Source organism: Coregonus lavaretus (assembly GCF_964263955.1).
Source record: "Coregonus lavaretus genome assembly, chromosome: 14".
NCBI lineage: Eukaryota > Metazoa > Chordata > Actinopteri > Salmoniformes > Salmonidae > Coregonus > Coregonus lavaretus.
Genome location: NC_140001.1, coordinates 48,598,354 through 48,670,442, shown reverse-complemented (window position 1 = coordinate 48,670,442; position 72,089 = coordinate 48,598,354). Strand labels below are relative to the sequence as shown.

The following is a 72,089-nucleotide window of genomic DNA, read 5'->3' as shown; positions in this document are numbered from 1 at the left end:
TATTTGCTGTCTGTTAATGTTCCATCTCTCTATACATCTACAGTGGAAGTTGTTCGACTAGAAACACTAAGCTTTGGCTATTAAAGAAATGTTTTAGGGGAAAACAATATAGTCAATTTGACTATCTTGTTTAGTTTTTTTTATGTTGGATGTTTGGATGTTCTGAAAAGTGTTTAGCTACTGTGTATGTAAAATTCTGTCTAGAAAGTTAGCTAAAATGATATGCAAAAGCATATGAGACTGTTGAAAATGCTTTTGTGTTGTATGACAAACATTTAAACAGCTTTACAAGTTACAATGCAGGTGCATTTAGTGCATCTAGTACATTTACAGCGATATAAAAAACTATCTCATTCAAAATTGTCCGATTTGGCTCAGTCGGTAGCGCTTGCAATGCCAGGATTGTGGGTTTGATTCCAGTAGCCACCCATATGTAAAATGTATAACTAAGTCGCTTTGGATAAAAGCATCTGCTAAATGACATATATATATATATATATATTAAAATACAGTCAGCTTTCCAATAAAGGGTGAAAACAAAAGCTCCAAGATAAAAACCCAGTTACATATTTTGCAAGCAGAGTAAATATTTGTCGGCAGAGTTAAACTCTAATTAGATGGAGCTCAGATCTTTTTGGGTTGGTATGTGATGGCACCAACAGATCCATCACACACACACACACACACAAGCATGCACACGCGCGCGCACAACCACACACACTAGGGTTGGGCGATGTCAACCTTTTTCCTATCGTGATTATGTACCAATGAAACATTGTGATATACGATGGTATTGGCTATATACAGTTGAAGTCGGAAGTTTACATACACCTTAGCCAAATACATTTAAACTCAGTTTTTTCACAATTCCTAACATATAATCCTAGTAAAAAGTATCTGTCTTGAGTCAATTAGGATCACCACTTTATTTTAAGAATATGAAATGTCAGAACAATAGTAGAGAGAATTATTTATTTCAGCTTTTATTTCTTTCATCACATTCCAGTGGGTCAGAAGTTTACATACACTCAATTAGTATTTGGTAGCATTGCCTTTAAATTGTTTAACTTGGGTCAAACATTTCGGGTAGCCTTCCACAAGCTTCCCACAATAAGTTGGGTGAATTTTGGCCCATTCCTCCTCACACATGCCTTTTCAGTTCTGCCCACACATTTTCAATAGGATTGAGGTCAGGACTTTGTGATGGCCACTCCAATACCTTGACTTTGTTGTCCTTAAGCCATTTTTCCACAACTTTGGAAGTATGCTTGGGTTCGTTGTCCATTTGGAAGACCCATTTGCAACCAAGCTTTAACCTCCTGACTGATGTCTTGAGATGTTGCTTCAATATATCCCCATAATTTTCCTTCCTCATGATGCCATCTATTTTGTGAAGTGCACCAGTCCCTCCTGCAGCAAAGCACCCCCACAGCATGATGCTGCCACCCCCGTGCTTCACGGTTGGGATGGTGTTCTTCAGCTTGCAAGCAACCCCCTTTTTCCTCCAAACATACTGATGGTCATTATGGCCAAACAGTTCTATTTTTGTTTCATCAGACCAGAGGACATTTCTCCAAAAAGTACGATCTTTGTCCCCATGTGCAGTTGCAAACTGTAGTCTGGCTATTTTATGGCAGTTTTGGAGCAGTGGCTTCTTCCTTGCTGAGCGGCCTTTCGGGTTATGTCGATATAGGACTAATTTTACTGTGGATATAGATACTTTTGTACCTGTTTCCTCCAGCATCTTCACAAGGTCCTTTGCTGTTGTTCTGGGATTGATTTGCACTTTTCGCACCAAAGTACGTACATCTCTAGGAGACAGAACGCGTCTCCTTCCTGAGCGGTATGACGGCTGCGTGGTCCCATGGTGTTTATACTTGTGTACTATTGTTTGTACAATACCTTCAGGCGTTTGGAACCTTCAGGTGTTTGGAAACACTGCTGGGCTTATAGACTTTCATTCTTGTTCTTTTTGAAAGCGGCAACATTAGGACAACACCTTTTTAGGCTAGAATATTTGGGAAATAGGCTAAAAAATGGGAAGACACTTTGCACAGACAGCATACAGTATTTACCACACCAATGACTGGAATAAGGACTCCAAGGTTGCCTGCACTGCTGGATGCCTGAAAGAGGGAGGAGGGGAAATCACTCTCAGACACTGTCGTTATTACTGTATTACTTCATTTATTTAAGTCAACATTTGTGTGCTAAAACTCTTCAGATGAATCATGTTGCCAAAGAGGTCTCCAATCACCTGTTATCGCCCTCAGTTTGTTTGCGTGTGTGTGTGTACCTTCAATGCAGGGTCCTTGTCCAAGTCCCTCTCGCTGACTCTCTTGCCCTCCACGCCCAGCTGGACAAACAGTTCCAACACATTGACCATCAGCTCATCAACCAGTAGCTCCCCCTGCTGGAGATTGACTGAGATATTGGCCAGAGCATTGATCACAGCCAGGGAGCAGTGTCTGCAGTATACACAAATACCGCACACACAACTTTGTCATTTCAACACTTCATGAAAGCCCATGTAGCCCTTTTGACACCCATGATGGTATGTGTACTCCTTTGAGGAAAAACCCACCTGTATCCATGGTCTCTGTAGTCCTTAGTGGTGGAGTACACCACTGAGCTGGCTTTCACACTGATCTGCTGGAACAGGTTCCACATTTCCTGGTAGATGTATTGCTAAGGAGAATATATATAATATATACTTTTATCCAAAGCGACTTACAGTCATCCATCCATTTTACGTATGGGTGGCCTCAGTGGAAATCGAAGCCATGCTCTACCAACTGAGCCACACAGGGCCATGGAGAGAGAGAGAGGAAGTGAGAGAGAGGGGGAGGTGAGTTTACTGAGAGAGAAGGGAGTGAATTCACTGAGGGGGAAATTTGTTTGCGTGTGAGTGTGTGCGTGTGTGCGTGCATGGACAACTCATATTGCCTGTGATGACCATGCAGCCCAGTTGACATATGATGACATCAAGCTAGTAGGACAGCTGGCAGAACTTCTGCTGCAGGATGGACTCTATGACTCGGGGAGTGTCCCTCAGAGCCACCACTGATTTTGTGTTCCGGGATAAGGTGGGCCTCTCTGGGAGAGAGAGAGACGACGGATTGGTCAGAGTGTATGTCAATCATTCATGGATAGTGTTATCATTAGTAAAAGGGGGAGAGGGAGACAACGGATTGGTCAGAGTGGCTGTCAATCATGTGTAGCAGTGCTATCATTAGTAAAAGGGGCAATAAGGGGTCTCGTCATCATACCCCCAATAATACTCATCATCATCATGTAAAAAATTACACGGAAATGTGTCTTACTTTTCATTCTCCTGGGAGATGTAGAGACGGTTGGACAGGCTAGCCAGGAAAGCCTCTACTGTGACACCTGAGATAGAGAGTGAGGGAGTAAGGTTGTTAATGCTATAAGTAATCAATTGGAGGGGGCCTCCCAGGTGTATGTGGGAGTCCTAACCGCAGTCCTAACTTTAACCATTATTTGGGAAGAGCCAACAGCCAGAAAGCAGCAAGATGGAGACATAAGAGAGTGGGATGAGAAAGACAAGGTCAAACTTATTATAATTAAAATGTCTACTTCTAATTGCATATGGTCGAAAGTGTTTTGGGGAAATCTAGACCTGTTCTAACACTGTCATAAATCTACGGAGGAAGGATAACTTGACTTTCACTTGCAAGTGGGAGGGATTATGGAGAACCAGACGTGGCTCTGATTGGGCAATGATGACATCAAGACAAAAAAGGACAACCTCCTAAACAATGTCCAACAATGTGAAGGCCATGAAGGATCTTGGTGCTTCCCTATACCACAAGGACAGCAGTCACACAGCCCACTGTATAAATAATGGTAGACTCATCCACATCATCTTTGATGTACTTCCTCCTTAAAAATGGCAAAAAAACATGGACTATATGTAAATACAGTTTAGTTCATATACTAGACGATTGCTAATTACTATATACTATATACTACTGCTTATTGAGATATTCAGCTGTTCAATACAGCTAATCACTATGCTTATGTTCCTATATATCTGTCTCAACAGCAGTCTGGTCATCAGATTTTGTGGCGACACATCGGAATGTTTTACAACAATGATAAAACTAATCGCTTGAGGCTTGCTCTACGCTAACAGACCGGCACATCCACCTGCCACCATTCGCCAACATGAGGGTTTGGCTGGCAACTGAAATCTTCCGCCATTCTGTTGCTGCAGGTAGGCCTTAACTTCACATACAGTGCATTCGTAAAGTATTCCACATTTTGTTACGTTACAGCCTTATTCTAAAATGGATTACATTACTTTTTTCTCTCATCAATCTACAGACAATACCCCATAATGACAAAGCGAAAACAGGTTTTTAGAACATTTTTGACAATTTATTACAAATAAAAAACAAATACCTTATTTACATAAGTATTCAGACCCTTTGCTATAAGACTTGAAATTGAGCTCAGGTGCATCCTGTTTCCATTGATCATCCTTGAGCTGATTCTACAACTTGATAGGAGTCCACCTGTGGTAAATTAATTATATTGGACATGATTTGAAAAGACACACACCTGTCTATATAAGGTCCCACAGTTGACAGTGCATGTCAGAGCAAAAACCAAGCCATGAGGTCGAAGGAATTGTCCGTAGAGCTCCGAGACAGGATTGTGTCGAGGCACAGATCTGGGGAAAACATTTCTGCAGCATTGAACGTCCCGAAGAACACAGTGGCCTCCATCATTCTTACATTTACAGTAATTTCTGATGCTCTTATCAAGAGCAACTTACAGGATCAATTAGGGTTATGTGCCTTGCTCAAGGGCACACCTACAGAATTTTCACCTAGTCGGCTCTGGGATTAGAACCAGCAACCTTTCGGTTACTGGCACAACGCTCTTAACCACTAAGCTACCTGCCGCCCATAACTGGAAGAAGTTTGGAGCCACCAAGACTCTTCCTAGAGCTGGCCGCCTGGCCAAACGGAGCAATCGGGGGAGAAGAGCCTTGGTCAGGGAGGTGACCAAGAACCCGATGGTCACTTTGACGGAGCTCCAGAGTTCCTCTGTGGAGATGGGAGAACCTTCCAGAAGGACAACCATCTCTGCAGCACTCCACCAATCAGGCCTTTTTTGTAGCGTGGCCAGACGGAAGCCACTCCTCAGTAAAAGGCACATGACAGCCTGCTTGGAGTTTGCCAAAAGGCACCTAAAGGACTCTCAGACCATGAGAAACAAGATTCTCTGGTCTGATGAAACCAAGATTGAACTCTTTGGCCTGAATGCCAAGGGTCACATCTGGAGGACACCTGGCACCATCCCTACTGTGGAGCATTGTGGTGGCAGCATCATGCTTTTTTTCAGCTGCAAGGACTGGGAGACTAGTCAAATGAAATCAAATCAAAAGTTATTTGCCAAATGCACCGAATACAACAGGTGTAGACATTACTGTGAAATGCTTACTTACAGCCCTTAACCAACAATTCATTTTTTTTAAATAAAAAAAGTAAAATAAAACAACAACAACAAAAAGTGTTGAGAAAAAAAAGAAAATAAGTAAAATAAAATAACAGTAGGGAGCAGTGGCGGCTCCTGAAAAAATTCTCAGGAGGGGCAATTTTTCTGATGATTTAGGTGACCTACACACATTTTAAAAAAGATATGTCCAGCAACAACATGAAGACAGGGGCAGCATATAAGTCAATACCAGAAGCATTTATTGACTGATCTGGGGAGATGGATTCCAGTTTCTGTGACAGATTATAAATAATCTCTGATGCCTTTGTTATATTAGCTTTTGGTTGAATGTACTGTCGTAGTAAATATATAATGTTATAGCTTGGTCTGACTAAAATCTTGTGCATGACCCATTTTGTGTTGGGCGTTTGTTTTCAATCAATGCTGTTCCTATCCTATAACAATGGACAAAAGAGTCCTATCTTGTCAGCCTTGTCAGCAGGTGGCCAAGGACAACACCCACGCCATAGGTCTCTCAGTTCTTCCAACTCACGAGTTCTTGCTCTGAGGACACACACACACACACACACACACACACACATCATCACTGATAACACACACACACATCATCACTGTTAAACACACACACACACACACACACAAAAATCCCCTCTCTTTAGGCTGAACATTTGAAGACAGAGAACCCGACTCAGAGCCAATGCAACAGTGGAGGGGACCTCGCCCAACTCATCAGGACCAATCAGAAGATCAGAACTACTAGATTCAACCTACATCATTTATTGTATAAAATGTCTGCACACAATGTTTTCGGGGCTCTCTTCAGATAGCTCCCTAAGAGTTTGACGAACGAGTCCGTGCACGCGATTCCAGATATCTTTACCTCTGAATAAACTGCCTTTATTATACCATATCCACCCTGTCCAAAGTCTCTACTTGGTCTCAGTTCTCCAGTAAACTTGTGATTATCAACAGTACACAACGGTAACAAACAATTGGGGGAACTCACGGGGCAGATAGTAAGGTCGCAGTGACACAGAAAGCAGTTCAATGTCGGGGGTACAGAGTCGCTCTCTTACCAGGATCGATTTTCCCTGTGACTGTCAGACCGGCCGGCTCCACTTCTCTGTCCGGGACTCTGTCATCCAGCCAAGTCTCCCAGCTGTATTGGATTCCGCTGCCAGCAGCGTTTTCATTATTTAGTCCGTTCGTAGCGGGTATGTACACGATCAACAAGATCAGTCCAAAACCCACCACTGGAAATCCATGGTTGGCAGAATGTTTGTAAACTAAGTGTACAAATTAAAAACATAAAATAACGCCACTAAGTGTACAAATTAAAAACATAAGATAACGCCACACTGCAGGTCGCAACAGAGACGCTGCTAGCTGCTATTTTCTTAGTTACGTTCATGGCTACGTCACGTATGACGAAAGCGCGTAAGTGCAAGCCCACAGACACCCATAGAGATTGTATTGAAAGCTTTGAAATTTGAAAAAAATAGATTTTACATGACAGGCTATGAGAGACTTCTGGGCGATTTTCAACCTGACTGAAATCGCCCCAAAAACGGGCGGGGCCATTTGAAGCACGACTTTAGCCTGATTTGACATTTAGTGGCAGTCAGATCAGATTAGAACACTGATAACTACTGTTGCCGTGATATAATTGATTAGAAAAAAAATCCCTTCCTTTTCCCGTTTGGCAGTGCGTCGCCCATATCGCCCTATTGAACAGGCCGTCCCTGGTAGGGAGGCTATATACAGGGGGGTACCGGTGCAGAGTCAATGTGCGGGGGCACCGGCTAGTTGAGGTAGTTGAGGTAATATGTACATGTGGGTAGAGTTAAATTGACTATGCATAAATAATTAACAGAGTAGCAGCAGCGTAAAAAGATGGGGTGGGGGTGGGGGGGGGGGGGGGGGGCAGTGCAAATATTCCGGGTAGCCATGATTAGCTGTTCAGGAGTCTTATGGCTTGGGGGTAGAAAATGTTGAGAAGCCTTTTGGACCTAGACTTGGTGCTCCGGTACCGCTTGGAGAATTTTGAGGGCCTTCCTCTGACACCGCCTGGTATAGAGGTCCTGGATGGAAGGAAGCTTGGCCCCAGTGATGTACTGGGCCGTACACACTACCATCTGTAGTGCATTGTGGTCGGAAGCCGAGCAGTTGCCATACCAGGCGGTGATGCAACCAGTCAGGATGCTCTCGATGGTGCGGCTGTAGAACTTTTTGAGGATCTGAGGACCCATGACAAATATTTTCAGTCTCCTGAGGGGGAATAGGCTTTGTCGTGCCCTCTTCACGACTGTCTTGGTGTGTTTGGACCATGATAGTTTGTTGGGTGATATGGACACCAAGGAACTTGAAGCTCTCAACCTGTTCCACTACAGCCCCGTCGATGAGAATGGGGGCGTGCTCAGTCCTCTCTTTTTTCCTGTAGTCCACAATAATCTCCTTTGTCTTGGTAACGTTGAGGGAGAGGTTGTTAGCCTGGCACCACACGGCCAGGTCTCTGACCTCCTCCCTATAGGCTGTCTCATCACTGTCGGTGATCAGGCCTACCACTGTTGTGTCATCGACAAACTTATTGATGGTGTTGGAGTCGTGCCTGGCCATGCAGTCATGGGTGAACAGGGAGTATAGGACGGGACTGAGCACGCACCCCTGAGGGGCCCCCGTATTGAGGATCAGCGTGGCAGATGTGTTGTTACCTATCCTTACCACCTGGGGGTGGCCCGTCAGAAAGTCCAGGATCCAGTTGCAGAGGGGGGTGTTTAGTCCCAGGATCCTTAGCTTAGTGATGAGCTTTGAGGGCACTATGGTGTTGAATGCTGAGCTGTAGTCAATGAATAGCATTCTCACGTAGGTGTTCCTCTTGTCCAGGTGGGAAAGGGCAGTGTGGAGTGCAATAGAGATTGCATCATCTGTGGATCTGTTGGGGTGGTATGCAAATTGGAGTGGGTCTAGGTTTTCTGGGATAATGGTGTTGATGTGAGCCATGGCCAGCCTTTCGAAGCACTTCATGGCTACACACTCAGTCAGGGACATGTTGAAAATGTCAGTGAAGACACTTGCCAGTTGGTCAGCACATGCTCTGAGTACACGTCCTGGTAATCCGTCTGGCCCTGCGGCCTTGTGAATGTTGACCTGCTTAAAAGTCTTACTCACATCGGCTACGGAGAGCGTGATCACATAGTCATCAGGAACAGCTGGTGCTCTCACGCATGCTTCAGTGTTGCTTGCCTCAAAGCGAGCATAGAAGTGGTTTAGCTCGTCTGGTAGGCTTGTGTCACTGGGCAGCTCGTGGCTGTGCTTCCCTTTGTAGTCTGTAATAGTTTTCAAGCCCTGCCACATCCGACGAGCGTCAGAGCCGGTGTAGTACGATTCAATCTTAGTCCTGTATTGACTCTTTGCCTGTTTGATGGTTCGTCGGAGGGCATAGTGGGATTTCTTATAAGCGTCCGGGTTAGAGTCCCGCTCCTTGAAAGCGGCAGCTCTACCCTTTAGCTCAGTGTGGATGTTGCCTGTAATCCATGGCTTCTGGTTGGGGTATGTACGTACTGTCACTGTGGGTACGACGTCATCGATGCACTTATTGATGAAGCCAGTGACTGATGTGGTGTACTCCTCATTACTATCTGAAGAATCCCGGAACATGTTCCAGTCTGTGCTAGCAAAACAGTCCTGTAGCTTAGCAACTGCATCATCTGACCACTTCCTTATTAACCGAGTCACTGGTGCTTCCTGCTTTAGTTTTTGCTTATAAGCAGTAGTCAGGAGGATAGAGTTACAGTTTTTCTCAGTCGCTTTGGTGCATTTCTTAGATCAAAAGTGCAATTCTTGATACTACTTGTACAAATTCCAAATCATCTAGTCACTTGTGCACATCATTAAAGCAATTTCTTATTCCTTTGAACAAATTGCAATTGCTTTTGTACATATTGCATTTGATAATGTACAAGTGTCAGCTTTTTTCCACATTTTCAATTGCTCATGTCATGTTGATCAAAATATAGTAGATGGTTCTCTGTTGAATAGTCTTACCCCTCAAAACATCTAGGCATTAGTTCCTTGCATAAGCCATTACATGCAAAATTGTTGAACTATTTGTCATAAACTGTCAAGCATAGTTTTACACATTTCTATTAGACCTTTTGTACAAAAACGTAAATTGCTGAATCGTGCAGGTGAAATTAACCCTCACTCATGAAGGAATGTAAAGTGTTAGTTCAACCAACAATCAACCAGTTGTCTAAATTGCTCAAAGGTGCATCTCATGAAGAATCAATTGGCAAGCATATATAGACAGACCACAACACAGAGTTGCAATTTTCCAATAATGGATGGACCAGGAAACGAACAGGGTCAACAGCCAAGAGGAGGAAGAAGAGGAGCAAGGATGCGTGGTGGAAGGCAAAACAGAGGAAGAGGCAGAAGAGGACATAGGCGCATATCTGATGACATAAGGGCCACTATTGTAGACCATGTTGTCAATCATGGCCTTACAATGGCTGAGGCGGGTCGAAGGGTGCAGCTGAATATTGGGAGATCAACCGTGTCCTCAATAGTACAAACGTTTCGAAGAGAGAACAGGTATGTCCACCAATGTACAGTGCACTGTTACTGTATATAAGCAGTATACTGTATACTTCCTACAATGCTTCATATTACAGTAGTCCACTTGTATTTCACAGCATACAGAAATATACTCTATACAGATACATACTGCACCTTACATGCACCCACCTGTATGTTTTACCGTAAAATGTGTGTTCGCATAGTTTTTGTCTATGTGAAAGTGTGCGATGCATCACTGCATTTTTCCACACATAGGACTGCAAGATTACCTCAAACCGGTGGCAGAGGACGCCTTTTCACACCTCAACAGGAGGAGGCTATTTGCACCATGGTCCGAGCAAACAATGCCATGAGACTCAGGGAAATACAAAGGACCATTATAGAAGACAATGATGTCTTTGAAAACATCCATACGGTTAGCATCTCAACCATCGACAGGGTGCTGCATAGAAACCAGATGAGTATGAAACAGCTGTACCGTGTACCATTCCAAAGGAATGAGGACAGAGTTAAGGAGCTACGGTACCAGTATGTACAGGTAAAACATATATCTATGTAACTACTTTACAGCAACATTTTATAGTGTTACATAGTACAGTAAGCATAAACTGCACACATTTCCATTGCTGTGGAAGGAACATGCAATATATGTACATTTTATGTCACTCTTCCTTACCAAAACAAATTCAACTGTGTGTTCTGGGATATAGCGTATAATGGAGTTGGAATCAAGTGAACCCTCTCACAACTTTGTATACGTGGATGAGGCTGGCTTCAACCTGACCAAATGCAGAAGGCGGGGTCGGAATACCATCGGTCACAGAGCTACTGTGGATTTGCCAGGCCAACGGGGAGGAAATATCACCATGTGTGCTGCTATTTCGGAGCATGGTGTCCTAACCCATATCCCCCTTTTAGGGCCATACAACACCCAGCATCTACTCAACTTTTTAGAGACTCTCTACAGGGCTCTCATCCCTGATGATGAGAGGGGTCTGTTTAGAGAGGATTTGCCAAAGTATGTGGTCATTTGTGATCATGTGAGTTTCCATCGATCAAACATCATAAGGCAATGGTTTGTGACCCACCCGAGGATGCTCATAGAATTCCTCCCACCTTATTCACCATTCCTTAACCCAATTGAGGAGTTATTTTCAGCATGGAGGTGGAAGGTGTACGATCGTCAGCCACACACACAGATGACCCTGCTGGCTGCAATGGATGCAGCATGTGAGGACACCACAGTAGACGCCTGCAGAGGATGGATAAGGCATTCCAAAAGATTCTTTCCACGTTGCATTGGAAGGGAAAATATCCGGTGTGATGTGGATGAGAATATGTGGGCTGACAGACAGGAACGTCTGGATGTGTAGAGACAGCACTAGAACAGTGCTGTGGGCAAAGTTGTGCCTTAGGGGTGGTTTCCTGTGTTTCTTTCTAATTTAGTTTTTTTTTCCTTTGTGCCCCTTGGGTTGTCCAGTCTCTTTCAATCAATAACCCACATACAGTAATATGTAAATAGTACTGTTGAAATTGATATTTGCCATAGAAGTGCAGCCTTGTGCATTTTCAATACAGTAACTGTCATCCAAACTGTAGCCTAAGTTTACATCAGGTAATACTGTCAAAGTACACAGTTCTATTGACAACATGCCTAAACATTTTGACAAACTTGTTCGTGAACAATGACTCAATGACTTATCATTCTGATGACACTGACATGATCATTGGCATGAATATTTACTTTTGAGAGATGTACTAAGGATTTTTAGTGACTGACTAGCTTTAGAAACATATCTATTGTATATTGCAGTTTGTACAAATTGTTCTGAGAAAAGCACTTATTATTTTGCACATGTTAGGGATGATGTGAAAAATGCACCAAAGCGACTGAGAAAAACTGTATGCTCAGATTTGCCAAATGGAGGGCGAGGGAGACCTTTGTATGCGTCTCTGTGTGTGGAGTAACAGTGGTCTAGAGTTTTTTTCCCTCTGGTTGCACATTTAACATGCTGGTAGAAATTAGGTAGAACGAATGTAAGTTTCCCTGCATTACAGTTTTTCTCAGTCGCTTTGGTGCATTTTTCACATCATCCCTAACATGTGCAAAATAATAAGTGCATTTCTCAGAACAATTTGTACAAACTGCAATATACAATAGATATGTTTCTAAAGCTAGTCAGTCACTAAAAATCCTTAGTACATCTCTCAAAAGTAAATATTCATGCCAATGATCATGTCAGTGTCATCAGAATGATAAGTCATTGAGTCATTGTTCACGAACAAGGTTGTCAAAATGTTTAGGCATGTTGTCAATGGAACTGTGTACTTTGACAGTATTACCTGATGTAAACTTAGGCTACAGTTTGGATGACAGTTACTGTATTGAAAATGCACAAGGCTGCACTTCTATGGCATATATCAATTTCAACAGTACTATTTACATATTACTGTATGTGGGTTATTGATTGAAAGAGACTGGACAACCCAAGGGGCACAAAGGAAAAAAAAACTAAATTAGAAAGAAACACAGGAAACCACCCCTAAGGCACAACTTTGCCCACAGCACTGTTCTAGTGCTGTCTCTACACATCCAGACGTTCCTGTCTGTCAGCCCACATATTCTCATCCACATCACACCGGATATTTTCCCTTCCAATGCAACGTGGAAAGAATCTTTTGGAATGCCTTATCCATCCTCTGCAGGTGTCTACTGTGGTGTCCTCACATGCTGCATCCATTGCAGCCAGCAGGGTCATCTGTGTGTGTGGCTGACGATCGTACACCTTCCACCTCCATGCTGAAAAGAACTCCTCAATTGGGTTAAGGAATGGTGAATAAGGTGGGAGGAATTCTATGAGCATCCTCGGGTGGGTCACAAACCATTGCCTTATGATGTTTGATCGATGGAAACTCACATTATCACAAATGACCACATACTTTGGCAAATCCTCTCTAAACAGACCCCTCTCATCATCAGGGATGAGAGCCCTGTAGAGAGTCTCTAAAAAGTTGAGTAGATGCTGGGTGTTGTATGGCCCTAAAAGGGGGATATGGGTTAGGACACCATGCTCCGAAATAGCAGCACACATGGTGATATTTCCTCCCCGTTGGCCTGGCAAATCCACAGTAGCTCTGTGACTGATGATATTCCGACCCCGCCTTCTGCATTTGGTCAGGTTGAAGCCAGCCTCATCCACGTATACAAAGTTGTGAGAGGGTTCACTTGATTCCAACTCCATTATACGCTATATCCCAGAACACACAGTTGAATTTGTTTTGGTAAGGAAGAGTGACATAAATGTACATATATTGCATGTTCCTTCCACAGCAATGGAAATGTGTGCAGTTTATGCTTACTGTACTATGTAACACTATAAAATGTTGCTGTAAAGTAGTTACATAGATATATGTTTTACCTGTACATACTGGTACCGTAGCTCCTTAACTCTGTCCTCATTCCTTTGGAATGGTACACGGTACAGCTGTTTCATACTCATCTGGTTTCTATGCAGCACCCTGTCGATGGTTGAGATGCTAACCGTATGGATGTTTTCAAAGACATCGTTGTCTTCTATAATGGTCCTTTGTATTTCCCTGAGTCTCATGGCATTGTTTGCTCGGACCATGGTGCAAATAGCCTCCTCCTGTTGAGGTGTGAAAAGGCGTCCTCTGCCACCGGTTTGAGGTAATCTTGCAGTCCTATGTGTGGAAAAATGCAGTGATGCATCGCACACTTTCACATAGACAAAAACTATGCGAACACACATTTTACTGTAAAACATACAGGTGGGTGCATGTAAGGTGCAGTATGTATCTGTATAGAGTATATTTCTGTATGCTGTGAAATACAAGTGGACTACTGTAATATGAAGCATTGTAGGAAGTATACAGTATACTGCTTATATACAGTAACAGTGCACTGTACATTGGTGGACATACCTGTTCTCTCTTCGAAACGTTTGTACTATTGAGGACACGGTTGATCTCCCAATATTCAGCTGCACCCTTCGACCCGCCTCAGCCATTGTAAGGCCATGATTGACAACATGGTCTACAATAGTGGCCCTTATGTCATCAGATATGCGCCTATGTCCTCTTCTGCCTCTTCCTCTGTTTTGCCTTCCACCACGCATCCTTGCTCCTCTTCTTCCTCCTCTTGGCTGTTGACCCTGTTCGTTTCCTGGTCCATCCATTATTGGAAAATTGCAACTCTGTGTTGTGGTCTGTCTATATATGCTTGCCAATTGATTCTTCATGAGATGCACCTTTGAGCAATTTAGACAACTGGTTGATTGTTGGTTGAACTAACACTTTACATTCCTTCATGAGTGAGGGTTAATTTCACCTGCACGATTCAGCAATTTACGTTTTTGTACAAAAGGTCTAATAGAAATGTGTAAAACTATGCTTGACAGTTTATGACAAATAGTTCAACAATTTTGCATGTAATGGCTTATGCAAGGAACTAATGCCTAGATGTTTTGAGGGGTAAGACTATTCAACAGAGAACCATCTACTATATTTTGATCAACATGACATGAGCAATTGAAAATGTGGAAAAAAGCTGACACTTGTACATTATCAATTGCAATATGTACAAAAGCAATTGCAATTTGTTCAAAGGAATAAGAAATTGCTTTAATGATGTGCACAAGTGACTAGATGATTTGGAATTTGTACAAGTAGTATCAAGAATTGCACTTTTGATCTAAGAAATGCACCAAAGCGACTGAGAAAAACTGTAAAGTCCCCGGCCACTAGTAGCGCTGCCTCTGGATGAGCGTTTTCCTGTTTACTTATGGCCTTGTACAGCTCATTGAGTGCAATCTTAATGCCAGTATTGGTTTGTGGTGGTAAATAGACAGATATGAAAAATATAGATGAAAACTCTCTTGGTAAATAGTGTAGTCTACAGCTTATCATAAGATACTCTACCTCAGGCGAGCAAAACCTAGAGACTTCCTTAGTATTTGATTTTGTGCGCCAGCTGTTGTTTACAAATATACACAGACCGCCACCCCTTGTCTTACCGGAGTCAGCCGTTCTATCCTGCCGATGTAGCGTTTATCCCGTCAGCTGTATGTTGTCCATGTCGTCATTCAGCCACGACTCGGTGAAACATAAGATATTACAGTTTTTAATGTCCCGTTGGTAGGATAACCGTAATCTTAGGTAATCTAATTTATTTTCAAATAATTGAACATTGGCTAATAGGATTGATGGAAGAGGCAGTTTACTTGCTCGCCGTCGGATCCTTACAAGGCACCCCGACCTACGTCCACGATATCTCTGTTTCTTTCTCCTGCGAATGACAGGGATTTGGGCCTTGTCGGGTGTCTGTAGCATATCCTTCGCTTCCGACTCGTTGAAGAAAAAATCTTTGTCCGATAGGAGGTGAGTAATCGCTGTCCTGATATCCAGAAGCTCTTTTTGGTTATGAGAGACGATGGCAGAAACATTATGTACAGAATAAATTACAAATGCATTGTTACTGTTATTACATAGACTGTCCTTTATATTTTTGTGTTGTTGTATTTCTCATGCTCCTGCCTTTGTTTGTTGTAGCTAGAACCACTTCTCCTTATCTACAGCTGCAGCACTATTGTGAAGCAGGGCTCAGTTGAAAAAATTGATGTCATTGGTCAAAGAGACTTTGGCCACACCATATTACAGGTTACATTGTATAAGAAGATTGTATTGTCTCCTCACCCACTCCAACCAATCACCCTGTCTCCTATCATAGTATCAGAGTTCTGCATTTTTTTTTTAACGTAGTACTACGTTGGTACTTACTGTGTACAGATAGATAGATAGATAGATAGATAGATAGATAGATAGATAGATAGATAGATAGATAGATAGATAGATAGATAGATAGATAGATAGATAGCTTTTGCAAAATAGCAGATGACAAACTTCATCAACTCTCCTTTTTATCAAATTGAATTACGACTCCAGAAACTCATCATTGTTAAAATTAACAACGTATTTCTACCATTTCATTTCTATGCTTCTGTTGATCAGATGGTCTCTGTGTTGATCACCACTCAACTGTAAAGTTATTGGGATGCTGAAACAACTAAGGTAAGAAATAAGGTCTTTGTGCCTATGGAACATTTCTGGGATCTTTTATTTCAGCTCATGAAACATGGGACAAACACTTTACCTGTTGCATTTATATTTTTGTTCAGTATAATTCTGTCACTAAATTGATTAAGCTATTTACTTTCTACTTGCTTGGCACACCTATATTTGGGGAGTTTCTCCCATTCTTCTCTGCAGATCCTCTCAAGCTCTGTCAGGTTGGATGGGACGCGTTGCTGCACAGCTATTTTCAGGTCCAGAGATGTTCGATTGGGTTCAAGTCCAGCCACTGGCTGGGCCACTGAAGGACATTCACAGACTTGTCCCAAAGCCACTCCTGCGTTGTCTTCACTGTGTGCTTAGGGTCGTTCTCCTGTTGGATGGTGAACCTTCGCCCAAGTCTGAGATCCTGAGCGCTCTGGAGCAGGTTTTCATCAATGATCTCTCTGTACTTTGCTCCGTTCATCATTGACTCGATCCTGACTAGTCTCCCAGTCCCTGCTGCTGAAAAACATCCCCACAGCATGATGCTGCCACCACCATGCTTTACCGTAGGGATGGTGCCAGGTTTCCTCCAGACGTGACCCTTGGCATTCAGGCCAAAGAGTTCAATCTTGGTTTCATCAGACCAGAGAATCTTGTTTCTCATGGTCTAAGAGTCTTTAGGTGCCTTTTGGCAAACTCCAAGCGGGCTGTCATGTGCCTTTTACTGAGGAGTGGCTTCCATTTGGCCACTCTACAATAAAGGCCTGAATGGTGGAGTGCTGCAGAGATGGTTGTCCTTCTGGAAAGTTCTCCCATCTCCATAGAGGAACTCTAGAGCTCCGTCAAAGTGACCATCGGGTTCTTGGTCACCTCCCTGACCAAAGCCCTTCTCCCCCGATTGCTCAGATTGGCCAGGTGGCCAGCTCTAGGAAGAGTCTTGGTGGTTCCAAATTTCTTCCATTTAAGAATGATGGACACCACTGTGTTCTTGGGGACTTTCAATGCTACCCTCCCATGCTCATGTACATAAACACACACTCCCCAGTCCCCTAGCCGACTCCAGTTAATTTAGAAATAGACTAAGAACCTGACTTGCACTGGAAGAAACAAGCTCCAGCCACTCTTGATTTATACCCGGTTTTAGGCTCGGATTCAATCCAGAGCACAGTATAGAGCGCTGTCGACAATGCACCTTTTTAAAGGCAATGTTCCCACATTCGCGGAGATTGCATTCATGGTAAATGCTTAAAGGTCCAATTCAGCCGTTTTTATATCAATATAACATTTCTGGGTAGCAATTAAGTACCTTATTGTGATTTGTTTTCAATTAAAATGGTCAGAAAGAAACAAAAATAGCTTCTTAGTAAAGCACAATTTCTCAAGCAAGAATTTTGCTAGGACTGTCTGGGAGTGGTCTGAGTGGGGAGGGGAAAACTGAAAATTAGCTGTTATCGGCCGAGAGGTTTGGAACTGTCACACCCTGGCTCTGGGACTCTATATGTTGAGCCAGGGTGTGGATAGTCTATATGTTGTATTTCTATGTTGGCCTGAGTGACTCCCAATCAGAGGCAACGAGTGTCAGCTGGTTGTCTCTGATTGGGAGCCATATTTAACTGTCTGTCTTTCACTTTGTGTTTGTGGTTTCTTGTTCTATTTTGGTTTGTGTTAAACCGTAGACATCACGTTATCGTCTGTTGTTTTGTTCGTGTGTTCATTCATTAAATAATATGTTCACCTTCAACGCTGCGCATTGGTCTCTCCCTGACGATCATGACAGAAGAAACCACCAGAACTGGACCAAGCAGCCTAGTGAGGAGCAGAGTGGGTGGACTTGGCAACAGTGGAGGCAGAGCTTCGACTGGGTCAAGCCGAATGAGGAGCTGAATGGCGGAGATTGGAAGCAGAAGAGCGAGAGTTGGGCGAGAATTATCGAGGCCTGGCCCACGGGGAAGAGAGACTCCCAGAAATTTTTTAGGGGGGGGCTCACGACGTCGGACCAGCAGGAGGCCGCGATAGAGCGGCCCAGCGGGTTGCCAGAGGAGGCCGCCAGGTTAAGGGGGCCACTGGGCGAAGAGGGGATGGAGGATGTAGAGGCACGGCGAGAGGTACTGGCGTGTGTTGCCAGTCCGGTCCGGCCCGTTCCAGATCCCGGTGTAGGGCCAGTGGTGTGTGTCCCCAGTACGGTCCGGTCTGTTCCTGCTCCCCGCACCAAGTCAGGGGTGCGCATCGTCAGCCCGGTCCGGCCCGTTCCTACTCCACGCACCAAGCCAGGGGTGCGCATCGTCAGCCCGGTCCGGCCCGTTCCTACTCCACGCACCAAGCCAGGGGTGCGCATCGTCAGCCCGGTCCGGCCCGTTCCTACTCCACGCACCAAGCCAGGGGTGCGCATCGTCAGCCCGGTCCGGCCCGTTCCTACTCCACGCACCAAGCCAGGGGTGCGCATCGTCAGCAAGGTCCGGCCCGTTCCTACTCCACGCACCAAGCCAGGGGTGCGCATCGTCAGCCCGGTCCGGCCCGTTCCTACTCCACGCACCAAGCCAGGGGTGCGCATCGTCAGCCCGGTCCGGCCCGTTCCTACTCCACGCACCAAGCCAGGGGTGCGCATCGTCAGCCCGGTCCGGCCCGTTCCTACTCCACGCACCAAGCCAGGGGTGCGCATCGTCAGCAAGGTCCGGCCCGTTCCTACTCCACGCACCAAGCCAGGGGTGCGCATCGTCAGCCCGGTCCGGCCCTTTCCTACTCCACGCACCAAGCCAGGGGTGCGCATCGTCAGCCCGGTCCGGCCCGTTCCTAATCCACGCACCAAGCCAGGGGTGCGCATCGTCAGCCCGGTCCGGCCCGTTCCTACTCCACGCACCAAGCCAGGGGTGCGCATCGTCAGCCCGGTCCGGCCCGTTCCTACTCCACGCACCAAGCCAGGGGTGCGCATCGTCAGCCCGGTCCGGCCCGTTCCTACTCCACGCACCAAGCCAGGGGTGCGCATCGTCAGCCCGGTCCGGCCCGTTCCTACTCCACGCACCAAGCCAGGGGTGCGCATCGTCAGCCCGGTCCGGCCCGTTCCTACTCCACGCACCAAGCCAGGGGTGCGCATCGTCAGCCCGGTCCGGCCCGTTCCTACTCCACGCACCAAGCCAGGGGTGCGCATCGTCAGCCCGGTCCGGCCCGTTCTTACTCCACGCACCAAGCCAGGGGTGCGCATCGTCAGCCCGGTCCGGCCCGTTCCTACTCCACGCACCAAGCCAGGGGTGCGCATCGTCAGCAAGGTCCGGCCCGTTCCTACTCCACGCACCAAGCGAGGGGTGCGCATCGTCAGCCCGGTCCGGCCCTTTCCTACTCCACGCACCAAGCCAGGGGTGCGCATCGTCAGCCCGGTCCGGCCCGTTCCTAATCCACGCACCAAGCCAGGGGTGCGCATCGTCAACCCGGTCCGGCCCGTTCCTACTCCACGCACCAAGCCAGGGGTGCGCGTTATATCCCGCACAACCCGTGCCTGGGTCTCCGGTGCCTGGTAAGGTACCGGTCAGCTGCTCCACACCGGAGCCTAAGCGGTCCGCTTCAACGATGTCCGGTCCAGCTCCAGCCAGCGGGGCCAGACCGGACCAGGGGCGCCACGGGGGGATGGTGGAAGGGTGGTGGTCAAGCCCGGAACCGGAACCGCCTCCGAGGAGGAATGCCCACCCAGCCCTCCCCTGGTTTGTGTACGTTTAGGCGCGGTCGCAGTCCGCGCCTTTAGGGGGGGGTACTGTCACACCCTGGCTCTGGGACTCTATATGTTGAGCCAGGGTGTGGATAGTCTATATGTTGTATTTCTATGTTGGCCTGAGTGACTCCCAATCAGAGGCAACGAGTGTCAGCTGGTTGTCTCTGATTGGGAGCCATATTTAACTGTCTGTCTTTCACTTTGTGTTTGTGGTTTCTTGTTCTATTTTGGTTTGTGTTAAACCGTAGACATCACGTTATCGTCTGTTGTTTTGTTCGTGTGTTCATTCATTAAATAATATGTTCACCTTCAACGCTGCGCATTGGTGTCTCCCTGACGATCGTGACAGGAACTCTCTTTCTTATTGATCTATTAACTAATTTACCGCCTGGTGATGCCAGGCAGGCCAAAACTCCATCCCACCAAAATAGCCTGAAATGTCAGGCGATCTTTTCAAACAGCCCTTAAACTAAAAGGGCATTATTGTAATTTACACAATTTCACAGTATTATTCCAACCTCACAGTGTGGAAAAATACATTGTTGCAACTTTGGTTTTAGAAGTGGGGGGGGACATAATTTTTTCAGTCCGATAAACACTCCAAACAGCCTACCCGAACCGCTCGAAGGCATCCGCATGGTCCTAAAGCACACCTAAGCATTGTTTTGTATCACATTCCAATGATAGAACTGGGGGTGACAAAATTGCAATTTCAGAATGTGAGGGAGATATGTCGTCCCCCCCCCCCCCTCCCCCCCATCTGCAGTGAAATTTGAGGCCCTGGAAATATATATAAAACACGAAATTCATGTTTATGACTGCACTGGGCCTTTAAAAATGTCAGGCATGCTCCAATTCGCCTCAGATTGAAACTCTGCCTTAATCTTTATCCTACGGTGGCTTCCTCTCTTCATCTCCTTTCTTTCATCTGTGTGGATCTGAAAGAAATTAACAGTTGAAAGGAAACCCCCGATTGGCAACCTTCATATTACTTTTACCTAACCTGTGACTTTAAATGACGGTAAATGAAGGAGTAGATTAGGAAAGGAAGCCACTTCACTATCGAGATGCACCCCCAGTGTCTTCAACACCACAAGTGGCTTGTACTGTATCAACTTTTCTGTTTCTCATATTGTTTTTTGAAGCTACCGCTCCAAACCTTGCTACATTTTTGAACGGATGTCAATGTGTGGAAATGTGCAGAATGGGAATTGCATTTATTTGCACTTTCTTACTTGCTTTTTCATTCTATTTTGCTTTTATGACATTGTGATAATCGCCTTGTGTCCAATTTCTTTGTGATGTGATTGAAGAGAATACAGTATATATATATATATATATATATATATATATATATATATATATATATATATATATATATATATATATATATTGTCAGATAAATAATGAGATCTGCAAACTGAAGGAACATTGATGCTTTTCTTTTTGTTGGTGTGTGTGACACAAGTATATGAAACACATCTGTATTACCTTTTTACGAACATCAACGTACTACATGCTGAGAATATGGATTAAATACAGACTTTAAATCAAGAGACATGTATTCTGTTATCTTGTTTTAAGTTCCTACATGTTCATATTCAATGTGACAGATTTGTGTTGCTTATGGTTTTACAGTGCCCATTATCTAGCCAAATGCAGTAGTGACCCATCACTCTATTTAGCACAGAAACATCACCTATTTATAGTAATTTTTTGTCACAAAGGGAAAATATCTGAGGGGGTCATAACAGTTCATAACTGAGTGTACAAAACATTAGGAACATCTGATCTTTCCATGACAGACTGACCAGGTGAATCCAGGTGAACGCTATGATCCCTTATTGATGTCACCTGTTAAATCCACTTCAATCAGTGTAGATGAAGGGGAGGAGACAGGTTAAAGAAGGATTTTTAAGCTTCGAGACAATTGAAACTTGGATTGTGTACATGTGTCATTCAGAGGGTGAATGGGCAAGACAAAATATTTAAGTGCGTTTAAAAGGGGTATGGTAGTAGGTGCCAGGGGCACCGATTTGAGTGTGTCAAGAACTGCAATGCTGCTGGTTTTTTGGGTCCACCACCCAAAGGACATCCAGCCAACGTGACACAACAGTGGGAAGCATTTGAGTCAACATGGGCCAGCATCCCTGTGGAACTCTTTCGAGTCCATGACCCGACAAATTGAGGCTGTTCTGAAGGCAAAAGCGGGTGCAACTCAATATTAGGAAGGTGTTCCTAATGTTTTATACACTCAGTGTACAAATGTGGGTCTGCTTAGGTTCACTCACCATCTGTGCTCTATGGGCCGATTTCCCAGACACAGATTAAGCCTAATCCTGGACTAAAAAACTATTTTAATAGTGAATTTCCATTGAGCATGCTTTTCAGTCCAGGACTAGGTTTAATCTGTGTCTGGGAAACCGTCCCTAAAAGCACGTTGCTTGGTGAGGCTTGTGGTCCTGTTCTTTGTCACTGTAACAGGTAGGAACGAAAAGCTATATCTAGGTGGCGCCACTGTCATGTTAAACAATAACTGTATAAAGAACTCAAATCCTAAACCCAGAGTCATTCATATTTTGGAGCCTTTGGTGCCACAATGGGGCATGTTAAAATCTTAACATCTCAAACAGACTTTGCTAAACTATCAGTGACATAAAGAAATTAAAAATGACTATGGGGAAGTATAAGCAAAGGCCAGTGTGGTAACATGATTAATGTCAGACAGACAGAGGCTGTGTATCAAATGGAACCATTTACATTTGACATTTGAGTCATTAAGCAGACACTCTTATCCAGAGTGACTTTCAGTTAGTGCATTCATCTTAAGTCAACCACATATCATAGTCTTAGTAAGTAAATGTTTCCTCAATAAATTAGTTATCAGCAAAATCAGAGTTAGTGAGAGGGAAAAGAGTCAAGTACGAGTGTTAGTTCACAAAATGCTATTTTAATTTTTAATTTTTTACATACACTGAGTGTACAAAACATTAAGGACACCTGCTCTTTCCATGACAGACTGACCAGGTGAATCCAGGTGAAATCTATGATCCCTTGTTGATGTAACTTGTTAAATCCACTTCAATCAGTGTTGAGGAGACAGGTTAAAGAAGGATTTTGAAGCCTTGAGACATGGATTGTGTATGTGTGCCATTCAGAGGGTGAATGGACAAGACAAAAGATTGAAGTGTCTTTGAACGGGGTATGGTAGTAGGTGCCAGGCACATCGATTTGTGTCAAGAACTGCAATGCTGCAGGGTTTTTCACGCTCAACAGTTTCCCGTGTGTATCAAGAATGGTCCACCATCCAAAGGACATCCAGCCAACTTGACAACTGTGGGAAGCATTGGAGTCATTATGGGCCAGCATCCCTGTGGAACGCTTTCGACACCTTGTAGAGTCCACGAACCGACGAATTGAGGCTGTTCTGTGGCCAAAAGGGGGGGGCTGCAACTGAATATTAGGAAGGTGTTCTTAATGTTTTGTACACCTAGTATATATAGTGCACTCCTTTTGCAGGAGTGCACTTCAGGGGCTCAGCCAGACTCATTCTGAAATTAGCTGATGTAACTTCCATTGAGCGAGATAAACACTGCTGTATGCATGATTTGGGGACAATTGTTACAATTTTGTCAAACATACATGTACTGTAAGATGGAGTGGCCAGAGTTAGTGCTGTTTACTCTGCTGGTAATGTAGTGTACCAGCTGTGTCTCTCTGTCCCTCCCAGTGGAACATAGGTCCCAGTGCTTAGCAGTCTATTCATTATCATTCCTCTATGTGAGGCCAGCTGCTCCTGCAGATGCAACAAGCTCTTATTAGATCAGAGAGCTAAGTACAGTATACACAACAACAGCTCTGTCTATACATTTGAGAGTGGTGACATTGCGGATTGCCCCATCCCTCTGCTTTTTACTGAAACAGTGGCACGGAAATGCTTTGTCATTATTTCAACTGCGGATTGCCCCTTTAAGCTCTATAAGGGTGCTGTCAACACGTGTCTAACACCACACAGTAACATTGCCTTGAATTACAGTCGCCCTGGAACATACATGCAAACAACATGCTTTTATGGGCAGTAATGGTGACCTCAGAGTACTAAATTGTGCCTAAATTGTGACAGAGATGGTTACACTAGAACCCATCGAAAGCCCCTCACCATCATCCCATCTCCTTTTCAGTCTGAAGAACACATTGATTCTGGGGGGTTGGGATTGGGGTAGTGGTAATGGTACTATATTCGACAAAAGATCAACGGAAGTCACCCCCATGTTTTTTCTCTCCACGCAATCCCATGGGGCCGTGAGTGCTTTGAACAGCTGTCTTGTCGAAAGCAAACAGTGGCCGTGCTGCGACAAAGGCCGCTAGCGCTGGAATGCCCCTCTTTTCAGCGTGCGTAATCCCAGAACACACTGCTGTCGGACCCCATCAGGCAGCGGGCCAGAGACGGGCCTTCCTGCCCATATAATTACAACCGATAGAATGGACAACGACCTCCAGTCCTTGATCTTCTGGGGTGGTATATTTAGATGGAAATGGAACACTGCAGTGATCTCATTGGTTGGGAAGCATAATTGCAATGGTACTTTCCGTTGTTGCATGTGTAGAACGTTACTTTTGTTCTACATACACACACAAAAAAATGCCCAGTACCATCAAGTAACTAACATTCCTAATGATTAGTACACCACATATGGCCGCCGGCTGGGTACACCCACCAGGGGGAATGTGGATTTGAATGGGAAGATCCATTCTACAAAATGTGTATTATATGTTGGTGGGCTCCCGGGCTGCCAGGGGGGGGTAAGGCTTGCTTCAGAGGGAACGGACTGACAGGCTGACAGGTAGCACTCTATTGCCACTGTTGTAGTTAGCTAGAGAAAATAAAGAGTTGTGCTGACAGTAGAGAGTTTGGAGAGGGGAGTAGTAGTTACTGAGGGGGAGGGGGGCGTGGCAGGTAGTGGGGGAGCGCCAGGGAGGGCGGGGATGGGAGGAGAGTGACATGGTGAGAGGGGGAGTGGGATGATGGAAATGGGGAGTGAGGAGCTGACATTCAAGTGTCTGTGAACTGAAAACGACATAGGACTGTGAGAAACCTGCTACATACAGTGCCTTCAGAAAGTATTCATATCCCTTGACTTATTCCACATTTTGTTGTGTTACAGCCTGAATTCACAATGGATAAAAAATGAAAAATGTGTCTCACCCATCTACACACAATACCCCATAATGACAAAGTGAAAACATGTTTTTTTAGAAATGTTTACAAAGTTATTGAAAATGAAATACAGAAATATCTAATTTACATAAGTATTCACACCCCTGAGTCAATACATGTTAGAATCACCATTGGCAGTGATTACAGCTCTGCGTCTTTCTGGGTAAGTATCTAAGAGCTTTGCACACCTGGTTGCCCATTACTATTTTCTAAATTATTCAAGCTCTGTCAAATTGGTTGTTGATCATTGCTAGACAACCATTTTAAAGTCTTGCCATAGATTTTCAAGCAGATTTATGTCGGCCACTCAGGAACATTCACTCTCTTCTAAATGTAATGTAATGTAATGTAAGCAACTCCAGTGTAGATTTGGCCTTGTGTTTTAGGTTGCTGTCCTGCTGAAAGGTGAATTAATCTCCCAGTGTCTGGTGGAAAGCAGACTGAATCAGGTTTTCCTCTAGGATTTTGCCTGTGCTTAGCTCCATTCTGTTTCTTTTTTATCCTGAAAATCTCCCCAGTCCTTTACGATTACAAGCATACCCATAACATGATGAAGCCACCACTATGCTTGAAAATATGGAGAGTGGTACTAGGTAATGTGTTGTTTTGGATTTGCCCCAAGCATAAGTCTTTGTATTCAGGACAAAAAGTGAATTGCTTTGCCACATTTCTTTGCAATATTACTTTAGTGCCTTGCAAACAGGATGCATGTTTTGGAATAATTTTCACTCTGTCAATTTGGTTAGTATTGTGGAGTAACTACAATGTTGTTGATCCATCCTCAGTTTTCTCCTATCACAGCCATTACATTCTGTAACTGTTTTAAAGTCACCATTGGCATCATTGTGAAACCCCTGAGCGGTTTCCTTCCTCTCCGACAACTGAGTTAGGAAGGACGGCTGTATCTTTGTAGTGACTGGGTGTATTGATACACCATCCAAAGTATAATAACTTCACTATGCTCAAAGGGATATTCAATGTCTGCTTTCTTTTTTTTACCAATAGGTGTCCTTCTTTGCGAGGCATTGGAAAACCTCCCTGGTCTTTGTGGTTGAATCTGTGTTTGAAATTCACTGTTCGACTGAGGGACCTTACAGATAATTGTATGTGTGGGGTACAGAGATGAGGTAGTCATTCAAAAATCATGTTAAACACTATTATTGCACTCAGAGTGAGTCCATGCAATATATTATGTGACTTGTTAAGCAATTTTTTACTCCTGAACTTATTTAGGCTTGCCATAACAAAGGGGTTGAATACTTATATACTCAAGACATTTCAGCTTTTCATTTTGTATTCATTTCGAAAAAAGAAATGAAAAAACTAATTCCACTTTGACATTATGGGGCCATTGATTTTAATCCATTTTAAATTCAGGCTGTAACACAACAAAATGTGGAAAAAGTCAAGATGTGTGAATAGCTTCTGAAGGCACTAAGTATGACTACAAATCCCATGTGTGTGTGTGCTTGTGTGTTAAGTGTTATCACACGAAAGATAATAAAAAATATCTCTTACCAATTATGTGATCAGATGGGATAAAAGAACGTTGTAAAGAACATTCACATTTTTGGGTAAGGTCGATCTCCTGTATAAACAGGAGACCACACACAATCCCAAACCAGAACATGGCTGAATCCCAAATGGTACCCTATTCCCAATGCAGTGCATTACCTTTGACCAGGACCCATAGGGCTCTGGTCAAAAGTAGTGCACTATAGGGAATAGGGTTCCATTTGTGATGCAATCAATGATTCAGGCCACCACCCAGAGTGTAGAATAATCCAAAGCATTTTCCTCTCTTCATCTTCTCTGCACATGAAGTGAAAGAACTATAAAGAAAAATGCAGATTTGCAAGATACATTGAATCGACTTAAACCATTTTTATCCAAATCTGTGCAGTTGAGGTAAAGTGGTGAGGAGACATTTGGAACTATTCACATGTACCCATTTGAAAAGGCAACGTGTACGGGCACACCCCATGTGGACAGAGCTTTGCGTCCTCATTTGGTGTTGACATTCCTCTGGTGTCACTGTGTCTCTTTGAGAGGGATCGCCATGTCACACAACATTAACACTAAACTATGACTATTGATTGTCCTGTAACAGAGAGTCTGGTTCCTCTTAAGGTTTCATCCATTTCAAGGAGTTTCCTCCTGTCACGGTCACCATTGCTCACCTTTTAAGGGTTTGAATGCACTTTAATTTAGTTAAAAGCTGTTAGTAAATACAATGTGATTTGGGACATAGACGGGGGAATTAATCTGCACCTCTTCACTCTGCTCCCAAAGTTACATCAGCAAGCTCCAAAACAACATACCAACAACATACCAGCAACACCATTATCATCCAGTTGTCCCTGACACACCGTAGTCATGCCGCAATTGTCCATTTTGCTCTACCGAGAATTTCAAGAACGCTAGAAAAGGGTCCAAGTCATATGTGTGTGTATGACTTGAACCCTCCTTTTAGCTGTAATTGATGCATGAAAAGGGCTAAGTACCTGGTCTGGTGGAAGGTTAGGGATAGACTTAAGTGGGATAGAAAACAGCCATGCTGTGTTCCCAGAAGTAATTGCTAGGAGGGAGCAGGAAAACAATGTTAATGGTGCCGCTTTGATGATATCTATTTTTTTGTTAGGGAGTGAAGCAGTCACGGGATGGTAAGGCAACAGAGATATGTGTCTGCGTCCCAAATGGCACCCCCGTTCCCTATTGGCACTGGTCAAAAGTAGTGCACTATGTAGGGAATAGGGCGCCAAATGGGACGCGAGACACAGGGAGGCAGTGACCTGCTGAAATGGCTTTGGCCCGAAGAAAACAATATGGAGGAAATAAAATAGGTTATAAATCAGTGCTTCAGGAGAATAGGCTCCAACGGACCACCACATTAGGATGGGACATTGAGGACCAGATACAGTAGGAATTTGACAAGATCATGAAAATGCATTCAATTTAGGGGACAGTTTCCATGCCTATTGTAAAAATTCCCAATGTAACCCTTGCTTCCACAACCATGATGTGGACATGTGAAACAGATTCCATAGCAAGATTAGTGACAAGTAAGAAATGTGAGTCCAGTTTGAATCCATGGAAGCTAAAATCAAAAAGAGATGATGCAGGAGAGAGCATTAAGTCAGGATATTTGTTTATTTTCCGATGGACAGTGTACAAGAGAATGCGGCGCTGCACTACTATGATCAGTTCTTTAAAAATAAATAAACATTTACAGATACAGAGGACATACAGAAGGGGTTAGGTCCACAGCGAAAGATTCTGTTAAAATATTATGAAACCATATCTGTCTTCTCGCTTCCTTGTAATCATTGATCTGCGATGCAATTGAGTGGGTGAAAGCAAGGTTAGTCACCAGTTAAACTTTGTCATTCGTTTTCATAAAACGTCTCAAAGTAGGAATGCTGCTCTAGGATCAGTTTTGTGTTTTAGATTATAATGAATAATATTACATGAACAGGGGGGACCTGATCCTAGATCAGCACTCTTACTGAGGCGCTTTATGAACATAGACCCAGATCTATGTGCTTACTTCAAGGAAGGGGAGGAAGGGAGGAAGAGAGGAAGAGAGGATTTGTTTTCCAAACAGAGCCAAAGGTGGGGGAGTGGGTGGACTGACTGACCGTAGCTCTCTGGTCTGGAATGTGGACTAACATGATTCATCTGTGATACCTGTTAAAGACGGTCGCAGCTTGAGGAGAGGAGGAGTGGAGCGAGGAACGGAGGAGAAGATGAGGAGTTCAAAAGGACACATCTGTCTATCTGAGAGCATCGGAGGTGGGAAAAACCCATGGCCTGAGTCCGATTGATGAGCAATAAGAGAAATGATGGCAGTGTGATGTTCTCATCACAAATGTGATATTAATCTTTAAAGCCCTAACCCTAAATTAAGTTCAAATAGCTCATGTACTGTACTTGCTCACCAGTTATGATGATGTAACCAAATATGTTCACTCTAGCCTGATCTATTCCCCTTTTTCTGCACTTGCTGACTCACCTTCAGATCGAGGAGGATTAAATAATCAACATAGGAAAGTCTTTATAGTCCCTTAGAAGGCTAGGTGGAGTTATCAGCATAGCCTTACACCTCATTTTACCAGTGTGTTTATCATGAGAGCAGGTCAAAGAGGGCATAGGGAAAGGAGCAAATTAGAGAATTGCAACATACAAAAGAGGTCTGCTGGGACCAACTGCACTGACCATGGAGTGGAGGAAAATTAAATGATATGATACTATGATAATCATTGTTAAACGCTTGATTTTTAGTTGTGTATAGAAAACAATAAAAAAATAGTGACCGTGGGGACATGACTATGAGAGACTAATGTTGAAGGATAAAATTATTATGTCCCAGTCAGGGTTACACTTTGGGTAGAGCTGTGTTTCTAACCTTGCCGCCATTCTGTTTCAGCTTTAGCAAACTGGTCATTGTATTGCCTGTAAAGGGAAGGCGACAGTGCATTATTGTTGAATGGCAGAAACAGTTGGGCTACACCAAACGGTGGGTTGTAAGGGACCTAGCTCTGGTCCCATTGCTTGAAGACAACAACAATTTGCCTCTGTTAGTAGAGGAAGGCGCACTAAAGACCTGGACCAGAGCTAGAAGGGACCCTGAACTCACTGGGGAGCTGGAGTGATTATTCCTTTGAGAATTGCTTAAGACTGGGTTGTGGCCCCCAAGAAATGTGTGTTGTCTGGTGGGGCCACAAAAAAGCATGTAGACACACATAAAGTACACACACAAACATAAAAAGGTAGAAAATGTATAAAAGAAAATAATATATTTATACATTATGCATAATCAAATGCAGTTGCATTTATGGAGGTAGATAGCAAAGTTTCAGAGGTAAAAAGGCATATAGACATTGTTGTGCTTTGGAGGAGAAAAAAAGTAACAATTATTGTGGCTGTAGTAGTAGCACATAGGTATATGTGTGTGTGTTTCTGAGTGCTTATTAGAAAGAGTGTATACAGTAAATGAGGTGAGAGTGAAAAGTGGCAGGACACTGCTGATCTCCTAGAGTCCCCCTCCCATAGCCTGAAGTGAAGGGGTCCGGGTTGGCTGAGCTGGAGCTGTTGGGAGCTACCATGGGAAGATCTCAATTGCATACACCTCGCGTCCTCTCTCCTCTCCTCCTTCTCAAAACCTTTTAAAGGAGAAGGTCAGAGGGGAGGGACCTTCTCATCCAATTGGTTTTTAGAAGGATATGAGGAGAATTTCAATCTTGCCCATGTCCCTGTGAGTGGCGGTGGCGGGTCACACAAACAGGACTGAGTAGGGGGGACACCGGCAATCTTCAGAAGAAGACTCCCTCACCCAGGAGCCGTGACAACCTGGGACCGACGCTGCCGTCCAGAATGTTCTGGAAACAAACAGATCTCTGATCAGTTTCTTCAGAGTGAGATTCACTAGATATAAATGAATAACATTGCAAAAACATGACCAGTAAGGCGGAGCCAGAATGGCCATTAGGGCCAATAATTAGCTAAAACACAAACTCTAAAGTCTAAACATTAGGTTATCTTGTTGCTAGTTATAGCAACATATTGCTGACTAAGCCAACCAAGGATCATGTACTGTGAATATAATGTAGGCCTACCTGTTACACCTGACCTGTGTTACATTTAGCCCCAGTCTTCCCTTTACATTGAACACCATTGGCACCCGCTGACCATGCTGCTAAAAACTCAGGTTCAAAAATGATACATTTGACTAATTTTTTTATTTTAGGCTAGTAACAATAGAAACGCTCAGTGATCCTCTTTTTAACAGTGGCTTTAAAACTGCTTTCAAAGGTGTGTTTTCCCGTGACTGCATTTAGAATGTTGTAGGCTACAATGACTGGAGATGCATATTTCTCTCCCTGTGCGGCACTTGCAAAAGGCTGAACAACTGAATAGGTCAACTATTGGCTGTGGAAAATTAACAATTATTAGATCATTCAAATAGGCTAAAGTTATTGGGTCTCAGCTCCGCATTTGGATCACACATTCAACCCCTTTTGTGTCTGTGTGTGTGTGTGTGTGTGTGTGTGTGTGTGTGTGTGTGGATGTGTTCTTGTGTGACCATAAGTCCCCACAAGAATAGTAAACAAACAAAAACTTGCTCAACTGGGGACATTTAGTTAGTCCCCACAAGGTCAAATGCTATTTCTAGGGGTTTTAGGGTTAAGGTTAGAATTAGTGTTAGGGTTATAATTAGGTTTAGGGTTAGGGTTAGGAGCTAGGGTTCGTTTTAGGGTTAGGAGCTAGGATTAGGTTTAGGTTTAGGGTTAAGGTTAGGTTTTCGGGATAAGGTTGGGGTTAGGTCTAGGGTTAGGGTAAGGGTATGGGTTAGGGTTAGAGGTTAGGGAAAATAGGATTTTGAATGGGACTGAATTGTGTGTCCCCACAAAGTTTGTTATACAAGACTGTGTGTGTGTGTGTGTGTGTGTGTGTGTGTGTGTGTGTGTGTGTGTGTGTGTGTGTGTGTGTGTGTGTGTGTGTGTGTGTGTATGTGTGTGTGTGCGTGTGTGCGTGTGTGAGACTCACCTAGTGCTCTGTAGTCCATCTCCACCGCAGTGGTCTGTTGTTGCCATGGCTTCACTCTGGCACTCAGAGCAGACCAGTCTCTCTCTGACCAGCTGGGCACTCCAGAGGTTGAGTCTGCACGCTGCACTGGCCTGCTTCACACGCAGGTACACACAGTAACTACACATGGGGGGGGGGAGAGAGAGATCCATTTAATAGGTTATTCTGTTAAAATAAGGACTTATCATGCCAACATAGTTCATTGAATTAAGAGAGGGTCACCCACAGGCTCATTCTCCATGTCAAATCACACAGCTGGACCTAGAGATTACACAGAGAACCAGTCTCTATCCGCTGCTCTCAGAACCAGGCCCAATAGGTGTAGGGTGAAGTTGCCCCTAGACGCTGATCTTGCATTTTTGAGTGTCCAAATTAAAATATTAAAAACAAACAAACAATACTTAGTAACAATAATAATATGGCAACTTCTGTCTAATAATAATAATAACAATGAAATAATTACAAAACTTACATTAACAGCATAAAAAAGTTGTTGTACAACTACTAATAGGCCTACAATTAATAAAAACTACTGCTACAACTTCTAATACAACTAATAAAACATATATATATATACATACAGTACCAGTCAAAAGTTTGGACACACCTACTCATTCCAGGGTTTTTCTTTATTTTTACTATTTTCTACATTGTAGAATAATAGTGAAGACATCAAAACTATGAAATAACACACATGGAATAATGTAGTAACCAAAAAAGTGTTAAACAAGTCCAAATATATTTTATAATTGAGATTCTTCAAAGTAGCCACCCTTGCCTTGATGACAGCTTTGCACACTCTTGGCATTCTCTCAACCAGCTTCACCTGGAATGCTTTTCCAACAGTCTTGAAGGAGTTCATTAATTTATTAATATAGAGTTTATTGATCTGTTAGTGAAACCAATGTTTTTAAGTTTTCCTAGTAAGATAGAAATATCAACTAAATCAAATGGTTTTGATAAATCCATAAAGATGGCACCAGTTAGTTTGCCTTGGTCAGATGAAAAATGTCTATCATTAGTAAGTTTCATTAGAATGGTTGGGTCTAAAGCCAGATTGAAAGGGTGAAATTACATTACATTTATCTAGTATATAAAAAAAATCCCCATAAAAATCTGTCAGTTTAAGCTAGAGATATCTGTTTTTTTGCATTGGTTGCGTCTCAATCCACCGCATTCGCCTATGTCGCACTTCCGCATTTGCAGTAAAAGTTGACAGAGTTTGTCAGACCATGAGACATCCTGAAAATCGGTCTTCTCACAAAATCATCTGTAGCGTCAGACCCCTCTATGGAAAGATGAGACTCTCACGAACACTATCGTGTTCTCCGTTTTGCTCTACGATCGGTACAGCCGATCTGGCAACTTCTGTCTGTAGCGTCCGAACAGTTTGGGATACTCACTAACCCCTCTGTGGAAAGGTGAGACTCTCACTCTCACACACATGTCGGTTGTTTTGGTCCAGGACGCCCAAAGGCCTAACAAGACTCGTCTGAAGGTCCCCTGGTACCAGTTGACTATCTGTTGTTCCATGTAGTGAATCTGTTATTCAATGCGTTTGTATGGGCGAATAGCACTAAGGCCAAATACAATTTTTTGATATATTTCTTTATACTTCAAGGGGTCTTAAAATTCAAAATCAAATAGCAAAATTATCCTTGGTATGACCTTCTTAAAACAATTCCAAATAGCTTAGTAGAATTCCCATGTGGCCTTTGAAGTGTTAGTTTAAACAGCGCTACAACCCAAATGTTTGCCCCCTGTTCTATTGGTGCGTGTGCAGTTTATAAGGTGCTCGTTTCAAAAAATACATTATTACACAGTCCTGACAACTCACTTATTATTCCTGAGACATTTACTTACTAGAAACAATTTTAATATCAAACTCACAAAAATTATAATGAATAATTACACACACTTCTTTTCAAATGTCCATAAAATGTGCAAATTTTTAACGGCAGCCATTTTTTAAGAACCAGTAAGATAAAGTTGACAAGGTCACACCCCCACATGTGATATCATTGGAAAGCCCAGAATGTCCTCTCAAAGGGACAACAGGACTTAATAAAGTGGCTTGTATGACCTCAGAGATACGGACCAAGAACTGATGTTCACTAGAGAGGACAAAAATGAATTGCTAGGTCTCAGGTTATACTGAGGCATTGGCAGGACTTTTAAACATATTACCACATTCATGACTACCTCAGTTGGTGGAAATAAAAGTACAGACTTTGTTACTGGCAATACCTTTCAGATATAGAGAAAAGGTGGAAAAAAGTTGTCGGCATGGTAAAGTTGGCGGCTTTTTGTCCTTGTTTGAAAGGGGTTTAAGAGTGGTGGAGAGGACTACTAAGGGCAACGGGGTCAACCCATTCTCTAAGCTGAGAATTTATTTGATCAAATTTGGTCTGAGCACCTTTATGAAACTATTCTTAAGTGAAACTCCTTAGTAAGTCATTTTAGCAATATTTTTATGCATACAGGCCCAGATGTGAATGCAGTCCAACTCTGGTCACACCCATTGTTTCACTTTCATCTGAGTAAAAGGCAGCAGTCTCAGGAAACGGCCCTTGATTTGTGTTCCCTGGTGTGTGATTGACGATAGGCTCAACACTGGAACACTGGAACAATCAGCTTAGATCCGAGATGACGCATAGTACTGTAACAGTTGAGGTCAGCTCATCAAGCAAATATTAAATGACAAGGTCTCTCTTCTGCAGTCAAAGCAATTTCAAGCATTGGTTGGTTTTGCGTGTCAAGGAGACCTTGGCTGAGTCTCTCCATAATCTTTTGGAGTCCAGGGTTGTTCTTAAAGAGGACTTTTGAAAGATAGTCAAAACGGAAAAGGAGACAAATTGATACCAGAAAGATAATTTTGTGAAGTGTTCCACTGGCATCAAAAGTTTTGCCAACAAAGCTTCAAATAAACCTTATATTTACTCTAGGTATCCTGCCAGGAGAACAGGTAACTGACTGACTGACTGACAGGCAAATTCTAATCTGGACCTAGTTCCACTGCTGATTTTCATTCTTCCCCTCTAATCAAGGAATGCTTTAGACCTAGGACAGGTTGAACAGAAAACCAGCAGTAGAGGCTGGTTTTCTTAGAGGCTCAGATTTGAATACTCCTGAGTTAGACCCATGGTAGGGCAAATTTGAGGACATGAGATTGGTGGTCCCATGTCTGTCACTGACCATGCTACAGAGAAATTGGAGTTCAGTAGTAATTTGTTGTTATTGTGTTTTTGCCATTAGGCATCCTACCTGGGCTTCTCTTCCTTCATCAGCATGTGTGGTCGTCTCCAGGGGTCCTTAAAGTTCCTCTTGAACGAGTCAGGCAGGATTTTGGCCACCTCTGAAAGGAAAGAGTGACAACAATGTAACACACACACACGCATACGCACACACTCACACGCAGGCAGACACACATACACACCTTAAGACATCAATTCCAAAAACCTTGAAGAAATGTCCATGCTTTTACACCGAGACAAGCTGCTTTAATAATGAAGTTCGGAGTACTCTTTATCTGGAGTTTGAAGTTATACTATGGGGAAAGAGATTCTGCTCTGGGATGTGCCACATACTGTAGGTCAGACAAACCACAGCTGTTGAAGATAAGGTTTGAATAGGAGCAGCTGTATTCTAATGTTTGTTACCATTGTGCTGATGGACAAACTGCCATCAGAATATTCCTCTGTGAATATTAAGATTTTAATATCAAATTGAGTAAGTTTAAGAGTGGACAGTGTTTTACATAACACATAGAAACTGTACAGACTTGGACACACTCATTTGTTTTACTATCCTTGTGGGGACCAAAAAATGTATTCCCATTCAAAATCTTATTTTCCTTAACCCCTAAAACTAAACCTAGCCCTAACCCGTAACCTAACCCTAACCTTAACCCTAACCTCAACCTCAACCTCAACCCCAAACCCAAACCCCTATACCTAACCCTAACATAGCCTTTTTCCTTGTGGGACCGGTGAAATGTCCCCACTTGTTTTACTATCCTTGTGAGGACTTCACACACACACACCTTTAGCGGAGATGCATATGGCATTGTGTCCGAAGCATCCCCGGCGTTGTTTGAGGTCTGGGCAGGGTGTGCCTCCATTTCTAGGAGGTATGGTTACTAGGCGACTCCTCTCAGTGCTCCCCACCCCACACGGTGAGGTACAGGGGGACCACGGACCCCACGGCCCCACCACACAGTCAATGGCTACTGGGGAGAGAGAGAGAGGGGGTGATTGATCAGTGGAGGAGAGATGTTACAGTAAGCCAATAGACCAACCACACTGTCAATACCTGCTGGGGAGAGAGAGAGAGAGGGATAGAGAGAGAGAGAGACACACACACAAACACACACATACACACAGGTATGGGGAGAGGAAGTGTGGCGTATGGTGTGAACAAATCAGTTTAAGTCAGCTGGCATCGGCATCGGCATCAGCTGCTGTGGGTTACATTAACCTCCTTTGAACTGGGGTTTGTTCACTAATGCCAAATGTTACAGAACAAAATAAAAAATGTATATCTAAAAAAAGGTCTGCAATGTGTACTGTTGAAAAAATGGTTTGCTTGCGTTTGGAGATCACAAAGTGTAAAACTGACATTCATGCTCTCATTCTCTGTATGATCACACATTCAGATACAGTCCATAGACTTGAGAGAGAGAGAAAAGAGAAATAGTGGCATGGTGTATGATGACAGTCTGGAAAAAACGACTTCATGGGCATGAAAAGAGCGCTTCTTTACTTTACTAGCGTGACATACAGGCTGATCCCACATTACGTATGAATCTGAATCCCAGCGGTACACAGAGAGCACTTCTAAACCACTCCTAATCTATGACCTATTCATCTGGAGGGGTTGACATGCAGGGCTTTGGCAATGTCAAGAGGCTATAACCGCATGGCTATCTGTATATTGGGTCACACACATTATATGAACCCACACTCAGGGCAGACACACAGGGCTATAGATGCGTGAATGAATGATCACGCAAACATGATGCGCACACAAACAGCGCACACACGCACATCAATCAACTGCACTTAATCAAGCCGCTCCCCAGATCACCAGAAGTAATTACAGACTCTTTCTCAATGTGTGTCCTCTCTCCTTGCCTCCTTTTCAAAGCATATTGAATGAAAAGATCCAATGTCTCAATCCAATGTCTCAATGTCTTTTCCCTCTAATACATTTTGAGAAGGAGGCAAGGATAGAGTACCCAAGGAATCGAGGAAAGGTGAACTGAGAAAGAGCCCGACACATCCCTCCCAGTGCCCTAGACCTGGCAGCAATCAAGGCTCCACGTTAAAGTGGCGATTTACACCTTTAGAGTGAGGGTGGAGCTCTATTAGGGAGATGGCTGATCTGATCAAAGCTCCCCAGTCTCCATTTGCAATCAGGGACAGAGCTAGACACACAGATGACTGAAGTAAAATAGGTCAAACAAGCCTCATAAATAAAACACACAGACAGACAGGCAGACAAACAGACAGACAGAGGCACAGACACGTGAGCAAGCGCAAACAGACACCACTCACACACAGTAAAATGTCACAGCAAAATGGAATTGAACTTGAAAGCACTCAAGAAGGCTAATATGATTAGAGATGGATAGGTTTCCAGTATAACAGAGGCAGGTGCACATGTAACAGGGTTGGTTATGTTTCCACTTGCCTCTAAAGAAATGTGTATTTAATGTTCAAGCATTCTTATTGGTTGGTTCAACTCTGATGACAATAAGGCGTGTTGTGATTGGCCCCGCTTGCAGCTAGGGGGAGATCGCGAACGTCAGTTCTTCCCAGTATGAAAATATGATGCAAGGGGTAGGTCATGTTCTGAATACTGTTTTATATTTTACAATGTGTACAAGGTTGCTGTACGTTACTGATTTATACATGTGTGGGTATATGGTACCTGTTAGGGATTGAGGGGCTTTCTGGGATGTGCTTTGGCATATGATTGCTGTAGATAAGTGTGTTAGCTAGCATACACCGACATAATGGTCACATGAGCCCACTGCTAACACAGTTGCCTTCATGCTACAGATTTTGCCATCGACAGCCATCAATATCGTTAAGCTCTGCACAACTAACGTGCTGTTTCCCATTTAACAACAGGTATTTACACGTTATATTTTGTATTGTATTTTTGTATTTTGTTCGCCCAGTATGAAAATGTGATGCAAGGGATTTTGCCATCGACAGCCATCAATATCGTTAAGCTCTGCACAACTAACGTGCTGTTTCCCATTTAATAATAATAATAATAATAATAATATGCCATTTAGCAGACGCTTTTATCCAAAGCGACTTACAGTCATGCGTGCATAAATTTTTTGTGCATGGGTGGTCCCGGGGATCGAACCCACTACCTTGGCGTTACAAGCGCCGTGCTCTACCAGCTGAGCTACAGGTATTTAACAACATAAATAAATGATGCTCAACTGGGACCACTGGTTGATGTGATTTATTAGGAGAAAACACAACGCAAGGAGAGTACGATATACATCTGTTACACACACAGCAGCAAACACAAGCCTGGAATCTATACAGCCTGGCCAATTGTGAAGAACGAGACGAAATATACCATAACTGGATCCAATCTCTCGCTCTCTCACTTCTCTCTCATGCTCAACCCCACACTCCTGATGGTACACCGCAGAGAGAGAGAGAGAGAGAGAGAGCGAGAGAGCGAGAGTGCGAGAGAGAGAGAGAGAGAGAGAGAGAGAGAGAGAGAGAGAGAGTGCGAGAGAGAGAGAGAGAGAGAGAGAGAGAGAGAGAGAGAGAGAGAGAGAGAGAGAGAGAGAGGAGAGTGTGTTTGAAGAGGCCTCAGTGCAAGCGAGTGAGAGAGAGAGAACCATGCCTGGGCTTTCAAAGTGCCGCCTGTCCCGTTGATTCCCAGGGTCCTATGGGGTTGTCTCAGTGACACGGGCCCTCCACAAAGCCACTGTGGAATCTCTGCATTCCACCGCATTAGTGCTGCCCACCTGATGCTCCCCTTTCCCAGAAACACTGCCCCCCTTCCTCCCTCCCAACCACCACCCCAAAATACTCATGAACCCCACCCTCTCTGCCGCAGTGCTCCTAAAAGTCCACCCAGGCAGCCTGGTTTGTGGGACATCATGTCAGTCGAAGTGCTTCACATTAGTTTCGTTAGATAAATAGACTTATTCATTTATAGGTAGTTTATGAATCTGAAATAACCAGCTTATTGATTGAAATGGTGTGATCGTCTGTCAAGCAACAAAATTATGATCGCACAATTTCACCCAACGAGTTCTAATGGTTTACTACTGATGTGTATAGGCTAACTGATAACCAATAATATACTTATGAAAGCTCCATTATGAAGTTTCCCCTAAGTACAGATCTAGGATCAGCTCCCCGTCACCAAATCCTAACCTTAACCATTATTGGGGGGAAGGTCAGCATCTAGAGGCAACTTCACTCTACTAGGGGCAACTTCACTCTACTCCACTTTTGAACCGAATCATACCTTTTTTAAATTCTCTCCCAGTTTTGGGAAAACCCCACCGAAATAGCCACTGGAAGGGGTAAGGGCAAGCAGACAGACAGACTGACGGACAGTGTGGAGCTGACTGGGTCGACTGGTTCCCGCACCGAGGGGGAGATAACAGGGGATGTTAGCCCCCCTTCTCTCACAAACACACACACACACGACAGAGCTTAGACTGGGGCAGCAAAAGTCTGTCAACCCTTCACCTCTCTAGGCTCACAAGGCAATTAGCTAACTGGTGGTCTCTGCTCTACTGCTTGTACCACCAACACAGTCATTCTACACACCACCATAACACACAGTCTCTGCTATGCTGCTTGTGCCGTCACCACCATAGCAATTCCACCACCCACACAATAACCAAATGCACTTAATTACTGACCTAAAGCCACCTTTGTCCTTTGCCCTCTTGCCAGGGAAAGTCACGACTCGGAACACATTCCAACAACTCTGACCCCAGCAAACAAATCACACTTACTGCTCATCAGTTTTGTGTCTTGAGAATATAGCTAGTGGCGGTTGTTTCACTGGCGTGGAACCCACCCCCACAGGGGGTTGGGCCCCCCAAATAGCATATGAACACGTCATAAGCCATGAATTTATTTTATTATTATTACTACAGGAAATGATCTGAGCCTCATGGCAAAATGTGTGGAATAGCAGGAAATTTGCTCAGGGATTCTTGAATGTCAGAACAATCCTTATCTTGCAGGGAAACTTTATTTTGATAGTTGAACAAATTGATATTGTTGCATTATTTGAGCTTAACATTTACATTTAGGGGAATTTTATAAGGGAAAATATTTATTAATTTCCATGTCGGCTCTATGCATGGTAATGCCCTTGTCCGGACCAAAGTATCCCAATTTCAAACTCACCAAAAGAAGTGTTTAAAATTCTGGATATTGGATCATGGATATTAACTGAAAAATTTGCATACAGTATGTTGTTTCTAGCAATAGCCCTCTGTGACTTTAAATAATATTTCTCTCAAAACTAAAAGATGTGTCCGGAGATTTGGCCAACACCGTCAGATTTGTATAAAATCCTAAATTAATAAGGAATGAGCAGGATCAGCTATACCATAAGGGCCCCATTATTCAGGTCCTCATGTAGTGCAACAAGACCACTCCGTCACTGATGGCTTACCCCCTTAGATCAATTGTTTTCAATATTCAGAAAAAATATTGTAATCACTGTTCTGCAACATACATTCGGAAAATATTCAGACCCCTTCCCTTTTACCACATTTTGTTATGTTACAGCCTTATTCTAAAATTGATTAAATATTTATTTTTTATTCATCAATCTACACACAATAACCCATGATAACAAAGAGAAAACTGTTTTTTATAAATTTTTGCAAATGTATTAAAATTAATAAACAGAAATACCTTATTTACATAAGCATCCAGACCCTTTGCTATTTTTTAAAACATTTTAGTCATTTAGCAGACATTTTTATCCAGAGCGACTTACAGTTAGTGAGTGCATACATTTTCATACTGTCCCCCCGTGGGAAATGAACCCACAACCCTGGCGTTGCAAGCGCCATGCTCTACCAGCTGAGCTACAGGGGACTACTGCTATGAGATTAGAAATTGAGCTCAGGTGCATCCTGTTTCCATTGATCATCCTTGAGATGTTTCTAAAACTTGGTGGTGGCAGCATCATGCTGTGGGGATATTTTTCAGTGGCTGGGAGACTAGGAGACTAGTCAGGATTCAGTGACTGGGAGACTAGTCAGGATCGAGGGAAAGCTGAATGGAGCAAAGTACAGAGAGTTCCTTGATGAAAACCTGCTCCAGAGCGCTCAGGACTTCAGACTGGGGCGAAGGTTCACCTTCCAACAGGACAACAACCCTAAGCAGACAGCCAAAACAATGCAGGAGTGGCTTCGGGACAAGTCTCTGAATGTCCTTGAGTGGCCCAGCCAGAGCCCGGACTTGAACCCGATCTAACATCTCTGGAGAGACCTGACAATAGCTGTGCAGCAACGCTCCCCATCCAACCTGACAGAGCTTGAGAGGATCTGCAGAGAAGAATGGAGAAACTCCCCAAATACAGGTGTGCCAAGCTTGTAGCGTCATACCCAAGAAGACTCGAGGTTGTAATCGCTGCCAAAGGTGCTTCAACAAAGTACTGAGTAATGTGATATTTCAGTTTTTTTTTATTTTATGAATTTGCTAAAATGTCTGAAAACCTGTTTTTGCTTTGTCATTATGGGGTATTGTGTGTAGATTGTGAGAAAAACAAAATAATTGAATCCATTTTAGAATAAGGCTGTAACGTAACAACATGTGGGTCTGAGTCAAGGGGCCTGAATACTTTCCGAATGCACTGTATGCTTAAACAATTGAAGTATTTGCTGTGCTAGACCTAAGGGATAATGTTTGCTTCATAAATGTTGTTTTATGTTCTAAATCTTGGAAAGCATGCCAAAATGCTAATTTAGCCCTAAAGCACTTAATAGTGCTATAAAACAAAACAAAAATAATGTTAGAATTAAACAATCAAGGCATTTAAACACTTATTGGACAATCATTTTACAAATTAAATCCCTTTTATGGTGTCTGAAGGATTTTACATGAATCCAGTTAGTTGCATTTTCTGAAAAAAATAATAATTGGTTGTTCCTTTACATGGTGTGATAGCTGATACTTTGGTCTATCAAAATGTACAGTATATTTATCATTTGGTTAATATTAAGACAAATATTTATGGGATAAAAGTTGAGATTGTCCTGACTTTCAAGAATCCCTGAGCTCTAAAACAGCAACATTTTCTCTCAGCCTCATGGCAAAATGTGTAAAATAGCATGAGATTAGCTATAAAACTGCACATTCTCGGACCCTGCCGGGGGTGTTCTTACTGGGTTTCTTTGATTGGAGTTGATTTTGGCGAGAAAAGGTGAATTTCCCAATCACTCTTTTCCACAGAGGGTCCAGTGTCTTCCAGATCAGAGTTAAACCCTAATAAGCTCTGGGTATAGAAGATTACCTTAAACACAGATCTAGGATCAGTTTACCCCTGCCCAAATCCTAACCATTAGGAGGAGGAAGGGCAAAACTGGAATTAGATCAGCATCTAGGTGCAACATCATACTACTAAGAGCATTGTGATAACCAGGGCCAATGGACTCCTCCCAACGCTTAATTGGCTCTAGAGAAATCTGTCCCGAGCTTCCTCCATCTCTGACTTCACCTCTTTCTTTCCTCCTCTTTCGCTCTTGTTTGTATGTGGTTATTTCAACATCGAAAGTTTCTATTCATATTTTAATATACTGACTGTAGCTTTGGATGAGAACTGATAAGAACTAAGGTAGGACATGATGAGGAAATGATGAGAATTACTTCTAAAGTGGCAAAATTCTGAGAAAATTCTCAGCATTATGAGGTCTGGTTTAAAGAGGGCAGCCTGACCAGACGAGCTGAGCTTGTATCACTGTGTGTGTCTGTGTCTGTGTCTGTGTGTATGTGTGTATGTGTGTGTGTGTGTGTGTGTGTGTGTGTGTGTGTGTGTTGTAGCTCAACAGATGCAAGAGGCACTGCAACATCTTGGAAAGCTCAGTCCTGCCTATCAGACTTTATAACTCACACAGGTCCAACAGAAAGAGAGGGAGAGAGAAAACAACAGGCAGCTGGCAGTGCTTTTAGGGAGAGGAGGATGAACAGATGAGGCCGCACAGACGCATAGTACTGACACGCACTACACAGTGGTTGGGAAAGGGTATGGGGGCTGGACACGCAGCGAACCCAGACCCCACTGCTGTCAGAGATCACACATACTGACTCAAGGTAGTTTAGGAAATGGGTAAGGGATGTGGACAATAATAATGATAATGCTAATAATTATGTTTCCACTACCTCTATAATGAATTGTTGTGCTGTAAATCTATGCTTGAAAAAAATATAAAATATAAGTTATTAAAAAAAGAACAGATGAGGCCAAGGGAGGAGAGGAGTGAGAGAGTGAGAAAGACCAGATGCCACAGGATGTAGAAAAGGTAGAGCGACAATCTGACACATAGCCTACTCAGCTCCAGCTCCAGCTACAGGAACTGGGTGGGTTAGTGAACACAGTCTGGAGGAACACATCTCCCTCTGCCTTCCACTGTATCACCTTACTCAGTGGGGTGAACGTATACCAAGTTGCGATGTAATGACGCATAAAGCTGACACAGAAGTGAAGTCTTACAAAGCGTACTGCAGACAAGCATGTAGGTACTGTAATACATTAAAAGCATTATGGCTTCAGTTCCAAATATTCTAATTTGGCAATTCTATTCAAATGCCAAAATACTAGTAGGTTCCAACTCATATCCAATTCAATGCATATCTTCCAATAAAACAACTTGAGATTTCTTCATCGCAATTATCACACATGTACTACTCATAGTCTGGTTTGTCACACAGTTCCAAGGTTTGGGTAATGAAGGCATTGATTGTTTCCAGATTATTGAACAGATTTCAGGATGATAATGGTGGCAAAAAGCAAACTAAAAAAGGTACAAAGAATATCCAACAAAATAGTAAATCAAAGATATATGAATATGCGTAATAGGACACATTATAAAACTGTCTATCACAGTCAGTTCCACCTGTTGCAATTATCTGACTTCTGCCATCTCCCCAGTTAACCCCCTTAAATCCGGTTCTAAATTGTGGTAACTTAAATGGCCAGCTGGTGGCACAATAACCAAAATAAAATGGGGTTTCTATAAACAAACATTTTATTTTGCAAATAATATTCGATACATTTATAATTCTTACATAATTCTAATACAATGTATTTTATATAAAAATGGCTCTTACACACCTGCCCCGTTAGTTACTGGCGTGATGCATAACAATAACAATTTAAATGAAAAAAGAGCCAAACGAAAATGACAATACATCATTCTTCAGGGTCCATGTGTTCTTCGTGTATGTGTATTGTGTATCTTCATGAACAAATGCATGTTCTTCATGTACATCAGTGTTTCCCAACTCCGGTCCTCGAATACCCACAACAGCACACATTTTTGTTGTAGCCCCGGACAAAAACATCTGATTCAACTTGTCAAGGGCTTGACGATTAATTGACAAGTAGAATCAGGTGTGCTTCTGTGGGTCACAACACAAATGTGTTGGGAAACACTGGTGTACATGCATGTGACGCTCTTCATGTAAAACAAATGCAAATATGTATATAATTTGAGCTTGATCTGAAAGAGAAGACTGGAACAGGTTTGTCAAGTCTGTAGATGTTTTGTTCAGTCTAGTCTTAAAGTCAATCTTTCAGTCTGAAGCTTCCACCAATAAGCATCCTTTGCTGATTGGTCGTTCTAGGATGTTGGTTTTTGTCTGGTGACGGACACTTCGGACTAGCCCTCGAGACAGTTCTTGCTTCTAGGACTCTTCCCATGATCCGTTTCTGCAGAGTTACAATTTCCTCTGAAAGTCCTTGCTCCTGACAGAAGCGCACAACTGCAACCTCTGCATTTGTCATGGCCTGTACTCAGAGTTTGTAAGCACTCATGGCTTCTTTTACCTTCTTGATATCAGCTTCAATCAAACTGCTCTGTTTGTCTTAATCTGGTTCTTGAGCTTTGACTGATCTGTACATCCTTTATTTTCTGCTCAGCTGTAAGAGCAAGTTCTTTACTTGGAGAAACCATGCCACTGCTCTTTTCAGGCTGCTCCAAGTTGAGAAATGGTTTATAAAGGTGCTGGTAGCATCTTTTTCTTTCTTGTCGATTGTGTTCATGGTCACTTTGCTCTTCTTGACCTAAGGATAATCTGGGCAGATGGGGGAGAGTTCAACGAGAGGATTTAGCCATTCCTGTTCTTCTGTTTGAAGAAAGACTTGGCCACTGCTCTAACTCTCACACTTCAGGAAGGCATCAGCTGTCAGACCCCTTGAGGCATGGTCTGCAGCATTGACCTTGGTGTTAACATGTCTCCACTGCGTGACATCTGACACTTCTCTGATAGTGATTACCTGGTTTGCCACAAACGTCTGAAAACGTTGATCTCGTTCTTGATGTACTTCAAGACAAATTCACTGTCTGTCCAAAATGTAGATTCCTCCAGTGGAAGCTATAGCTCTGTAACCAGCATCCTTTCAACACGCACTGCTGCAGCAAGTTCCATTAAAGGGATTGTCATCCGTTTCAACGATGCTACTCTTGCCTTTCCCATTATGAAAGCTAAGTGCAAATGATCTTCAGAATTTGTCAGTCTCAGGTAGCTTAGGGTGCCGTTCCTGGATTCACTCAGTTGGGCTGATTTGAACTTTCCAAAGTTCTTTGGCTTGATGCACCTGTTAATGCTGAAGCCCGCAATCTGCTGTAGTCCTACCAGCCATCTTTGCCATGGTTGGATATAGGCCATTGGAATTTCGTCATCCCATCCATAGTTGAGCTTGCAGAATACCTCTCCTGGTAAATAATTGATTATTCATGGACACTTGAAACTTGGTGTCATCTTCTATACACTACTGAACCCCCAGGGCTCGTTCTAAAGGGGGGTTCTCTTTGTCCAAGTCAAGGTCCTTCTCCTCCTTGGCTCTTTCTGTCTCTGGAATTGAGGCCAACACAGCTCGGCAGTTGCTGATCCATTTTGTCAAGCAAAAAACACCCTTTGAGTTCTTCGCACAGCGCTATAATTTGCCTTTCAGTTGGTACAGACTTCAAGCAGTCATCTACATAGAAATTGACATTGATTGTGTCAATTGCCTAAGCTGAGAAGCTGCTCTTGTTGTCCTCTGCAGTCTTCTTCAGGGCATAACTAGCACAACTGGAAGAGGATGTAGCCGGGTAAATCCATTTTAATTCAATAACTTTTTGACAGCATCCCTTTTGATTTAAACTAAACTTTGCATGCATTTTTACCCATTGAAGAAGTTGTCCGAAAGTGACTTTTTGGACCTGGATACCAAAACATTCAGGAGATAAAGGTGCTCAAAGTTGACCCATTTTGCATACCCCACCATACCATTACTGGAAAAGATAAACAGTTGAGTTTGATATAATTTGAAAGCTTAAAAACAGTATTGTCAAATTGGCTGTTAATCACCTTCCATGGTTCCATCAATTTTGGTGCATTTATCCCAATTAGCAGTCCAATGTCGGTATCGATGTGAGATACAGTACATGATTCCTTATGTGTTATTTCATAGTTTTGATGTCTTCCCTATTGTTCTACAATGTAGAAAATAGTACAAATAAAGAAAAACCTTTGAATGAGTAGGTGTGTCCAAACTTTTGACTGGTACTGTATATACTAGGTGGTGTCAGAGGAAGGCCCAAAAAATTGTCAAAGACGCCAGTCAGCCAAGTCATAGACTGTTCTCTCTGCTACTGCACGGCAAGCGGTACCAGAGCGCCAAGTCTAGGTCCCAAAAGGCTCCTTAACAGCTTCTACCCCCAAGCCATAAGACTGCTGAACAGTTCATAAAATGGCCACCCAGACTATTTGCTTTGACCCCCCACCCCTTTGTTTTTACACTGCAAGCAAGACGTCTGTGTCCTTTGGTTGATGACGTGGCAGGTTGCAGTGTGGTAGGTACAGCTTGTCCCATGAATTAATCATAAGAATTGAGGATTAACTGACAACTGCAAAACAAACATTCTGGATAATATAGAGAACCTTGAACTATTTATTGATCAGCATTTTGATATGCTCGAAAAATAATCAGATACATTGAAGCGAACAGGAGAAGACCTTTCCTCGAGCTCTGCGAGCAAAACTGAAGGGAAGCCGACGTCTAAAATTCCTAATTTAACACTGGAGTGGGACGTTTTTATAACCATGTCTCCAGAAGATAGAGCATTGCTTACAAGCATGAGCTAGCAGTTAAAAAAGCTGGATCTATTGCCTGGGCTACTGGCCTTAAAAACAGGAATGGATTACAGTAATAAAATGATGGAAGAAATACGAGCGGAAAATAAGATATTGAAAACTACCGTGGACTCCCTAAAAGACACTACAGAGAGGCTATGGTATAATAATAAAACAATGAAAGCCGAATTACTTGATCTAAAGTGCAGAAGTATGAAGAATAATATTGTTATAATGGGAATAAAGGAGGATGAAAATGAAAACTATCAGTCAACGGAGGAAAAGGTCAAGTTGTTCATGAAACGTAATCTCAAGATGACGGAGGAACAGGTGGATACAATTGATTTTCAAAGGGCTCACCGTTTCGGTGGCAGAGGGGAGGGAAGGCCCGTCCGATAGTAGCTATGCTAACTCACTACAAAATGAAGATTGCATTGTTACAACAGAGTAGGGAACTGAAGAACACCCCGTTCTCTCTTAATGAACAATTTCCCCATGAAATAGTGAAGAGACGACGTTCCCTGTACCCCACTTTCAAAAGGCTCCGAGCAGAGAAGCAGAATGTTTGTCTAGTCGTCGATAAATTGTATGTAAACAACCAAATGTTCAAGGACTCGAAGATTAGAAAGTGGCTGTGAGTAATAGCTACCTCCTGCTGAAGTAGTCCCCCATCTGCACCGCATTACATAGTACAATTATGGATTCATTTGTTTTTAACCAAACAATTTTTGCATGATGGACTTTTTTTATTCATGCAGTATGGAACCGTGGACTAAAAATAAGGTTGGACTTATGGTCATGCAAAATGGGTATGATGAACTTATCATTTTTTTTTATTTAGGCAATATGGATCTTTGGACTATATGGACTTAAAATCAGGTTTTGATTTAGGGGAAGGCGAAGATGGATAAGGCTGACCTTTTCTTTTTGATTGTTTATTTCTTTAATTTGAAGATTGTACATTAGAAATACCAAGTTTTTAAATGTATTTTCTTATATGATATGGCCTAATTGTAGAGGTCAGGTATAATATGACTTAAAAGCTGTTATATAGTGCGGCCCTTGTTCGCTGATGTGAATCGGAACGATTAGCTTTTAAGATTAAACTTAATACATACGAATAGATCTAATGTAAGGCTAGGATAAAGGATTGTATAATTAAAAACCTACCTAGGTTCTCTATTGGTGTAGGCCATTACGATCCTAAAATAATTGGGGACATTATCCTTTTACATTAAAAAAATAAATATAAATATAAAAAATGTATTGTTCCGATACACATTAGTTATTGTCAATAGGGTTGTTGTCTCTATTAGTGTGTGTGGCGGGCTGGTTAACACTAAAATAAACGGATTAAAGTTAACAGCTGAACCAACAGAATAACTGGCTTATGGAAGCACTTCTCTAAGCGAGAGGTATATTATATATTTCTACATAAGCTATTTACGATACCTTTTATATTCTTGATCCTAATGATATAGATCTAGTTGTAAAACAGCTGAGGTGATAGAGCAATGACCTTGGAATAAAAACAAAATGTGTGTGGGTGGAGAGAGGGTTGGTTTTACAGATTTAATTGCTCTGGATTGTCAGTACAGCATGTATACTTGGCTATCGTGCCATGGCTGTGTCAGAGTCGATTGTTAGTTAAACTTAGGTATTGCTTTATGGGTAGTGTGATGCCTAACACATTTTTACTGGCTGTTAGAATCTAGGTTCATTTTTCCTTCTTCCTTTTTTGTCGGAATAAAACAGGATATAATGAGGACTACATTAAATATGTCTTGCATGTAATGGACATGAAGAACTGGTCTTGCAATATATATATATACAGTTGAAGTTGGAAGTTTACATACACCTTAGCCAAATACATTTAAACTCAGTTTTTCACAATTCCTGACATTTAATCCTAGTAGAAATTCCCTGTTTTAGGTCAGTTAGGATCACCACTTTATTTTAAGAATGTGAAATGTCAGAATAATAGTAGAGAGAATTATTTCTTTCAGCTTTTATTTCTTTCATCACATTCCCAGTGGGTCAGAAGTTTACATACACTGAATTAGTATTTGGTAGCATTGCCTTTAAATTGTTTAACTTTGGTCAAACGTTTCGGGTAGCCTTCCACAAGCTTCCCACAATAAGTTAGGTGAATTTTGGCCCATTCCTCCTGACAGAGCTGGTGTAACTGAGTCAGGTTTGTAGGCCTCCTTGCTCGCACACGCTTTTTCAGTTCTGCCCACACATTTTCTATAGGATTGAGGTCAGGGCTTTGTGATGGCCACTCCAATACCTTGACTTTGTTGTTCTTAAGCCATTTTGCCACAACTTTGGAAGTATGCTTGGGGTCATTGTCCATTTGGAAGACCCATTTGCGACCAAGCTTTGTCTTCCTGACTGATGTCTTGAGATGTTGATTAAATATATCCACATAATTTTCCTTCCTCATGATGCCAACTATCTTGTGAAGTGCACCAGTCCCTCCTGCAGCAAAGTACCCCCACAGCATGATGCTGCCACCCCCGTGCTTCACGGTTGAGATGGTGTTCTTCAGCTTGCAAGCCATCCCATTTTCGATGGTCATTATGGCCAAACAGTTCTATTTTTGTTTCATCAGAACAGAGGACATTTCAAAAAAAAAATACGATCTTTGTCTCCATGTGCAGTTGCAAACCGTAGTCTGGCTTTTTTATGGCGGTTTTGGAGCAGTGGCTTCTTCCTTGCTGAGTGGCCTTTCAGGTTATGTCAATAAACAGTGAGGGAAAAAGTATTTGATCCCCTGCTGATTTTGTACGTTTGCCCACTGACAAAGAAATGATCAGTCTATAATTTTAACGGTAGATTTATTTGAACAGTGAGAGACAGAATAACATTTAAAAAATCCAGAAAAACGCATGTCAAAAATTTTATAAATTGATTTGCATTTTAATGAGGGAAATAAGTATTTGACCCCCTCTCAATCAGAAAGATTTCTGGCTCCCAGGTGTCTTTTATACAGGTAACGAGCTGAGATTAGGAGCACACTCTTAAAGGGAGTGCTCCTAATCACAGTTTGTTAGCTGTATAAAAGACACCTGTCCACATAAGCAATCAATCAATCAGATTCCAAACTCTCCACCATGGCCAAGACCAAAGAGCTCTCCAAGGATGTCAGGGACAAGATTGTAGACCTACACAAGGCTGGAATGGGCTACAAGACCATCGCCAAGCAGCTTGGTGAGAAGGTGACAACAGTTGGTGCGATTATTCTCAAATGGAAGAAACACAAAATAACTGTCAATCTCCCTCGGCCTGGGGCCCCATGCAAGATCTCATCTCGTGGAGTTGCAATGATCATGAGAACGGTGAGGAATCAGCCCAGAACCACACGGGAGGATCTTGTCAATGATCTCAAGGCAGCTGGGACCATAGTCACCAAGAAACAATTGGTAACACACTACGCCGTGAAGGACTGAAATCCTGCAGCGCCCGCAAGGTCCCCCTGCTCAAGAAAGCACATATACATGCCCGTCTGAAGTTTGCCAATGAACATCTGAATGATTCAGAGGAGAACTGGGTGAAAGTGTTGTGGTCAGATGAGACCAAAATGGAGCTCTTTGGCATCAACTCAACTCGCCGTGTTTGGAGGAGGAGGAATGCTGCCTATGACCCCAAGAACACCATCCCCACTGTCAAACATGGAGGTGGAAACATTATGCTTTGGGGGTGTTTTTCTGCTAAGGGGACAGGACAATTTCACCGCATCAAAGGGACGATGGACAGGGCCATGTACCGTCAAATCTTGGGTGAGAACCTCCTTCCCTCAGCCAGGGCATTGAAAATGGGTTGTGGATGGGTATTCCAGCATGACAATGACCCAAAACACACGGCCAAGGCAACAAAGGAGTGGCTCAAGAAGAAGCACATTAAGGTCCTGGAGTGGCCTAGCCAGTCTCCAGACCTTAATCCCATAGAAAATCTGTGGAGGGAGCTGAAGGTTCGAGTTGCCAAACGTCAGCCTCGAAACCTTAATGACTTGGAGAAGATCTGCAAAGAGGAGTGGGACAAAATCCCTCCTGAGATGTGTGCAAACCTGGTGGCCAACTACAAGAAACGTCTGACCTCTGTGATTGCCAACAAGGGTTTTGCCACCAAGTACTAAGTCATGTTTTGCAGAGGGGTCAAATACTTATTTCCCTAATTAAAATGCAAATCAATTTATAACATTTTTGACATTTGTTTTTCTGGATTTTTTTGTTGTTATTCTGTCTCTCACTGTTCAAATAAACCTACCATTAAAATTATAGACTGATTATGTCTTTGTCAGTGGGCAAACGTACAAAATCAGCAGGGGATCAAATACTTTTTTCCATCACTGTAGGACTTGTTTTACTGTGGATATAGATACTTTTGTACCTGTTTCCTCCAGCATCTTCACAAGGTCCTTTGCTGTTGTTCTGGGATTGATTTGCACTTTTCGCACCAAAGAACATGCATCTCTAGGAGACAGAACGCATCACCTTCCTGAGCGGTATGACGGCTGCGCGGTCCCATGGTGTCTATACTTGCATACTATTGTTTGTACAGATGAACGTGGTACCTTCAAGCATTTGGAAATTGCTCCCAAGGATGAACCAGAGTTGTGGAGGTCTACAATTTTTTTTCTGAGGTCTTGGCTGATTTCTTTAGATTTTCCCATGATGTCAAGCAAAGAGGCTCTGAGTTTGAAGGTAGGCCTTGAAATACATCCACATGTACACCTCCAATTAGCCTATCAGAAGCTTCTAAAGCCATGACATCATTTTCTGGAATTTTCCAAGCTGTTTAAAGGCACAGTCAACTTAGTGTATGTAAACTTCTGACCCACTGGAATTGTGATACAGTGAATTACAAATAATAACTTTGGACATGTGTGCGTTCCTATCAAAGTAAGTGCCTTATTTTATGTATATTTTAATATTGTTTCTACTGTAGCATACAATTTGTATGTATGCATGTTTTGTATGTATTTACAGTTTTATTCACAATTTTTCAAGTACTGGTGACAAATAATGCATTCCGATTATTGCATAGATTGTAATGGACACCTATGATGTGTGTAAAATACTTTTTTTGAAGGTTCTACTGATTATACTGAGCTGATGCTTAACTATTTGCCAGCTATGTTTGGTGCCATGTTTGTTGACATTATACAATGCATTCTGGGTGTCACGTAAACTGTCAGACCAAAGATGTTATAATGAGATGAAGGGTAAACTCCCGGAAGTGAATGAAGGGAAGTGAATGATTGTCGACGACACACCCCCTTCAACATGCTTACTGCAAACAGACCAAACTCATCTTGTCTCCTCTTATTATCTTTGGTTGAGGGGAAAAACAAACATGGCGGCTCGCACAAACTACCCATTGTCGGATTACTTTCGATTTCTAGAAAGTGTTTTACTCAATTATTTAGATGAATGGTGAGCTCATCCGTGAATGTCTGAACATTGCATCCAAAAAATAAACTGTTCACATTCAGGACATAACTTTGTAAGGACTGTGTTTGTGCAAAATGTTTGTGTGAAAAAACAGTGTGGCTAGCTCAAATGCTGACTGTTGCATCAATCGAAACTGGACGTTCTAAATAAGCATTCTAATCACACCAGTTTGAGTATACGCAGCAGGGACCACTGTAGGTTAATCATCATCGTGCTTTTTAATGGTGGTTTACAAACATTAGTTGTGGTAAGTATAATTGAAACTTGGGTATCATTATGGTAAGTGGGAAAATAAGTATAGCCAGTTACAATTGTAATGGTTTAGCAGATCATAAAAATTGTTTAAAAAAATTCCTGGCTAAAAGAGAAAGAATATAATATCTGTTGTTTACAGGAAACTCACTCTACAAATATAAATAGATGAGGTTGGGTGGAAAAAGGACTAGGAGTGAGAAATATATTTTTGTCATGGGCAAAGAAACAAAGGGGTGATTATACTAATTCATAAGAATGTTGATCCAATTGTGCAAAATGTGCAAACATATCCTCAAGGAAGATGGATTCTTTTAAATATGCTATTGTACCAAAAACAGACCATGCTAATTAACCTATATGGGCCAAATAATGATGATCCACACTTCTTCAAAAAAATATATAATAATCTATTGACCTCAGAAACAACTAATGAATCTATTATTATGGTGGGAGATTATAATACGGTTTTAAGTACCTCAATGGATCGTAAAGGAAATCACACTACAAACTATCACCCTCAAGCACTTAAGGAGATCACGAATTGCATGTATACATTAGAACTAGTGGATATATGGAGGCTGAAAAATCCTGACCTAGTGAGATATACATGGAGAAGGCTTAAATCAAGCTAGCCGTCTTCCTGGTCCCATTCTTGCTGGCATCAAAAGTTTAAAAAATGGTATTAATTGGCCTCCATATAACTCTTACAGATTTCCACGTGGACATTATACATTGTATCTAAGCCTATTGGATGACAATTTGTTCTTAACTAAGACCAAAAAATTCATAATTGACTTTTTTCTGCACAACATAGGTACAGCAGATCCCCTTTTAAATTTACTTTTAGAGGCCAATACTCATCATTTAAACAAAATAAGTTTAGGTCAAAAGAGATTAGACTAATAAAGCAAATAGAGGAATTAACAGCGCAGGTAGATGGTAATGGAAACTGTACTATAGAGGCACAAAATAGGTTATAGGAAAAACAAAAATAATTGGAGGTACTTATTTAAGAACAATCAAGTGTAATGTATTACAAAAATAAAGCAAAGTGGATGGAAAATCTTGAAAAAAAACACACAAAAAAAATCTTGAATCTTCAACATAGAAATGCTACCAAAAATAATTTACAGAAACTCATTACAAATGATGGAGTCATCCATGATTCATCAAATTATATTTTGAAAGAGGAAGCAAAATATTTTAAGCATATGTTTTCTTTTAATAATAATAATAATAATAATAATAATAATAATAATAATAACATGCCATTTAGCAGGCGCTTTTATCCAAAGCGACTTACAGTCATGCGTGCATACATTTTTGTGTATGGGTGGTCCCGGGGATCGAACACACTACCCTGGCGTTACAAGTGCCGTGCTCTACCAGCTGAGCTACAGAGGACCACTTTTCAGTCTCCTCTATTTCCACTGAATGATGTTAACTGTAAGGATTTATTTCATAATAATAATAATAATGTAACATTTAAAAATGTACAGAAAGACCTGTGTGAAGGCCAACTTACAGAAAATGAACTTTTTGAGGCAATTCAATCTTTTTAGTCTGGAAAAACACCAGGGCTTGATGGTATACCAGTAGTGGTATAGCAGACATTTTTTGATGTACTCAAAGATCCATTATTAGCATGTTTTAAGTACTTCTATAAAAATGGTAGACTTTCAGGTACTCAACAAGAAGGTCTGATTTCATTACTACTAAAACAGGACCCAGGTGGTAAGTATAAAGATCCAGTCCATTTAAAAAACTGGAGGCCTCTTACACTTCAATGTGGTGATGCGAAAATCCTGGCGAAATGCATAGCACATAGAATGAAAAAGGTTTACCAGATATTGTTAATCCTGATCAGACAGGTTTTTTACATACTTTTTAATTTTATTTTTTACTTCAGTTGATTTAGTAATTATTTTCTTAACTCTATTTTCTTAAAACTGTGTTGTTGGTTAAGGGCTTGTAAGTAAGCATTTCATGGTAAGTTCTACACCTGTTTTATTCGGCGCATGTGACAAATAAAATGTGATTTGATTTGATGGAAAGAGTAGTGTAGTCGCCGTCCCGAGTGTAGCCTGCTCAAGGACATTCTCTGTTTCTTTCCTCCATCACCATTCCTGTAGCCCTTCCTTGTTTATCTGTATGTGGAGAATAGTTGGATGCCTTTGTGAGCACACCTTACAAGTCATACAATTCTGACAGTCTCTGCTTAGATGGCCCTTGGTGAAGCAGCCAAAAAAGATGCCATTCTTTTTCAAAAATAATTTTGTCTTCATGAGGCTTTCTGTTCAGGTCTTGGCTAGGGCTGTGGAGGTCATGACATTTTGTCAGCCGGTTATTGTTATGCAAGTAACTGCCAGTCTCAAGGTAATTGACCCTTAACCTTTTCAGGTGTGAGTTCCAAATATCTCTAACGGTTGCCCCAGCATTAGTTTTTTTATGCGCAGTTATGTTCTGTTAATTACTGATGCTCCCTTTAAGAACAGAGCGCCCTTGGTCATGCGCAGTGTTGCTCTATGTTATTCTTGTACTAGCTAGCTTTAGTAAATGTGAAGCTCCAGCTCACTTCCTTGTATTCTGAGTCTTTCTTATTATATCCATTAGTAATAAGAGCTAAGACACTACAATGGTGACGATGATGATTACCTACAGTGTGCATCATGAATGCAGATGGAGCTCGTTGAAAGACAGGAAGATTTTGACCCTGTAGCACAGCAGCTAGCAAGCAGTGACGACGAGGGGAGTGCTGACAAGAACGAGGCGGAAGATCAAAGACCCGCAGAGCCGGAGGTAAAGAGAATGGCTAGCATCAGGAAAATAGATGTGTTTGATGACACGCAAGAAAACTGGGCAACTTACATTGAACAACTGGAACAGTACTTCATTGCAAATGACATTGCTGATAACAAGAGAGTACCAGCGTTGTTGAGTTTGATTGGCCCAAAAACGTACCGTTTGCTAAGAGATCTGACTGCCCCTCTGAAGCCCTCCAATAAATAAATCAGGGAGATTGTGGAGATATTTCAAAATCACCTAAACCACTCTTCATCGCGGAACGTTTTCGTTTCCACAAGAGAGACCAGAATGAGGGTGAGGATGTTAGTACATATGTAGCAGAGTTGAAGAAACTGTCTGAGTATTGCCCATTTGGAGAGAACCTAAATGACACATTAAGGAATAGATTTGTTTGTGGACTGAAACATGAACACATTCAGAAACGTTTGCTCACAGAATCAGATCTCACTTTTGCAAAGGCTGTTGAAATTGCTGTAGCTATGGATATCGCGACCAAAAATGCAATTGAATTGCAATGTAAAAGAAATACTGACCTCCTATCACAAACTTCCCTGCACATTTTTTCACGCAGCCGACAGCGCCCCTGGGAATGCAACAGGCGTGCAACAGGCGTGACAGAGATGGTCACAGAGCAGAGGACTGCCATTTCAAAGACGAAATTAGTCACAACTGCAATAGCAGGCGGGACATTCAAAGAGCATGCAGAGCAAAATACAGTCACAACAGGAAAACTGAGAAAATGAAAGGGTCTGTGAATGCACTAGCAGAGAACAGTGGCAGTGATTCAGATGAACAGTTAATTGGTACAATGGAGTTAAACACAGTGACTTCTCCCAGCAGTAGTATAATATGGGTGACACCAGAAATCAAAGGCAAACCCCTCAAAATGGAGCTGGACACAGGATCTGCAGTGTCTATAATTTCCACGACTGTCTACAATGAGCACGTTAAGGCTATCAAGCTGAAGTAAACTAATGTGTTGCTGAAGACATACTCAGGAGAGAGATTGAGCCCATTGGGAGCAAACACAGCAGTTGCAGCTGTATGTGGTGCATGGAACTGGCCCCCCATTATTTGGCAGGGAATGGCTGTGCAAAATAAAGCTGAACTGGTGTGACTTAAATGCTCCACACGTCCCAGCCAAAAGAGAATGGCACAGACCAAACACTGGAACACTTGATGAAGAAATACGACACCATTTTCAGTGATCAGATGGGAACAGTAAAAGACATCACAGCCAAACTCGTACTGAGAGATGATGCAACCCCAAAATTCTGCAAAGCCAGATCTGTTCCATACTCCCTGAAACCAAAGGTGGAAGCGGAAATCGATCACTTGCAGGACACAGGGATCCTGACGAAAGTGGACAGAAGCGAATGGGCCACACCAATTGTTCCCATTGTAAAGAAAGACGGGTCTGTTAGAATGTGTGGGGACTTCAAGGTAACTGAATTCAATGTTGCATGTGGACCAATACCCTCTGCCACGTCTGGATAAAATCTTTGCTGCACTAGCTGGTGGGAAACACTTCGGTAAAATCGACCTGAAACAGGCTTACCTGCAGCTACCGGTTGAAGAGAGCTCCAAACAAAATGTGACAGAAGTGAGATATTACTGATCAATTACTCCAGAAGATTCCTCCCAAACATTCAGCAGTACTCCAGCCTCTAAATCAGCTCCTGGAAAATAATAGGACATGGTAGTGGACAGCACAGTGTGAAAATGCGTTTCTTGAGGCAAAACGGCTCAACACATCTGAACAGGTCGTGACGCATTACGACGCCGAACTGCCAGTGAAGTTGGCTTGTGATGTGTCCCCTTATGGCTTAGGGGCCATACTTTCACACACTGAAAGATGGGTCAGAGAGGCCAGTGGCCAATGCGTCACGAACTTTGAATGATGCAGAGAAGAACTACTCACAAATCGACAAGGAAATTAAGAAATTCCACACATACCTACACTACCAGTCAAAAGTTTGGACACACCTACTCATTCAAGGGTTTTTCTTTGTAGAATAATAGTGAAGACATCAAAACTATAAAATAACACATATGGAATCATGTAGTAACCAAAAAATTGTTCAACAAATCAAAATATATTTTATATTTGAGATTCTACAAATAGCCACCCTTTGCCTTGATGACAGCTTTGCAAACTCTTGGCATTCTCTAAACCAGTTACATTAGGTAGTCACCTGGAATGCATTTAAATTAACAGGTGTGCCTTCTTCAAAGTTAATTTGTGGAATTTCTTTCCTTCTTAATGCGTTTGAGCCAATCAGTTGTGTTGTGACAAGGTAGGGGGGGGGGTTACAGAATATAGCCCTATTTGGTAAAAGACCAAGTCCATATTATGGCAAGAACAGCTCAAATAACCAAAGAGAAACGACAGTCCATCATTACTTTAAGACATGAAGTTCAGTCAATATGGACAATTTCAAGAACTTTGAACGTTTTTTCAAGTGCAGTCGCAAAAACCATTAAACGCTATGATGAAACTGGCTCTCGTGAGGACCACCACAGGAATGGAAGACCCAGAGTTACCTCTGCTGCAGAAGATAAGTTCACTAGAGTTACCATCCTCAGAATCCTCAATAATAAGAAGAGACTTGCTTGGGCCAAGAAACACGAGCAATGGACATTAGACCGGTGGAAATGTGTCCTTTGGTCTGGATTTTTGGTTCAAACCGCTGTGTCTTTGTGAAACGCGGTGTGGGTGAACGGATTATCTCTGCATGTGTAGTTCCCACCGTAAAGCATGGAGGAGAAGGTGTTATGGTGTGGGGATGCTTTGCTGTTGACACTGTCTGTGATTTATTTAGAATTCAAGACACACTTAACCAGCATAGCTACCACAGCGATACGCCATCCCATCTGGTTTGGGCTTAGTGGGACTATCATTTGTTTTTCAACAGGACAATGACCCAATACACCTCCAGGCTGTGTAAGGGCTATTTGACCAAGAAGGAGAGTGATGGAGTGCTGCATCAGATTACCTGGCCTCCACAATCCCCCGACCTCAACCCAATTGAGATGGTTTGGGATGAGTCGGACGGCAAAGTGAAGGAAAAGCATTTGTGGGAACTCCTTCAACACTGTTGGAAAAGCATTTGAGGTGAAGCTGGTTGAGGGAATGCCAAGAGTGTGCAAAGCTGTCATCAAGGCAAAGGGTGGCTATTTGAAAAATATAAAATATATTTTGATTTGCTTAACACTTTTTTGGTTACTAAATGATTCCATGTGTTATTTCATAGTTTTAAGTCTTCATTATTATTCTACAATGTAAAAAATAGTAAAACATAAAGAAAACCCCTTAAATGAGTAGGTGTGTCCAAACTTTTGACTGGTACCCTATATGGCAAGCGTTTCACACTGGTTACGGATCACCAGCCATTGCTTTCCATTTTCAGTCCAAAGAAAGGCATTCCGGCAATGACAGCGGCCAGGTTACAGCGATACGCCTTGTTCCTTGCCGGCCATATGTATGACATTGAGTTTAAGCCGTCGTCCCTCCACACAAATGCAGATGGATTATCCAGACTGCCCTGTACAAGAGAAAGACAAAGGAGTGTGGATGCAGTGGACATTTTCCACACCTCTCAGCTCGAGGTACTACCTGTCACAAGCACAGTTATCAAACGGGAGACAAGGAAAGATGTGACATTGTCAAAAGTATACACCTACACCATGTCAGGATGGCCAGCTACAGGCAAAAAGGAGCTGACACCATATTTCCAGCGGGAAAAAATGAAATTACATTGTACCAAGGATGTTTGATGTGGGGAATGAGAGTCATGATACCCCAGAAATGCCAACATCAAGTTTTGCAGCAACTACATGAAGGGCATGTTGGAATAGTCAAAATTAAGCTGCTTGCGATTGGCCACTTCTGGTGGCCCGGTCTGGATCAACAAATAGAAAACATGGTGAAGAACTGTAGCGGATGTTTGAAAACCCTTCACATGCCTGCTCCTGCCCCAGTCCAACCATGGGGATGGCTCACAGAGCCATGGCAGAGAATTCATGTGGACTACGCAGGCCCCTTTGAAAAGCACATGTTTCTGGTCATAGTTGATGCCCATTCCAAATGGCCAGAGGTGTTTTGCACTGACTCCTCAGAACAACGCTTGCACACTTTGGATTGCCTCTGCAGCTGGTAAGCGACAACGCACAAGCTTTCGTAAGTGACAAGTTTACAAGATTCATGTCAGTAAATGGAATCAAAGACTCAACCGCAGCTCTGTACTAGCCTGCCACCAATGGACTGGCAGAACGCTTTGTGCAAACCCTTAAGTAAGGACTCTGTGCAGCAAAACGAGATGAAGGGACTTTGCAAACAAAACTGGGCAAGTTCCTGGCCTCCTTCCGATACACCCCACATGCCACGACAAATGAAAGCCCAGCAGCACTGATGTTCGGGCGGCCTCTCTGCACACAGCTGGACATCATGAAGACAAACAGGCGAAATGAAGTGCCAAACAAACAAGCCAAGATGCTCTCCGGCAGCCAGGAGCGCCAAACAGGACAGGAAGTGATGGTGCGAGACTACAGAAGGGAAATGGACAAGAGGGACCTTACATGCACAAACGGGACCCAGAACTTACCAGGTTCAAGTGAGCCCAGACATAATGTGGCGGCGTCACATTAACCAAATGCATTCCACGGAAAACAGCACAACAATCGAGAGAGAACAGGCACAGAGAGCTCCTGGGAGTGACACACAGGGAACTGTAGAGGACGGTGGGGCAGTACAGAGACCTCAGGCTGAAAGAAGGGAACGTATGGATGAAGGTTCTGCTATAGCAGAAGCTATAATGGAGCAAGCACACACTGAGGATGTGCAGGAGCCTCCAGACAACCCAAGGCGCTACCCGGAACGAAGACACCGTCCACCAGACAGACTGGACTTATACACAAACAAACAAACAAACACAACCAAAAACTAACACTTTTCAAGTTAAAATCAAAGATACAAAATAACTACAAGTTCTGGGAAATGTTTCGGTTGTGGTTTGGTAAAAGTAACTCTGATTGTATAAGAGAAGGAATGTTATGTTCTGTTAATTACTGATGCAGTGTAACTCTGTTATTCTTGTACTAACTAGCTTTAGTAAATGTGAAGCTCCAGTTCACTTCGTTGTATTCTGAGTCTTTCTTATTATATTCATTAGTAATAAGAGCTAAGACACTACAATGGCGACGAGGATAATTACCTTCAGTGTGCATCACGAACTACACACGTGATGTCAGAATGCACTCAATGTTCCAAAATGTGATTGTTACGCAACAGGACAGTTAACCAATGCTGCCCTCAAACCAAGACACGCTGCCCGCTAACTATCTATAGGCTATGTTTCAACTTGTCGATTTCAAATTAGTTAGTTAGATTTTCTGAGGTGTGTTCCGCCTCCTCAAAAATTCACATAAGAAGTAGCCCATTTCGCTGTTGTGGACAATTTATTTTTGATGAGAGCCCAAGCACTTCCCCAGTGTTTCTCCAGATCAAGTATGAAGACGTTGTGCATCTCTAATCAGAACAGGCTTTGCACAAACTTTCTCCACCTGTCACATTTTCTGGCTGGCGCTCGCATTGCCTTCATTGTTGTTTTTCTTACAAATAATAACTTTGGACATGTATGCGTTGCTATCAAAGTAAGTGCCTTATTATCTGTATATCGTGTTGACGTTTCTACTGTAGCATAATGTATTTACTGTTTTATTTACGTTTTCAAGTACTGGTGGCAAATCATGCGTTCCGATTCTTGATTAGATTGTAATGGACACATATGATGTGTGTAAAATACTATTTTGAAGGTTGTACTGATTATGATTAGCTAATGCTAAGCTATTTACCAGCTATGTGTGGCGCACAGGAGTTTGTCGGCACCTTAATTGGGGAGAACGGCTCGTGGTAATGGCTGGAGTGGAATTGGTGGAATGGTATCAAATACATCAAACACATGGTTTCCATGTGTTTGATGCCATTCCATTTACTCCATACCAGCCATTATTATGAGCCGTCCTCCCCTCAGCAGCCTCCACTGGTGTGGTGCCATGTTTGTTGACATCATACAATGCATATTGGTTGTCACGTAAGCATCTGTCAGACCGAAGATGTTATAAAAAAACAAGGTGAAGGGATAGTTCACTCGACTGACTTATGGTGCTTTCAAGACAACTGGGAACTCTGAAAAATACGAGGTCAAATCATGATGTCAGTGATCTTCAGGTCGGAAAGTCGGAGCTCTAGAAAGAGGCCCGAGTTCCCAAGTTGGAATTCCGAGTTTGATGACTGTTCAAAATGATTTTTCCCAGTCGGAGCTCGTTTTTTCAGAGTTCCCATTTGTCTTGAACACACTGAAGTCTGAAGTCTGAGGTTTCCTTGTTCCCAGTTTCCAGTTGTTTTGAACGTGGCATCAGATTGTACTTATGGTACCTCAGTGTTGCCAGCTCAGACCCCCCTTTTATTTTTATGTAGCTTATAAATTTATAAAAAAACGTAAATATCACATTTACATAAGTATTCAGACACTTTACTCAGCACTTTGTTGAAGCACCTTTGGCAGCGATTACAGCCTCGAGTCTTCTTGGGTATGATGTTACAAGCTTGGCACACCTGTATTAAAGGGAGTGCTCCTAATCTCAGTTTGTTACCTGTATAAAAGACACCTGTCCACAGAAGCAATCAATCAGATTCCAAACTCTCCACTATAGCCAAGGCCAAAGAGCTCTCCAAGGATGTCAGGGACAAGATTGTAGACCTACACAAGACTTGAATGGGCTAAAAGATCATCGCCAAGCAGCTTGGTGAGAAGGTGACAACAGTTGGTGTGATTATTCGCAAATGGAAGAAACACAAATGACCTGTCAATCTCCCTCTGCCTGGGGCTCCATGCAAGATCTCACCTTGTGGAGTTGCAACGATCATGAGAATGGTGAGGAATCACCCCAGAACTACACGGGAGGATCTTGTCAATGATCTCAAGGCAGCTGGGACCATAGTTAAATAAATAAATAAATAGGCACCAAGAAAACAATTCGTAACACACTACGCCGTGAAGGACTGAAATCCTGTAGCGCCCGCAAGGTCCCCCTGCTCAAGAAAGCACATATACATGCCTATCTGAAGTTTGCCAATCAACATCTGAATGATTCAGAGGAGAACTGGGTGAAAGTGTTGTGGTCAGATGACACCAAAATGGAGCTCTTTGGCATCAACTCAACTCGCCATATTTGGAGGAGGAGGAATGCTGCCTATGACCCCAAGAACACCATCCCCACCGTCAAACATGGAGGTGGAAACATGATGCTTTGGGGGTGTTTTTCTGCTAAGGGGACAGGACAACTTCACCGCATCAAAGGGAAGATGGACGGGCCATGTATCGTCAAATCTTGGGTGAGAACCTCCTTCCCTCATCCAGGGCATTGAAAATGGGTCGTGGATGGGTATTCCAGCATGACAATGACCCAAAATACACATCCAAGGCAACAAAGGAGTGGCTCAAGAAGAAGCACATTAAGATCCTGGAGTGGCCTAGCCAGTCTCCAGACCTTAATCATATAGAAAATCTGTGGAGGGAACTGAAGGTTTGAGTTGCCAAACGTCAGCCTCGAAACCTTAATGACTTGGAGAAGATCTGCAAAGAGGAGTGGGACAAAATCCCTCCTGAGATGTGTGCCAACCTGGTGGCCAACTACAAGAAACGTCTGACCTCTGTGATTACCAACAAGGGTTTTGCCACCAAGTACTAAGTCATGTTTTGCAGAGGGGTCAAATACTATTTCCCTCATTAAAATGCAAATCAATTTATAACATTTTTGACATCCGTTTTTCAGAATATTTTTGTTGTTATTCTGTCTCTCACTGTTCAAATAAACCTACCATAAAAATTATAGACTGATCATTTCTTTGTCAGTGGGCAAACGTACAAAATCAGCAGGGGATCAAATACTTTTTCCCTCACTGTATGTTTTCTAATTTTTTATTGTTTTGCTTTGAAATTAAAAAGAAAAGCCATCCATTCAGATAGGAAGCTGCAGATAATTTAGATGTTGTCCACAATAGGGTACCAGTGTATGTGCAGAAATTCAGACTGATACCTTCAAGAATGAGAGAGCTACATAATATTTAGTATGAGGACTCCCAGGTGTCCCTCACAAGTTTGCCCAAATGTACCCAAGTGGCCTCCAAGTGGCCAAATTGGTCAATTGATACACTTTCAAGTACATAACTATAGAGAACATACAAAAATGCTATGGTAATGAAAAATAAAAGCTTACACACTCTCAGGAATGTCATACATGATGGACATTAGCTTCCCCACAGAAAATACACTAACATTCACAAATCTAGATGGCCATGCGGGGTTGGTGTGGAGCCAGATACAGCAGCTGGGGTCAGACTGAATGAATCAGTTTCTACATTTCAATGAGTGGGGGATGGATGACTTGACTGTGTTGGTTTCCAAAAGTCATCTGAGTCATTGGCACTATTGATTTTTTATATATATATATATATCAGTAAGAATTCATTTTACTTATTTTATTGAACCTTTATTTTAGCAGGGAGTGAGCCCTGCATCAATAATTTTACAGATGAGCCCTGCATCAATACATCAAATAAACAACACATATCTATAAACATATATATTATAATGAAATATGTGTACGAATAGTGAATAAGGCACTCGAAAACCTCAGCCACAGCATTTCATAGTCAACATAAAATATACAGGCTATACATTGTGGGTCTATATCCCAGGAGTCCCACAAGTTTGCCCAAATGTACCCAAGTGGCCTCCAAGTGGCCAAATTGGTCAATTGATACACTTTCAAGTACATAACTATAGAGAACATACAAAAATGCTATGGTAATAAAAAATAAAAGCTTACACACTCTCAGGAATGTCATACATGATGGACATTAGCTTCCCCACAGAAAATACACTAACATTCACAAATCTAGATGGCCGGGCGGGGTTGGTGTGGAGCCAGAGACAGCAGCTGGGATCAGACTGAATGAATCAGTTTCTACATTTCAATGAGTGGGGGATGGACGACTTGACTGTGTTGGTTTCCAAAAGTCATCTGAGTCATTGGCACTATTGAAGATTTTTTTTAAATCAGTAAGAACTCATTTTACTTATTTTATTGAAACTTTATTTTAGCAGGGGGTGAGCCGTGCATCAATAGTTTTACGGATGAGCTCTGCATCAATACATCAAATAAACAACAAATATCTATAAACATTTAAATTATATAGAGTTTGGGGAACACAATCATTATTATGAAATATGTGTACGAATAGTAACTGTAGCTCAGTTGGTAGAGCATGGCGCCAGGGTTGTGGGTTCGTTTCCCACGGGGGGCCAGTATGAAAATGTATGCACTCACTACCTGTAAGTCGCTCTGGATAAGAGCTTCTGCTAAATGACTAAAATGTAAAAAATGTAAGACACTCGAAAACCACAGCCACAGCATGCCATGGATTTCATCCGTTTGATACCATTCCATTCACTCCACTCCAGCCATTCCAGCCATCATCATGAGCCATCATCCCCTCACCAGCCTCCACCGGCTTTACCTCCCCTGCATTCGCTTTTCTATATATATATACAGACCTACAATGTATTAGCATATCCAATGTGTATTTTATGTCGACCATCACATGCTGTGGCTGTGGTCCTCGAGCGTCCCATTCACTATTGGTAAACATATTTCACCACAGAGATTATATATATATAGCAATCAAAGAACAATATCTAAAACAATATCTCAAATGAATAATATGCAACCATTTAAACAACTGCATTAGCATGAGAAGAAAGAAAGTATTTTACTTACCAGTCCAAAATTGCATCTTTGCCTTCCAAAAACATGTCTTCAGCGTTTGAGTCTACACTGTAATCACTAACTGAGTCCTCAACTTCTTCTATGTCACTTTCATGATCGATTTCTGCAATAACCTCTTCCAAATCTGTATACTTGGTCTTCGATTGAGCTTTTCCTGTTTTATTAGCCATGTTCTACTTTCTAAATTAGCAATAAACTTGGTAGAACTAATTGAGCATGCGTGCGTAATACGATTTCCTCTTCGTGCTCTCGATTTTCTCTGCCGAATGTTTGTTGTTGCGTACGAGCTCAGCACAATGGCTTTTACTCACACAAAGGACAATCACATACTCCTGTAAAGCCCAGCTCATTGGCTATCTAGTTAGCGATGTTTCAAAACGATAGGTGGTCATTGGACCAAGATACAGTGAATCAAGTGAACACCGCCCGTCTCATCGGCGCGTAATGATGTCGTGTCTTCGTGGCAAAAATTTTTTTGTATCAGATATACCTAATGCAGAATAAAGAAGGAAAGGCTGATTACCTTCTAGAGTGTCTGAGGAATAAATAGGAACCTAACTTGACTGGTGAAACAAGGTTTAGCGTTTCGACTTTCACAGATTTACTTCTTTGCAAATTGAACGAGTGGGAATACAACATCGATCGTGCATACAACATGGATCGTGTTAAGATATAAAAATGGATTTTATCAAACAAAGCTACGCTGTATTTCATCTCTGGGACCCTCAGGATTACAAATCAGAGCAAGATTACTGAATGTAAGTACATTATTTACCTTCAGAGGTGAATGTATCAAACCAGTTGCCGTGATAAAGTGTTTTTGTTGTTGTGCACTATCATCAAACAATAGTATGGTATTTTTTAGCTGTAATAGCTACTGTAAATTGGACACTTCAGTTAGATTAACAATAATTTAAGCTTTCTGCCCATATAAGATATGTCTATGCTCGGGAAAGTTTGCTTTTGGATACGTCATTCTAGTCACATTGTCCGTATTGAGCAAGAACTGTCCCGATTTCAGGACACTGATCTTAAGAAATCCCGAGTGGCACAGTGGTCTAAGGCACTGCATCTCAGTGCTTGAGGTGGTTCGATTCCAGGCTGTATCACAACTGGCCGTGATTGGGAGTCCCATAGGGCGGCGCACAATTGTCCCAGCGTCGTCCGGGTTTGGCCAGTGTAGGCCGTCATTGTAAATAAGAATTTGTTCTTAACTGACTTGCCTGGTTAAATACGATTGATGGAGGCCACTGTGTTCTTGGGGACGTTCAATGCTGCAGAAATGTTTTGGTACCATTTCCCAGATCTGTGCCTCGACACAATCCTGTCTCGGCGCTCTACGGACAATTCCTTCGACCTCATGGCTTTGTTTTTGCGCTGACATGCACTGTCAACTGTGGGACCTTATATAGACAGGTGTGTGCCTTTCCAAATCATGTCCAATCAAGTGAATGTACCACAGGTGGACTTCAATGAAGTTGTAGAAACATCTCAAGGATGATCAATGGAAACAGGATGCACCTGAGCTCAATTTCGAGTCTCATAGCAAAGGGTCTGAAGACTTATTCTGGTATTTCTGTTTTTATTTTTAATACATTTGCAAACATTTCTAAAAACATGTTTTTGCTTAGTCATTATGGGGCATTGTAGTTGCAAAGTAACTGAAAAGTAGTAAGTAGTTGAAAAGTTGCTAATGAGCTAAAATGCTTAAGTTGTCCATGATGAAATTTGAACTCGCAACCTTTGGGTTGCTAGACATTCACGTTATATGTTCACCCATCCACCCTGACCAAGCACCCTACTTTCGTTTTTTCATTAAGTAACCATCTGTTATATGTAACCATACCAAACGTAACATATCATTCTAATTTGAGTGTCCCGGATTTACATTTACTATGCTATGTCTAGTCTATGAGACCAGGCTGGAATTCATGTATCTAAAAAAGCTAAACAAATTGCATGGAAAACTTGCTTTCTCTCTCCTGTGTTGACATTTTTTATCTACAACACATTGTTTATTTCGCAGCAATCTTTCATGTCTGGATTTTGCACACTGACCTTCTTCTCGACCCTGTGCTTTGCTCACTGTTACATGACATCAGTGTCAACACATGGGCACGTTCGAGGTTGTTGTTATTTCGAGTGTGTTGTGCAGATGGGCAGATCTTGACATGATGCCTTAATTCCTGGAATAAATAATTCCAACAATGCATCCCATCCAAAATTGAGAATGTTCCTCAACAGTGAAACCCTTGCAAAGTTTGAATGATTGAATAAGAGTCTTATGACCATTTTAAGTGCATTTATAAACCAAGCTTAATAGGCTTACAATTTGACAAGCACGGATGACTCTCACAATTTCAACCATAACTTTTTATTAATGTGTCTAAAAATGTTTAATTTATGGTTAAAGTAATTGACCAATTGTCAAATGCACCGTTAAATGACTTAACAATAAATAAATAAAAAATGTTATGTGAACCGTTTGTGAACCCGTTTTTGCCATTGGGCCTGGACATCAGATTCCAGAGCCCTTTATTGCAGAGGTGTGACAATGAGGTGGTCGGTTTTCAATTGGCTAACACTTATCATGTGGTTTGTGCAGGCTGAAATATGGTGCTTTAAGATGCTATAGGAAACGTTAACATGTGTAACAAGCATGGTAACAAGCATTCATTGTTAAACCCCTGTAATTACAGACTGCAATTACCACCAGTTACATGTTGTTATTACAGTGTAACTATGAATTATCACAATGAATTACAATACTTGTATTACATATGTAATTACACTGTAATAAGGAACCCTTAAAATGAAGTATTACCTTATTTTAATTGGTGGCAGGATATGGGTTGCATATCTAGGAGCTGCATTAACAACATTGAGATGAACATTTGAGATTAAATGGGAGAAAGTAAAAGAGCAACCACTCACCAGATATTTGACACACAGGCTGGTAGTCCTCGCAGCAGTCTCCTGTTTTCTGACAGTAGGTATCACAGTAGCACACTGTTTTACGCTTCGTGTACTCAAAGCATTCATTTTTTCTCCCGGTACAACAGTTTGGGCTTTCTCTCTCCCCGCACCCCGCTTCTGCTTGTGGAAAAATGACCCCCGAGAAAAACGCCAGATATCCACAGACTATAACCCCATAGAATGCTGGAAACCAACCATGCGCTCCCATGATGGAAACTTCACTGGCCACTAGTGCGTGAATTCTGCCGCTGAAGCGCACAAACGCTCGCAGCCCTATCCCTCTCCAAATTGTAGCCTACTTTCACAAATAAAAAAGACAGTTCTTTTAAATCATTAGATCCAAACGCATGTGCATTGTCACATTCCTGGACCAAATCCTCACTATTAGGCTGTCCAAATGGATGCAAATAACAAGCACGAACTTCTCCCTGATGACCATTCCAGTCCCCAAAAGCAAACTAATTAACTGACAATAGCATTAAAAGTGCAGTTTTTGTCTTGGTGTTCACACACACTCCCTCTCGCTGGCCATTGCAGCAACAGACACCGCCCCTTTGAGTCCATGTGCATGTTGGGGTGTCATTAGAAAACAAGCCATCTGTTGTCTTTGCCCTGTCATGAGTTATTTAAGAGCTAGGCAAACTCTGATAGATTTAGTCCACTGCAGACAAAGCAGTAGACAAATAATTTCCAATAATTTCACTGATCATGATAATGATGTCAGTATGCATAGCCTAATGGTTTAGTAGCCTAGTTAGACTATTTCAATACAGTTATATTTCCCCCCTATAAATAAGAACATTAGGGAACACTTTTTCTGCATTCAATTTCCCCCAAAACTCTTTTGAATAGGCCTATTAAATTATAAGACTGGATATTATAGGTGAGGATAGCACTTCAAACTAGTGTTCCCCAAAAACACCATCAGTTTTCGGTGGTGGAGCTTATTGTGTGTGTGCACCAGGGTTTCCTTTAGCTGGTAATAGCCGGCTTTTGGCCTATAAAATAATGAAAAGACAAAAAATCTAATTGGTATGGACCAATTGTCCAAAAAAACTAAACAAATCCCATTGCAAAATAATGCATTTTAGCCTATTGATTGATTTAAATACCAGTCGATGTATGGTGAGAGCTGCTGATATAGCTCAAACAGCTGTTTGTTGCTGCTGGAGTGAAATGTGCTTAATTGCGCAACAGTTCTAAAGGCAATCCTAGTCATTTTAGCAACCCATGGTAGTTGTTGCATATTTAGATCTCCCCTCTTTCTTCTCTGTCACATGAAACCACTCCCAATTGTGATTTTCCTGCTAATTGCATTATGGAACGAACATTCGGGTGTAGTCTACTGCCTTGTGCGCTTTGATGTGAAGAATTAATAATATATCAACATTTTATGTTAAACGTTCTGATCTGTTGCATGAGCCTCATTGATTTTGGGGCATGTAGCCTTGGCCTACTGGTTGTATGAATTTGGAATCTATCGTCCCACAACTGTCCCAGAGTCAGTTTGGAATAGGCTTTCTTTCTCGCACAGAACAACAGGCTGACCAATAGAATAGGTAAACTTTTCTACTATGGGGTATAGTAGATTGACATAGGGTGGTGATTTTGCTGTTCGTTACTCGTCTTGTTGGCTGAGGAAAAGTACATTTGGGCAGTTATTCTAACATAGGTGGCGCGTGGGTTTCATGTTTGAGGAAGCTAACTTTCACCATAAAAATACACCTTTATAATAAAGCATGGAAAGCCTCGCATTTGCAGACTCATGTAAGATTGCCTACTATTCCTAATGTGGTGATTAGATTGGATAGTCATCATTTAGGATAAAAATCACTGTTTGCAAAAAAAAAAGATTGTTCAATGCAGTGCATAGTATCTTAGAGTAGGCCCTAGGCTATAGGCTATATCAGCCTACATTTCTCCTCCTTTCTTTGCACAGGAACATGTTGGCTAATGTTGGCTAGCTTGCCAGCGTGGAACCCCGTATTATTATTATTATTATTATTACTAGCTATCATATCAAACAGGTGTGTGTGTGTGTGTGTCTGTCTGTACACTGTACAAGAATCGTTCACAACTATCCAGCCCCAACTAACACGGCTTGACATACAAAGTTTTGACCATCACCCTAAATTGAGTATGAATTAATTAAGTGATAATGCCAGAGAAGCCGGTGTTTGGAGGATATATTGGCACGGGTGTTAGGCCCGAGACAAAGTCGAACCGTGCCAATACAACCTCCAAACACCGGCTTCGAGGGCATAATCATTTTTATACAACAGGTTACCAACATATTCAAATAATTTAAATATTCATTAAAAACGCTACTTTGATTAATTCATTCATACTATTTCATCCTTCCACAAGATATAGTCCCGACACAAATCTAGGGTTTTTGTTCTGTGTCTATGGACGCGAACCAGTCGTTTGTTCTAAATGTTTCATTGCCATACTGGCTGGCAACGTTCTTATCCCTTGCTTGCTAGCTAGCCAACTGTATGTAAAAAAGTGCAGCCATAGTAACAGCAAAGTAGCTTCATTTGCATTTGTTTAAGCTGTTTTGTAGTGACATTTATTTGGAGCCATCCATAACAATGAGCTAATGAGGCGCGATTTCGCCTGGCATAGATAATGTGCTCACTCGTCAGGACACTGTTGTTCTGTCACGAATACTCCCGAGGCTGCTCCTCCTCCTTGTTCGGGCAGGCTTCGGCGTTCGTCGTCCCCGGAGTACTAGCTGCCACTGTTTGATGTTTCGATGTTTGTTTGGTCATGTCTAGTTTAGTGCACCTGTTTCGTATTCTGTCCTGATTATGTCACCTATAAGTTTCCCTGTGTTATGTTTTGGAGTTGTGTATTATTGTCCGCATTGTCGTTTGTCTTTTTTCGGTATATGTTGTGCTTAGTGTAGTTTACACGTTGCGCGTATTCTTTGCCTCCTGTGTGTTCGAGGCCATTTATTTTGGATAGTCTTTGAGTCTCAGTAAAGTCGTTTTGACTTATCCGCTGTGTCCTGCGCCTGACTTCACCACCACATCCACAAATATACCGTGACAGAATAATACACCTTTACAATGGAGTCAGCAGGAGCAGCGGCGGGAACCGAGTTGGATCGGGTCGCCGGTTGGGTCATCGGTTGTCCGCGTCAGGGGTGGAGATGGAGATTGACCGTGTGTCAGCCGTGCGTAATTGGCGGACTCCAACCACTGTTAAAGAGGTGCAACGGTTTTGGGGTTTTGCCAATTACTACCGGAGGTTTATCCGGGGTTTTGGACAGGTGGCAGCTCCCATCACTTCCCTGCTGAAGGGGGGCCCGGTGCTTTTGCAGTGGTCGGCACCTCGGCTCCGGTGCTGGCGCATCCGGACCCCGCTTTAGCGTTCCAAGTGGAGGTGGACGCGTCAGAGGCCGGTATTGGGGCAGTATTGTCTCAACGCTCAGGCACGCCACCTAAACTCCGGCCCTGCGCTTTTTATTCTAAAAAGCTCAGCCCGGCGGAACGAAATTATGACGTAGGGGACAGGGAGCTGCTAGCCGTAGATCAGGCCCTAAAGGTGTGGAGGCATTGGCTTGAGGGGGCTCAACACCCTTTTCTCATTCTGACTGACCATCATAACCTGGAGTACATCCGGGCAGCTAGGAGACTGAACCCTCGTCAGGCTAGGTGGATCATGTTTCTGACCCGGTTTGTCTTTAAGCTTACGTACATCCCAGGGTCCCAGAACGGTAAGGCAGACGCCCTGTCCCGGCG

General features: G+C 42.4%; 3 protein-coding genes across 4 annotated transcripts in view; 2 read left to right on the top strand and 1 right to left on the bottom strand.

The window, feature by feature from the left end:
* LOC311141733 (heparin cofactor 2-like) overlaps positions 1–487 on the top strand; it is a 6,279-nt gene extending 5,792 nt beyond the window's left edge. Inside the window, exon 7 of the mRNA XM_084177167.1 lies at positions 1–487. This exon is cut by the window's left edge and continues 490 nt beyond it. The gene's annotated coding sequence lies outside the window, so the exon portion shown is untranslated.
* Positions 488–16,065: 15,578 nt separating this feature from the next.
* Positions 16,066–20,608, top strand: LOC311141378 (uncharacterized protein). Of its 2 annotated transcripts, none has more exons than XM_084176680.1 (2): positions 16,066–16,152; positions 17,915–20,608. In XM_084176680.1, the coding sequence occupies exons 1-2, from the start codon at positions 16,136–16,138 to the stop codon at positions 19,647–19,649; spliced, it is 1,752 nt and encodes a 583-aa protein (XP_084032806.1). In that variant the 5' UTR covers positions 16,066–16,135; the 3' UTR covers positions 19,650–20,608. The 2 variants fall into 2 exon arrangements, with proteins under 2 accessions (XP_084032806.1, XP_084032807.1); XM_084176681.1 differs by having other exon boundaries at positions 16,070–16,152; positions 17,918–20,608.
* A 9,719-nt stretch (positions 20,609–30,327) lies between these two features.
* On the bottom strand, positions 30,328–68,548 carry LOC311141052 (somatomedin-B and thrombospondin type-1 domain-containing protein; the record flags this gene model as incomplete). Its single annotated transcript, XM_084176332.1, has 5 exons — positions 30,328–30,433; positions 31,602–31,760; positions 34,905–34,995; positions 35,683–35,868; positions 68,299–68,548. 5 exons carry the CDS (start codon positions 68,546–68,548, stop codon positions 30,328–30,330), a joined length of 792 nt encoding a protein of 263 aa, XP_084032458.1.
* Positions 68,549–72,089: the final 3,541 nt, after the last annotated feature.